The sequence below is a fragment of the Bombyx mandarina genome, chromosome 08 (genome assembly GCF_030267445.1).
Source record: "Bombyx mandarina strain Sakado chromosome 08, ASM3026744v2".
In the NCBI taxonomy this organism is placed as follows: domain Eukaryota; kingdom Metazoa; phylum Arthropoda; class Insecta; order Lepidoptera; family Bombycidae; genus Bombyx; species Bombyx mandarina.
Genome location: NC_143215.1, coordinates 6,568,081 through 6,640,169, shown reverse-complemented (window position 1 = coordinate 6,640,169; position 72,089 = coordinate 6,568,081). Strand labels below are relative to the sequence as shown.

At 38.1% G+C, this 72,089-nt stretch overlaps 2 protein-coding genes and 1 long non-coding RNA gene across 3 annotated transcripts; 1 reads left to right on the top strand and 2 right to left on the bottom strand.

Annotated features, from left to right (window-relative positions):
* Positions 1-44,073: 44,073 nt before the first annotated feature.
* On the bottom strand, positions 44,074-50,932 carry MET1 (methoprene-tolerant protein 1). The gene has a single exon (XM_028187295.2). The coding sequence runs from the start codon at positions 50,637-50,639 to the stop codon at positions 49,095-49,097; it is 1,545 nt and encodes a 514-aa protein (XP_028043096.2). The 5' UTR covers positions 50,640-50,932; the 3' UTR covers positions 44,074-49,094.
* A 1,812-nt stretch (positions 50,933-52,744) lies between these two features.
* On the top strand, positions 52,745-71,467 carry LOC114252627 (venom protease). Its single transcript, XM_089729109.1, has 11 exons — positions 52,745-52,837; positions 53,993-54,120; positions 54,652-54,730; positions 55,393-55,487; positions 62,541-62,585; positions 63,151-63,242; positions 64,765-64,874; positions 65,957-66,100; positions 66,899-67,014; positions 67,545-67,702; positions 69,017-71,467. Exons 2-11 carry the CDS (start codon positions 54,048-54,050, stop codon positions 69,176-69,178), a joined length of 1,074 nt encoding a protein of 357 aa, XP_089585235.1. The 5' UTR covers positions 52,745-52,837; positions 53,993-54,047; the 3' UTR covers positions 69,179-71,467.
* Positions 53,080-53,983, bottom strand: LOC114245550 (uncharacterized). The gene is made up of 2 exons (XR_016323402.1): positions 53,560-53,983; positions 53,080-53,212 (listed from the first exon to the last, which is right to left on the bottom strand). It is a non-coding gene; the product is annotated as an uncharacterized LOC114245550 (long non-coding RNA).
* Positions 71,468-72,089: the final 622 nt, after the last annotated feature.

Genomic DNA, 72,089 nt, shown 5'->3' with positions numbered 1-72,089 from the left:
GTTGGATATGTCGACGTATTATTGCAATGGATTCAATAAATTATTTGGTGAATAACCCCGACATCAACCAAATATTCAATTCTAATCTAATAAAATAACAATTATAACTCACTATCTTTTCACATTTTGTTTTTTCTAGCACATTATCGTTGGACTCTGATAAACACCTAACATCAAATGGGTCATCAATGTTTCTTTTCATCAACAGCATCAAAAGTAATTGTCATTAAATACCAATTGAAGTACTTTGTGAATTTAATTAATTTGTGAAATGCAATCATTTACTAAAACGACTCGCACCCCACGTAATTGGCATAAATGCTAATATGTATTTCGAAACTTTCACGGAATTAACAACAATAACAATACAAAGTTTTGTACTCAGCCAGTTGTTTTATAGGAAATAATTATGAAAAAAAAGATAATGTAAAAAAAAACTTCACTAAAAAATAAAATCATATTATGTAGTGGAATAAAATTGATATCTTTAAATCTATCTTGTAGTTAGTTCCCTGTCAAACATTATTAGGTAAAAGTTCTTAATAAAATCGACAGCTGTTTCTCTTGCTTAAGTTTAACCACGAATTCTGACGGTAACTTTCCAATCAACGTTAGGAAGATGTTGTTTATCTTAAATTAATTTCTTAAATACTATTTAAGTTAAACTTACGAATTTTTTACATATCGAAATGGAAATTTTGTGATTTTCAAAGTGATTTAACGTTTAAGCAACAATAGAAAGTTTCTAAATTTGAAATTCATTTAAATAAAGTTTTTACTAAAATTTTACAAGATTGTTTTGACAGTTCTGTTTTTATTCAACATGAAAATTTTAGTTTGTTAGATTAAATAACTTTTTTGAACACAAAGAACACTATAACGACCCAAACGGACACCAGTGGCACCGCCTGGATCAGTCTGTCGGGCTGCCATACCGATACGGCCGACGCGACGTGAGGTCGTCGACTATCGCCTATCGCCTCGACGACTCGTCGGTCGGGAGTCCTAGGGATAGCTCCGCGAGTCTGGTTGTAGTATTGACTGTGGGAACCCCTACTCTGTCTAGGTTCTGACCCCGGGCAGAGATCGGACGTCGGGTGAGAAAGTGCAAGGGGAGTCGTTTGGTGGGTTCTAAAACATGGACCTTGGGCCCGCGGTCTGCTCCTAACATCTGCAGACCGTCAAATCCCACATACCCCGCGCGCCCTCTAGGCGTAGAAACTTTGTACGACGATCGGCCCCCTGACCGAAAAAAAAGCCGTTCTGTGAGCCCGCACGGGTAGGAGATACCCATCACCCTGCCTATTTCTGCCGTAAAGCAGTATTGCGTTTCAGTTTGCAGGGTGGGGCAGCCATTTTTCATAAAAACGGAGACTTAGAACTGCTATGTCAAAGTGGGTGGCGGCATTTATATTGCTGATATCTACAGGCTCCGGTAACCACTTAACACCATTTAGGCCGTGAACTCGTCCAGCCATCTTTGAAAACTAATTTAAGCACATGGAAATATTTTAGACACGGCGATGGAGATTTATTTGAAAAGGACAATGCCCAAAAGTGGGCCAACTTTATGTCAAAACTATTTGGACTTGAAAAACTATGCCTTATTTTTTCACGTTGCTTAGTTTATATATCAACATTTATTTCAACTTGGCGTTGTTTTACAAAAAAATAAATTACTTATTTGATAACATCCCAAAACTGAGTGCCATAGTTTTTAAATTCGCCAATAGGCAAAGGGCTTAGCCCATAAAGCCTTATAGTAAGCCTATAAGCTGCCAAACGAAAGAGTTGTCTGTGACTTGAGCAACAAATAAAAAAAATAATAGCTAATGGTTATAATTCAGACTTTTTAGTTTATTTTTGTTCAATTCAATATTTATATATTGTAATAGTAGTTATTACTTAAAACCATGAATTATTTAATATTTTTAGATATTATTGATTCCATTAGTAAAAATCTCAATGGCCTACCATTACTCTATTCTTATTATATATTAAGATCAGAGAGTTTTGGCAGCAAACAGAGTGAAGCGTCACTTGAAGTTTTATTTTAATGTTTTTTTAATAGTTTATTGTGATGTATAATACATATATAAATTGAGTGTTGTTTTGTGTATTAAACGTCAATAATCGTTGTTCACGATTATTGAGGCATTGGAATAAAACTGTGGCTAACATAGCAGTGACTGTTTTTTTTTTCAAGATAAAAGGTCTGCAGATATACACGCTCACTCAATGTGCTATTCATCGAGTTGACGTCAAAACTCCTAAAAAGCAATAAAAAGAGATACACCAACTTTTTATTGAAAAAAAAAAATATATAACTACGACAGACTAGGCTGTATAGGCTACGCTCTTTGCCTGCTTATTGGCGAATTTAAAAACAACAGCAACAATATTGTTGCCGGAACAATATTGAATCCGGAAGATTTTCATTTCATTTTATTATTATTATGAGGATATAATAATAATAAAATGTACGTAAGGGCTTATTTCTAGCAACATTAACCACAATTAACTTATTGAATACTGTAAATAATGATGAGAGCGATTATTGATTTCGAAGAAAACAATTAACAACTTAATTTTAGCTGCAGAAAAAAAACCGATTTCTCTTAAACCTGGGTGGGAATAAAAAAATCGTTTTCTGAATATGAAACGATATTTCTTTGTCTATCAAATTAAGTTAAAACCATCATGACCCGACAACTTTTTTTAGGGGCCCAAACGCCCTAAGAAAATGGGCATTGTCCTTTACATTGATATATATTTTTTTTAATTTGCTGTAGTCTGTTCATGTCATTGCTGAAATTGAATTTATCATTCATAAATCGTTCATGAATTTGTGTTGTTGTTTTGTGTATTAAACGTCAATAATCGTTGTTCACGATTATTGACGTTTTTTATATATGTAATAAACATCACAATAAACTATTAAAAAAACATTAAATTAAAACTTCAAGTGACGCTTCACTCTGTTTGCTGCCAAAACTCTCTGATCATATATAATAAGAATAGAGTAATGGTAGGCCATTGAGATTTTTACTAATGGAATCAATAATATCTAAAAATATTAAATAATTCATGGTTTTAAGTAATAATTACTATTACAATATATAAATATTGAATTGAACAGTAATAAACTAAAAAGTCTGAATTATAACCATTAGCTTTTTTTTTTTAATTTGTTGCTCAAGTCACAGACAACTCTTTCGTTTGGCAGCTTAAAGGTTTACTTTAAGGCTTTATGGGCTAATCCCTTTGCCTATTGGCGAATTTAAAAACTATGGCACTCAATTTTGGGATGTTATCAAATATGTAATTTATTTTTTTGTAAAACAACGCCAGGTTGAAAGAAATGTTGATATATAAACTAAGCAACGTGAAAAAATAAGGCATAGTTTTTCAAGTCCAAATAGTTTTGACATAAAGTTGGCCCACTTTTGGGCATTGTCCTTCTGCATAAAATGTGTACAATGTTGGATTACTGAGTGAAAACCCTGTACAACATGGAAGTGCCAGACAGACTCGTGCTCATCATACGAGACTTCCCCCGTTCCCCCGATATACCCCGGTTTCCGGAGACCCATCGAGCGCTTTTCGCCGATGACACGGCTATGTACTGCTCGTGTAGGAAGATGTCGTTGCTGCATCGGCGACTCCAGATCGCAGTAGCCACCATGGGACAGTGGTTCCGGAAGTAGAGCATCGACATCAACCCCACGAAAAGCACAGCGGTGCTCTTCAAAAGGGGTCGCCCTCCGAATACCACTTCGAGCATCCCACTCCCTAATAGGCGTGCAAACACCTCCGCCATTAGCCCCATCACTCTCTTTGGCCAGCCCATACCGTGGGCCTCGAAGGTCGAATACCTAGGCGTCACCCTCGACAGAGGGATGACATACCGTCACCACATTAAAACGGTACGCGACCGTGCCGCCTTTATACTAGGACGACTCTACCCTATGTTTTGTAGACGAAGCAAACTGTCCCTCCGTAATAAGGTAACTCTCTACAAAACTTGCATACGCCCCGTCATGACGTATGCAAGCGTAATGTTCGCTCACGCGGCCCGCACCAACTTGAGACCCCTTCAGGTTATTCAATCCCGATTCTGCAGGATAGCCGTCGTAATGACAATTCTTCCATTGTTCTGTTGTTAAGTGGCTACAGGAACTCATAATCGCCACAAGTGAATGCCACCGCTCAGATTGAAACATGAACACGAATCATAACAATTTGTGTAACGACGTACCTACCAAGACTTTTGTTTCTTTCTTTTTTTCTCCTATCTTCGTTTTTCTTTCTGAACTGTGTTCAAAATTTCAAGTCTTTAACTGATCAAGATTTTGTGCAATTAATTTCTTTATTCTATCTATTATTAATCTTTTTTACATTATTGAAGCACCAGCACTTAACTTCACTATAGAAAATAGTTTATCCGGTATTCCTTTGAAGTTCGAAGTCCAAAGTGAAGGTATTTGAAGTTGATGGGGCTTAAAGAACCAAACGCCCCTTTTAATCATATCGATCGATGCTTGTGTTCAAATCCTGTGGGCAAGTGCCGATTTTTCTGATAAAATATGTACTTAACACAATGTTCACGAATGACTTCCACGATTAAGGAGTAACATCGCGGGATAATAATGAAACTCACAAAAAATATTTTGTGTCATTACATCTGTTATTCTATGCAATTGATACTTAGATCTCATGTTTCAGGTACGCTTTGTTTTATTGCTTAGATTATGATTATTTTTAGATTTATTATTAGATTGGATTATAATTATATTATGAGTTCGTGGTGTGTCTCGCTTTAAGGTGTTACTAGAGCGCATAAACAACAACAATGTAAATGCCTCTAACCACCTTGAGACAAGTCTTAGTTTTATAGTACAACACCCTGAAACCATAACGCACTACTAATTCACGAGAGGTGATGATACCTACCCGTGCGGGCACACAAGATACCCTACCACCAGTAAATCGTGCTCATGATGATACATGATGCCCTTAGGTTTTTTTTATCGCTTAGATGTGTCGACAAGCTCTCAGCCCACCTGGTGTTAAGTGGTTACTGGAGCCATAGACATCTATGACATAAATGCGCCACCCACCTTGAGATATAAGTTCTAAGGTCTGAGTATAGTTACAACGGCTGTCCCACCCTTCAAACGAAATGCATTACTGCTTCGCGGCAGAAATAGGCAGCGTGGTGGTACCTACCTGTGCGGACGACTCACAAGAGGTTCTACCACTTCTACTGGTTCTACACACACATACTTGAGACCTTAGAACTTATATCTTTAGAACTTATATCTCAAGGTGGGTGGCGCATTTACGTTATAGATTTCTATGGGCTACAGTAACCAATTCATTCCGATAGAGGCACCCGTGACGTGCGGACGTGCTCATTGACCACTCGATCGCCCGGCCTTTGTTCGCCCGGCTTTTTTTAGCCCGGCCATTGTTCGCGCGGCCTGTGTTCGTGGTACATCTGCCGACCAAGTGTTTTTCCTGGAAGTTTTTATTTGTTTTGTTTCCTTTTGTTATTTCCGTGTTCGTGGTACATCTGCCGACAAACTGTTTTCCTGGAAGTGTTTAATTGTTTTGTTTCTTTTTGTTATTTCCGTTTTGTTGTGTTTTTTCTTTGTCCTGTAGTAATCGTGCCGCATCGCCACCTGTGTTCAATAGAACCGCTCAGGTCCGAGAAGTTGGGGCCTCGCCGCAAGGCGAGTATTTTCAAGACCCGGGGCCGCCCCCCCGGGCACTCAGCGATCATGGACGCTGTATTCGCGGAATTCCTCCGACTTCGTCACCCACAGCTCGCCTCAGAGTTTCTGGCTTTCAAGGCCAATCACACTACGAGCTCTCTCGAAGACTCCGCCGTGCTCGCTGCTCCTGCGTCGCCTGTACCTGCGTGCAAAGCTTCTACATCGAGCGCCGCAGCCTCTGTCGTGCCTGCCGTTCCCGCGTCGCCTATACTGGCGAGTAAAACTGCTGCGTCGTCCGCCGTGGCCACCGTTCCAGCAGCGCGATTATCCGCGGCCTCCGTCGCGCCCTCCAAAACACCTGCTCGTAGGTCACCTGCGCCCGCCTCCTCGTCCTCCGACTCTGACTCGGAGATGGAGGTCGACCTCACCCCCGCCTCATCGACGGATGGATGCACCCTGGTACAAAAGGGTAATAAGCGTGCCGCGGAGTCTCGAGCTCCCGCGGCCGCTAAAATTAGCAAAGCCGCGAACGCGTCGCGCCCCCGCCCTCAGACTCCCGTTGCGCCTCCAGCCCGTGCCACTCCGTCGCCGCGTCCGGTGGCACAAAATAAAACCCAGACCCCTCCCCCGGTAATCCTCCAAGAGAAGGCAGCTTGGGATCGAGTTTCCCTGGCCCTTAAGGCCAAAAATATTAACTTCACGAATGCCCGTAGCCTCGCGAACGGCATTCAAATTAAGGTTCGAACACCCGACGACCAAAGGGCCCTCTCTTCTTACCTCCGTAAGGAGCGTATAAGTTTCCACACGTATACGCTCCAGGAGGAGCGCGAACTCCGTGCCGCCATACGTGGCATCTCTAAAGAGTTGGATGCCGAGCTCGTCAAGGCCGACCTTCTCGAACAAGGCCTACTGGCTAACTCCGTACACCGCATGCACACAGGTCGCGGAAGGGAGCCATATAATATGGTTCTCGTCGCCCTCCAGCCTACCCCCGAGGGTAAGCAAATATTCAACATCCGAACGGTCTGTTGCCTTTCCGGAATCGCCGTCGAAACCCCACACAAGAAAGGCACACCTAGCCAGTGCCATAACTGCCAATTATACGGGCATTCTTCCCGTAACTGTCACGCGCGCCCCCGATGCGTCAAGTGTTTAGGCGATCATGCCACGGCCCTATGCACTCGCGATCAAAAAACCACGATAGAACCGCCTAGCTGCGTCCTGTGTCAAACACAGGGTCATCCCGCAAATTACCGCGGATGCCCCCGAGCCCCGAAAATAAATCGCCGCGTCGCCCGCCAAAACCGCCTCCGAGCTTCCGGCCCAGACATCAAAGCCTCGGCACCCTCTGTGTCGCAGGCTAAGCCAGCGTTCGTTCCGGCGCCGGTGCCCAGTGTCTCGGCTTGGGCGAAACCGCTGCTGTACACGAACACGGTTACAACTCCCTCCTCCGCGATTCGTCCCGCCCCCGCAACTCGTCCCTCTCCCGCGACTTGCCCTCCGACCGCGTCCGACAATCTCGCTTTAGCGATCGACTTCTTTCAGTCGATCAACTTTGATCGCGTTAACGCTTTGGGCGACGCCATTCGCGCTGCCTCCACTACACAACACTTTATCGCCGTTGTGCAAGAATACGCCGACGTATACGCGTCATTAAATACGTACGTCCTCTCCTCACTCCGCCGGTAACCAATGGCGTATATAAGTAGAATAAAGCCCCTATCCGTAACGACAGGATTTTTTAACGCTTACGGTCTCGCAAATCAACGTGATCAGGTTTCTGACTTTTTGCGTGACCATCAAATTGATATCTTTTTAGTGCAGGAGACCCTACTTAAGCCCGCGCGCCGTTACCCTAAAATCGCGAACTATAACATGGTCAGGAACGACAGGCTCTCTGCTCGTGGTGGTGGTACCGTCATTTACTATAGAAGATCCCTGCATTGCGTCCCGCTCGATCCTCCCGCGTTCGCTAATATAGAAGCATCAGTGTGCCGAATCTCACTGACGGGACACGCGCCGATCGTTATCGCGTCCGTTTATCTTCCACCGGATAAGATCGTTCTAAGCAGTGATATCGAGGCGCTGCACGGCATGGGGAGCTCTGTCATTCTGGCGGGTGACCTAAATTGTAAACACATCAGGTGGAACTCACACACCACAACCCCGAATGGCAGGCGGCTTGACGCGTTAGTCGATGATCTCGCCTTCGATATCGTCGCTCCGCTAACCCCGACTCACTACATCGTAATGTTGGCATCTATTTTCAATGCCGCTATGGCGAACTGTATCTTTCCCGCGGTGTGGAAAGAAGCGGACGTTATCGGCATACATAAACCCGGTAAACCAAAAAATCATCCGACGAGCTACCGCCCGATTAGCCTCCTCATGTCTCTAGGCAAACTGTATGAGCGTCTGCTCTACAAACGCCTCAGAGACTTCGTCTCATCCAAGGGCATTCTCATCGATGAACAATTCGGATTCCGTACAAATCACTCATGCGTTCAACAGGTGCACCGCCTCACGGAGCACATTCTTGTGGGGCTTAATCGACCAAAACCGTTATACACGGGAGCTCTCTTCTTCGACGTCGCAAAAGCGTTCGACAAAGTCTGGCACAGCGGTTTTATTTTCAAACTATTCAACATGGGCGTGCCGGATAGTCTCGTGCTCATCATACGGGACTTCTTGTCGAACCGCTCTTTTCGATATCGAATCGAGGGAACCCGCTCCTCCCCACGACCTCTCACAGCTGGAGTCCCGCAAGGCTCTGTCCTCTCACCCCTCCTATTTAGCTTATTCGTTAACGATATTCCCCGGTCGCCGCCGACCCATTTAGCTTTATTCGCGGACGACACGACTGTTTACTATTCCAGTAGAAACAAGTCCCTAATCGCGAAGAAGCTTCAGAGCGCAGCCCTAGCCCTAGGACAGTGGTTCCGAAAATGGCGCATAGACATCAACCCAGCGAAAAGTACTGCGGTGCTATTTCAGAGGGGAAGCTCCACACGGATTTCCTCCCGGATTAGGAGAAGGAATCTCACACCCCCGATTACTCTCTTTAGACAACCCATACCTTGGGCCAGGAAGGTCAAGTACCTGGGCGTTACCCTGGATGCATCGATGACATTCCGCCCGCATATAAAATCAGTCCGTGACCGTGCCGCGTTTATTCTCGGTAGACTCTACCCCATGATCTGTAAGCGGAGTAAAATGTCCCTTCGGAACAAGGTGACACTTTACAAAACTTGCATAAGGCCCGTCATGACTTACGCGAGTGTGGTGTTCGCTCACGCGGCCCGCACACACATAGACACCCTCCAATCTCTACAATCCCACTTTTGCAGGTTAGCCGTCGGAGCTCCGTGGTTCGTGAGGAACGTTGACCTACACGACGACCTGGGCCTCGAATCTATCCAGAAATACATGAAGTCAGCGTCGGAACGGTACTTCGATAAGGCTATGCGTCATGATAATCGCCTTATCGTTGCCGCCGCTGACTACTCCCCAAATCCTGATCACGCAGGAGCCAGTCACCGTCGACGCCCTAGACACGTCCTTACGGATCCATCAGATCCAATAACCTTTGCATTAGACGCCTTCAGCTCTAACACTAGGAGCAGGCTTAGGGACCCCGGTAACCGTACTCGTCGAACTCGACAAAGAGTTCGCCGTGCAACCTAACCCATGAATCAGCTCGCTGAGTTTCTCGCCGGATCTTCTCAGCGGGTCGCGATTCCGATCCGGTAGTAGATTCATTCGCGAAGCAGCTGCTCTTGAGCTGTTAGGTCTCCTTCGGAGGCGCTCGGGTAGCTGTTAGTAAATCCCACCCCTCCTGGCTGAGCCTTTGCTCGCCCACCTGTCCTGGTGAAACTGGAAAGGCCTCCGGGCAACCGGTAATTCTTCAACCATACAAAAAAAAATATATAAAAAAAAAAGGAACCAATTAACATCAGGTGAGTTGTGAGCTCGTCCACCCTATTAAGCAATAAAAAAAAGCTCTTATAAAGTCCGGAACGTTGGTTTCAAGCCAGGCTTGGGTAGTTCATGCCTTGTGACCAGGTGCAGAGTCCTGCTGGAAAGTCCACGGTATATTTTAAAAATATTATAAAGAGGAAAGATTTGTTTGTTTGTTTGTTTCGAATAGGCTCCGAAACTACTGGACCGATTTGAAAAATTCTTTTTCCATTAGAAGCCGACATTGTCCCTGATGAACATAGGCTACTTTTTTTTTATTTTTTTTTTATTTTTTTTTGGTTTCATGTGTGTTTTAATGTTTCCGAAGCGAAGCGAGGGCGGGTCGCTAGTATTTTAAAAATGTGTATTGCTGAGAAGTTGCAAAACATGATCCAAGACTGTATCTTCATATACTTTGACTGAAGTTTTCACTCTTTTTTCACAAAAATCTAGTTTTGTGACTCTTTGATAAGACACGCCCCACAAAATCATCACCAATGCAAGATGATGACCACGTTGTACCTTTCCGACCATTTGAGCAGCTTCTTTAGGACTGTGAGCGTACATTTTATCATTTTGCTTATTGTAGTATTCTTCAATTGTGAAATTTTTCATCGGTAATAAGGATATTTCTGTGCCTTTCACCAGCGTATCGCGACAGAAGGTGTATTGATTGATCCACTCTCTTTAATTGTAAAGATTGATTTAGGGCATGTCCTGTATATCGACGATAAGCACCGAGCTTCAGGTCTTTTTTTATAATACACGACAGAGTCCTAGCTTCTTCTTCTTCTAGGGTATCTTCATTTCTTGCCATAAGATTTTTTACTTCCTAATGGGGTTTCGACGAATTCTGGTTTTAACAGCATCAACAGCCTTTGTAGTTCTAACAGCACGCGACCACCCCGATCTTATCTGGTCTTCGACAGTCGAAGTATCTCTTAATAGTACGATATACGAACATACGGCTGATACCAAGCTTTTGAAGTGTCCAGAAATATGACCAACGGCTCCATACCCACTTTGGGTAAGACGATCACTGCAATCCTATTTTTTTGAACATCCCATTCCATACTGTAATTTGAGAGTAAACACGAAAAAATATATGAAATGGCGCAAAAACAAAGAAGTTTTTAAAATAATATACGTGTTCCAAATTAAAAATAATTATAAAGTTGAAAAAAGAAAAGTTTTTATGTAAGAGTATTTATGGCCAAACTCGTTACATAGTTTTGTAAAAAACTTCAAAGAATTTACCATCAAGGGTTAAATAGAATGTTAGTTTCTGAACAGAAAAAACAAGATGTAGAAATAAAATAAATCGTTGGCACCGTTAAGCCATTAGCTATATCGAATGTAAATAAATATTTTTTACTACAAACTAAACGAAATAACATAAATAAACTAATAGAAACTTAATAGTTAATTTATTTAACACACTAATAAAAGTGTTAGTCAAAATGAAAGGCGCTCTCTGCTCTATGTATTTGAGCACGGATATAAAAATAATTAACAAAAGAAAGAGGATTTAAAACACTGACATACATACGTACATAATAATAATATGAAGATGTTAACTTATCAAAGTGAAGTGAGCGTCGTTAGTCGGATTCAATTTCGCTAAGATTTATTGCCACTATTATCTGCACAATCAACAAGTTATACAATCATGTTTATTTAGCATTTTTGACTTTGTCGACAAATGATCTTTGCTGTTAAGCAGTGAAATAAAGAATAATTCAAAAAATATTTCAAAAAAAACACTTTTGTAGCTAGCTGAACTGCAAAGTAGATAAGAATTTTCTATTAGTTAGAAAAAAAAAGTGATTAAGAATTAAAAAAAATATTTTATTGTAAAAACGGGTGGGGGTTACTATATTTATTACTTACTATACAATGGAAAATATTTTATTGACCGATATTGGTTAAAGTCATTATAAAATATCTTAAAAGCACCCCATTCTTCTTTACTATGCTTCAAATTAAGTCGGAATCACTAATTCAAACTCCTTGTCGAATTTAAACTTAAGTAAGTCTTACGATCCAATAAAGTTCGAATAAAAATCAAATAATAAACATTAAATACCAAATCCCCCGTCAATTGAACTTAGGTACACACAGTAAGTTACGTAAGCCCTGTCTCCTTGTTTACCTTTCTAATTAATTTTGTATCGAAAATTGTTTAGGTATTTTCTTCGTTTAATTATTTATCAGCAACATTCATTAGTATTCGAATAAATAATTTCTAAACTATTCATTTTTGTTAACGTCTTTTATTTGTGTCGAAAAATAAATTATAGCCTTGGTTAAACTCAACATTCCATACGATGGCTTTTGAGCGCAACTTCATTTTAGTGTGATAAAATAAAAAAATAAAAAGAACTGATATTCGCTATATTTTAATATTTACAGTCGTAAAATCACAGAATTTCGCACGGGTGTATGGGTAGGAGGAGCAGTGCTGTAATTATGAATAAATTTACGTTATGAAATAGTATTGCGTGTACAATGTAATAATTTATATTTCGCGTCGAAAAATAGAACGCATTGATTTAATATAGGTACTTACTAGCTTTATGACGTACGTTGAGTTCGTCTTATCATGATCATTAAACCACTTTTGCCTTTTCTTATCAATAGGTAAGCACGTTCAACTTTCTTGTTCATAAGATAAAGAGTTACGACCACGAAAAACTGAAACTGAGTTCTTGTCGCAAGGTGGGTGGCTGCATTTACGTTGTAGATGTCTATGGGCTCCGGTAACCACTTAACACCAGGTGGGCCGTGAGCCCGTCCACCCATCGAAGTAATAAATAAATAAAACATATACGAACGCTAACAGCAATCACAGCGTCACCAAAATGCATACAAAAAAAATCATTAAAATCGGTCCAGCCGTTTAGGAGGAGTTCAGTGACAAACACATGCACAGAAGAAATATATTTATAAAGATATTTAGTAATATTTTAACGCTAATAGTAATATAACAGTAACGTTTTAAAGCGTATCGTAAATTAATTAGTAAGATTTTATTTTATTTTAAAAATTTACACCTATGTAATTTCTTACTGATTTGCATTCCTTTCCAAGATGAAGTTAATATAACGGATTAAATAATACTCGATAATTCCATTTATCAACCTTCATGAAATTGGGAACTACATAAATTGCACATGGACTGACAAGGTCTGCTGACAAAGTATTATTGCAGCTCAAATGTCAAACGAGCACAAATCTGTAAATTAGTAATATGTTTATGTAAATATATTTTGTGAAACGTGTTGTCAAGGCTACTGTTATAATTATAGTTATGTTATCAGTCTCTCTCTGGTGCATTAGGTTTCGTTTGCGAATTTCGATAATATTTCATGCACAGATGCTATTCACAATATTGTACAGAGTAACTCAGTGAAGCGCAGAGCGTCACTGACAGTGATCGCGTAGCGAGTATAATCGTACATATTTTAAGGTTTTTTTAACAATTTTTCGGATCTAGCTTTACTTATTCAAATGATTTTTTTTTTCAATGACGCCTTTTGCGTAAACGTACTATAAAAAAAACTAAAACATACACTTTTATTTCTAAAAGTTTTACGGTCATTAGTGTAACCAGAGTTTAACTCTCACTTTCGACCTAGTCAAAAAATGTTCAATGTACCATTCATATATAAAGGAAATAATTTACTGTACTTTTTAAAAACTCCAAGTAGACATGCTCAGTTTCTTTTGTTCCATGTTCCATGTTGAATACTTTTATAAAATGATCATAATAATAATGCTTAGTCTATCCGGTGTGCGGCTGTCGGCTGTGGAAGACCGAATATAGGTGAATCGGGGTATATTTCAGGGTGATTTTCTGAGTCCATTGTGGTTTTGCCTGGCCCTGAATCCTCTCAGTTCATTACTGGGGGCTTCGAGGATAGGCTTTCAGTTCCGAAGGGGGGGCTTGAAGATGTCCCACTTGTTCTACATGGATGACCTCAAGTTGTACGCTCCTCGTGCTGCAGGCCTCAGGCGACTGCTTGACATAACTTGTGATTTCAGTAGTCGCATTAGGATGAAGCTGGGAGTTGACAAGTGTGCGGTTCTCCATGTAGAGAGAGGGAGAATAGTCTCATCGGATCGTTTACCTGTATCCGATGGGATAAGCCTTCGGGCACTCTCCGAGGGAGAAACATACCGGTACCTGGGCATGTCGCCAAATATAGGTATTGACGTGGCGGTCGTCAAACAGGCTGCGACGTGTTTTATGAACGTCTGACAAAAGTGTGTAAGAGCCTTTTGTCGGCCGTGAATAAGACAAGGGCGTTTAATGGCTGGGTGATGCCCGTCCTGTTGTATACCTTCGGCGTGCTCAGGTGGACTCAGACCGAACTGGACGCCCTGGATAGAAAAGTCCGCTCAATCATGACCCTCCATAGGATGCTCCACACGAAGTCCTCGGTAATGAGATTGTACATTCCGTGGAAGTGTGGTGGCCGGGGCCTACTTAGCGCCAAGGTCATGCACAACAGTGGGGTGTGCAGTCTCAGGCCCACTTCGATAAAGCGGCACGACACGAGAACCCTCTCATCGTGGCCGCCGGTAACTACATTCCCGATCCTGCGGACAGAATGGAAAGCAGTCGACGTCGCCCAAAACACGTCATCTCGGATGCTCCCGATCCACTAACGGTGCTTCTAGGTACTTCAAGCGCCGGTCACCGTTCTCGTCGAACCCGTCGCTTGCGACGAAGGGCTCGACGAGTAAATTAACTCCCAGACACAGCCCACTGAGTTTCTCGCCGGATCTTCTCAGTGGGTCGCGTTTCCGATTCGGTGGTAGATTCTGCGAAGCACGGCTCTTGCTAGGGTTCGTGTTAGCAACGTCATCAGGTTTGAGCCCCTTGAGCTCACCTACAAACGTTAGGGTTACGCTGAAATAGCCTCTCAAGTCTCTCAGCTTAGGTAGGAAAAAAAAAAAGTCTCAGGGAATATTTCCTATCGAGGGCTGACAGTGTGATGCACAGAGAGGTCATGGAATGCGACAAAGGACTGACCCCGCTAGCCCTGGCCAGAGACGGGTGGCAATCACCGGCGGTACTCAGTACCTCTGACTGTGAGGCCATATGGAAAGGGAAGAGCTGCACGGACGCTTCTTTCAGGCACTGCATGAGCCCCACGTGGACAAAGAAGCCTCCATGCACTGGCTGCGATTCGGTGACCTCTTTGGGGAAACCGAGGGTTTTGTCTGTGCAATACAGGATCAGGTTATCAGGACGAACAACTATAGGAAGCACATTCTAAGGGATGGGACAGCTGACATCTGTCGATTATGCCGCCGATCGGGTGAATCCCTCAGACATGTCACCTGTGGTTGTTCTATGCTTGCTAACACTGAGTACTTGCACAGACATAACCAAGCAGCCAGAATCCTCCACCAAGAGCTCGCCCTTAAGTATGGCCTCATCGAACAGAGGCTACCGTATTATAAGTACCAGCCGGACGCTGTACTCGAAAACGACCGCGCCAAGCTCTACTGGGACCGGCCCATCATCACGGACAGGACTATTCTTACGAATAAGCCTGATATCGTGCTGATGGACCAGACGGGGTCTCGGGTATTTCTGGTGGATATCACCATTCTCTACGACGAGAACCTCGTGCGGGCCGAGGCAGATAAAAAGACCAAATATTTGGACCTGGCGCACGAGGTGACCGACATGTGGAGGGTGATATCTACAGAAATAATCCCAGTAGTTGTGTCGGTGAATGGTTTGGTCCCTAAAAGCCTCTCAAAACATCTCGAGAGGCTTGGTCTCAACAAAAAGTCGGTGGTAGTCCAAATGCAAAAAGCAGTCTTGCTCTACAATGCCCGTATAGTTTGCCGGTTTCTCTCCCAATAGTCCCTTACGCTCCGGCCGATTGTTGCCCACCTCGCCGGAGTGTGTCCTGCCGTCTTCCCAGGCGTGGCAGTGTTTAATACAGAATAATAATAATAATAATATAGCCTTTTATTCAGATCCATATTACAATTATATGACTAAATATAGTATATAGAAAACTTAAATTTTATTTAAACCTTAATCTAGCCTATTTTTTTTATTTTTTTTATTTTCTGCAGTTCTATCTGGCCAAACGACAAAGGCCTCCTCCAACCTTATAAAATATTTGTTGTAATTATATTATAAATAGATAAGATATGTCTATTAGATTACCTAAGACCTACAATAAGTTTTATTCAGATATTGATATCTTTACAGCACCCAAAACTATGTTCAAAACTGCAGTTCATAAGCTTAAGCTAAGTTAAGCTAAAGGTATGTTATTGTTTGAATCTTTAAAATATTTACAAATTGAAAAATAATAATCTTTAAAGTATTTTGGGTGTTCTACAATTAACAATCAACGTTCATAATCAATTCGAGCGTCCATGTAAACCAACCACTTTATTACACTCACACGCACTTACCTACACACATCGACACAACACAATCAGATTCAAACTTATTCTGCAAGTTATCATTCGACAAAATTCATCTACCTATTTAACTGCCTTTCCTTTACCTTAGTTGGACTACCTGTGTTCATTAATTATGTTAACATTTTTTGGAAACATAATGTGTTTCTTTAATTGGCTCATGTTTGGGAAAACATCCTCTGTACCCTGTGTCTAGTTAAATGCCGTTGAAACATTCTTGATTAAATAAATAAAATAAAAATAAATAAAATAAAATGAAGCAAAGTTTTATATCTTGCAATAAAACAAATTTTAAATGAAAACTTACAACGTAAATTAGCATAATAACATAATTAACACGATATGACTTCTCGTTTCCGAAAAAGTCAAAACTTCTGCAAACACATACTATACCTAAATTATGTTTTTTGTGTCCCCTAGAATACATGACTAATTTAATAATAAGCATTTCGAACGTAATAAAGAATGCAGTTAACATAGTTTATTTTTGCTTAATTTCAAACGAGTCCTGTTTGTTATTCAGATAGTCAACTTTCGAACAGGTTAGGTAAAACTTAATGACTTGAATATGAATAATAATTTGACTGACGAAATGTAACGTGGACGAGAACATTACATAAATTTATTTATTACCACACTGAAATGCCAATTTTTTTTTTGTAAGAAAATTGATAAATGTTCTTCTTTTTTTGCTTCTTCTAAAATACAAGAACGCAATTTCATAATAAATATGTGTATCTATATCCTAATGAAGTTTATCAATGCAATGTTGTTACATATTATAAACACAACGAATACTACTGAAGAATTTTAAGCAGCTCTTAAAACAACTTGGTTTAAAAGTATCATTTATTAGGGATTAAAATAAATATCTTTTTTTTTTTTCATTTAACATATTTATTTAATCAAAATATCTACCATTATTATCTATACTTTGCTTTCATTTATGCCTTTGCGATAGAACTCTGGTGATCTAGATTGTACAAGCTGTGTGAAAGCATTTTGTACTGCCTCCTGGGAAAAAAACTTTTTATCACCTAGGAAATGGTCCAAATCACGAAGAAAATGGTAGTCCATTAGGGTAAGGTCCGGCGAATACGGAGGGTGACGAATGGCTTCTAATTGCAGTTCCTGTCGAGTTAAAACGGTTTCTCGTGTTGTATGAGGTCTCGCGTTATCATGGAGCTATAATGGTGAAGATCGATTCATGACTCGAGATAGTTTCACTGCAAGTTTTGCTATCGTTGTTCGGAATTCGGCACAGTAGCCATCTGCCGTTATTGCTTGACCAGATCGGAGAAAGCTATTGTGAACAACACCATACTGAGACCACCAAAAAGTTACCATTACCTTTTTATTGATAAGCATTGCTTTAGGACACTGTTGCGGGGTTTGACCTAAAGTCAGCCATTGCATTCTTCACTTACAGCTATCGTAAATCCACTTTTTATCACATTTCACAATTCGAATACTTTTTTTTCACCTACCCGTGCGGACTCCCAAGAGGTCCTACCACCAGTGATTACGCAAATTATAATTTTGCGGGTTTGGTTTTTATTACACGATGTTATTCCTTCACCGTGGAAGTCAATCGTGAACATTTGTTGAGTACGTATTTCATTAGAAAAATTGGTACCCGCCTGCGGGATTCGAACATCGGTGCATCGCTACATACGAATGCACCGGACGTCTTATCCTTTAGGCCACGACGACTTTTTTCCTTCCTTCATTTCTGTATCGATCGAACAAGGCAACACAAGTATCAACACGCGTTTCTTTCTGCAGATCAGTCAAATCATGAAGCACCCATTTTTCATATTTTTTTATTTTATTGATTGATGCAAATGAGTCAATATTGTTGGTAAGGTAACGTTAAACCATGCCAATAATTCCTGGGTAGTTTGGCTCGGATCGGCTTCCACCATCTCTTTCAATTCATTGTTATTCACATGTGTGGGCAGCCTTCTACGTGGTTCGTTTTTCAAATCAAAATTTCCATCACGAAAGCGTTTCCCTGTCCAAACGGAACATTGATATTGCGAGCGTTTTCTGCAGCGTTAGTTCTGTGTCGGAACTCGTATTAAATAATCACTCGAATTTTCGAAGTTTCCATCTTTCTTGTCTAAGCTGAATAAAAAAACCCAGCTGAAAGCCGATATTCGAATGTTGCATATTTTTTAAAAAAGAACCTCATACCTAGGTGCCATTTGAAAAAAGTTTCACTCATAAATCTCAAACCATGAAGGTTCTATTTTAATTCGAAGTACTTATTTATATATAGCAAAGAAAACACTTTGTACTCCTTTTTACGAAAATTGTACATTAATAACACATTATTAATACATTAAACCAATAAAAAAACGTTACACACACTACCATGTATTTGACACACACACATATTATATCATCATCATCAGCCTTTATCTGCCCACTGCTGGACATAGGCCTTCCCTAATGTCTTCCACATAATGCGGCCCTCCACCTTCCGCATCCAACGACTTCCCGCCGTGCGCACTAAGTCGTCAGTCCACCTGGTTGGAGGACGTCCCACGCTCCTGGTACCCATCCGTGGCCTCCATTCGAAGATTTTCCTCCCCCACCTGGCGTCGCTGGCTCGACAGATGTGACAGGCCCATTGCCACTTTACGAGGGCGGCACTGAAAATTTCGGGAATTAACGAAGTGACACAACATTACTATTTAAAAATGTATTTATTGCTTTTCGAAGTATTCTCCGCGAAATTTGACACATTTTTCCATACGATGGAACCAATCATTGAAGCAACCATTCGGAAGTTGGGGTCTCCAAAATGGCCGTTTTGTAGGCGTCCACAGCTTCTTCAGGTGATGAAAATCTCTGTTCACGCAATTTATTCTTTATTTTAGGGAAAGTATAGAAATCATTAGGGCTTAGGTCGGGGCTGTACGGTGGATGGTCTAATAATTCTATGTTTTCTTGCTCTAAAAACTCTTTTGTTCTGTGCGCGGTGTGAGAACTCGCATTGTCGTGATGGAGGATGATGCGGCGGTTGCAGTTCTCTTTACGGAGTTCAGAAACGACCTGTGGCAAACAAATGCTAGCATACCATTCTGCATTAACCGTTCTTTGTCCCTCAAGAGGAATAGTCGTAACATGGCCGGTTTTGGAGACAAACGTGGCCACCATTTTTTTGCAACACTCCGTGAACGAACAATTTTTGTTGTCTTTAACTCATTTTCGAACACCCAAACTCGTGACTGGTTTTTTGTTTCGGGTTCGTACGCGTATATCCAGGATTCGTCACCTGATACAATGTTGTATACAGCATTTGAGGATCCTGCGTGGAATCTTTCGAGAGTTCTGACGCACGAAGTAACGCGAGCCACTTTTTGCTCTTCACAGAGCGAATGCGGTATCCATCGGGAAAACAACTTTTTTACACCTAATTGTTCATGCAAGATTATTTGTATTTGACTCATGCCAATGTCTAAAGTTGCCTGAATTTCGCGGTATGTCACTTGTCGATCTTCCTCAATCAGCTTACGCACAGCATCAACGTTTTCTTGGGTGACTGCAGTTTTTGGACGACCTTGACGGGGATCATCACTGAGCTTGACACGTCCACGTTGAAACTCAGCAAACCAGCGATAAATTGTGGTTTTGGATGGGGCTTCATCACCAAATGCAGAAATCATCCGGTCAACACACTGTTTTTGTGTTAAAACACTTCGAAAGTCATAATAAATCATCGCTCTTGAATTTTCTCGAGTCAATTCCATTTTCTCAACGACTAAACAAGTTTGACAAAACCTCGTGACAAGACCGACAATCTTTTTTTAAATAAATAAATGGTATTCGATTTTTAAAACTAAGGAGTTTTCAATTAAAAAGATTTTAATATGACAGGAACAGTGGAAATATTCCATTCCCGATACTTTTAGTGCAGCCTAGTAGCCTGCTAACTTTGAGGGCTATGTTGTGTGTGTGTGTGTGTGTTCCGGATTTTGTCCCTGGGTAAAACTCTGCGATATAATATACCTAGTCCAGCCATAAGTTCTGTAAAAAATGAAAATGCATTTTTTTTAATGAAGTAATGTAATATTATTAAAATTTATATAGATATTTGTTAAAGTCTCAACTAAAAATAAAAAAATATTCTATTCGAAATGGCCACCTTTGGCTTTTATACAGGCCTTTAATCAGTTTGGCCTTGAATCTATGGATTTACGCACTGTTTCCAAGGGGAATTTCGCCATTGCTTGCTCCAAAGATTTTTAAGAAACTCAATGTCGCCGTGTCGCTTAGAGCAGGCCATGTCCTCTAAAACTGACCATAATTTTAAGTCTAAAGGGTTGAGGTCTGGGCTAGATGAGGACCAGTCTTCAGCTCTTATAAAGTCCGGAACATCGGTTTCAAGCCAGGCTTGGGTAGCTCATGCCTTGTGACCAGGTGCAGAATCCTGCTGGAAAGTCTTCGATATATTTTTAAAAACTGTATTGCTGAGAGGTTCCATAACATGATCCAAGACTGTATCTTGATAATCTTTGGCTGAAGTTTTCACTCCTTTTTCACAAAAATGTAGTTTTATGACTCTTTGATAAAACACGCCCCACCAAACCATCACTGACGCCGGATGATGGACAGACATAGGATATACATATATTTGTTTTATAATACGCGGCAGAGTCCTAGCGGGAATCTTCATTGCTCGCGATATTATTTTTTCCTTCCTAATGGGGTTTCGACAAATTCTTGCTTTAATAGCATTAATTGCTGCAACAGCTTTAATTGCCTTTGGAGTTCTAACAACACGCGGTCGCCCCCATATTTTCTGGTCTTCGACAGACGAAGTGTTGTTGTATATATTAATAGTACGATAACAAGAAAAAATATGTGAAATTTCGCAAAATCGAAAGAAGTTCTTAAAATAATATACGTGTTCCAAATTCAAAATAATTAAAAAGTTGAAAAAAGATTCGTTTTTATGTATTTTTTTATGTAACAGTATTTATGGCTTTTTATGGTTTTAGAAACGCGCACTTTTATCCTACAGAGCGGTTTGTTGTCGTTTGTATCGATACAAACGCGAATTTGAATTTATACAGGTGTGCAAAGGTCTACAGGCTGCGTCTGACTTGCGTGCCTATCTCGTCTGCATCGCTACAAACGCGCGTCGACGGCGCGTTTAAAAAACTTGGTGTGCACAGGCCCTTACGGGTATGATTTGCGATTTAGCAAATTTTAATCTACTTGGGACGCCTTTTGGAAACGCGCGTCGACGGCGCGCTTAAAAAACGTGGTGTGCACAGGCCCTTATTTATACGTGTGTGTGAACACTCACAGTCCTTTATCCTACAGAGCGGTTTGTTGTCGTCTGTATCGATACAAACGTGATGCTGACGTGCGTTTGTATCGATACAAACACGCGTTAGCATCGCGTCTGTATCGATTCAAACGCGTATTTGAATTTATACAAGTGTGCAAAGGTCTACAGGCTGCGTCTGACTTGCGTGCGTATCGCATCTGTATCGCTACGAACGCACGTCGACGGCGCGTTTAAAAAACGTGGTATGCACAGGCCCTAAATTGTAGATTTATAATTTGTTTTACTGAACAAAAATTTCATTATTATCAAGGTTTCTTCTAAGTTTCCATTTAGTTCCTCATGCCAGATTATTAGGGCATTTATATGGTTCCCAAGGAACAAGATTACCCAGCTTATGGTAGATGATAATTTCATTGATGGAACATATAGTTTTTGAACAATGACTATATTTGTTACGGAATATCCTGTTATCTCTATTGCAAGGCCCTCTCTTAATGGAACTAAACTATGGTTTGACATCGCGTTTATTATTTACGTTTTATTATTTCTAGCCTTTCAAATACGATGCTGGCTTTCGTCGTTTCGGGTTTTATTTCTAAAGAATTTAATTACACAAATTTGAATTAGAAATACAATTATAATATTACCGTAGCATTTTGAAATTACCACCATTACATCCTCGTCATTCGCTCACCGTAATAATATCTTTAGATTACTTCCCACTAATTATTAATTTATTTTGTCATTACCTATTCAAGTGTAGTGTTTGTTCACGTACCGCGTATGTACACAAACTCTCTCCAGGTCATCGAATACCATTTCTGCTAGATAGCCGTCGGAGCACCGTGATACGTTTAACGGTAGGCAGCGGCTTGGCTCTGCCCCTGGCATTGCTGAAGTCCATGGGCGACGGTAACCACTCACCATCAGGTGGGCCGTATGCTCGTCTGCCTAAAAGGGCAAAAAAAAAAAAAACGTGAGGAATGTAACTTCACGATGATCTAAAATTAGAGCCGATACGTAATTATCTACAGGTACCATCAGGACACTACTTCTACTTCTCTACTTCTGATAGAAGTTATCACTGATAATTTTATCACTTAAATAAATGGTGGATTAAAAACACGGTTTAATTATTATTATTTTCATAGAAATTATTTTGTACTCAAGTCATAGTTAATTAGCTTATGCATCTATAGAGATACATTGTTAGCGTAACGTATCTAATAGTTTGGGGAAAAAGTCTTTTCGCATTATAGTATGTATGAACTTGTAATAAAATCTTTTTGACTATACTATTTGTATCTGGCTAGTTTTGGTATCATTAAAAGTTTAAATTTTAAAGAGGATAATTCCAAATTAGGAAAATGTACAATTTTTATTTATTTTTCGTACTGTCAAGATGAGTGAATCTGATGAAGAGATTCGATACCTACATTTTAAAATTTTACTACAAATAAGGTAAAAATGCAACGCAAGCCGCGAAAAAAATTTGCGATCTTTATGGACCTAGTGCAGTCAGTATCTGTGAGAGTAACACAAATTTGGTTTAAGCGTTTTCAATCCGGAAATTTTGATGTCAAAGATGCACGTCGCTTTGGTCGCCCTATTACAGATAAAATGGGTGCAATTTTTGAAAAAGTGGAGCAACATCGCTATGTTAATATTTACGACGTAACTGAAGAACTGAGAATTGGCCACAAAACAGTTTTGGCGCATTTGAAAAAAACTGGGCACACAAAAAAAGCTCGATATTTGGGTACCTCACGAGCTCACTGAAAGAAATCTAATGAACTGTATACTCATTTGTGATTCTTTATTACGATGTAATGAAACCGAACCGTTTTTGAAGAATCTGATAGCTGGTGATAAAAAGTGGATCAGGTACGACAAGAACGTGGGAAAAAGGTCGTGGTCAAAGGCCGGTCAGGCTTCACAGACTGTGGCGAAGCCCAAGTTAACACGCAACAAGGTGATGCTGAAATGAAGGCATTATTCATTATGAGCTGTTACCACCAGGCAGGATCATCGATTCTGAACTCTACTGCGAACAACTGATGAGATTAAAGCAAGGAGTTGAAAGAAAGCGGCTGGTATTAATCAACAGAAGGGGTGTGGTTTTTCATCATGATAACGCTAGACCTCACACATCTTTAGCCGCTCAGCGAAAATTAAGAGAGCTTAGCTGGGAGGTGTTAATACATCCGCTGTATAGTCCTGACCTTGCACCTTCAGATTTCCATCTGTTTCGGTCTCTTCAGCATTCTTTAGACAGTGTCAGGTTAACATCACGAGAGGACTGCCAAAACCAATTGTCGCGGTATTTTGATCAGAGGCCCCAACATTTCTATAGCAATGGGATCATGTCCCTACCTGCAATATGGCAAAAAGTTATCGAACAAAATGGTACCTACACACTTTAGTTAAATGTAAATAAACTATATTAAAAATGTTGTGAATTTTCTTAAAAAATGCGATTCAACTTTTTCCCCAATTTATTATTAATGGTCTTGGCAATGTATCCATTTTTTTTTATTGCCCTTGTAGGCAGACGAGCATACGGCCCACCTGATGGTGAGTGGTTACCGTTGCCCATGGACTTCAGCAATGCCAGGGGCAGAGCCAAGCCGCTGCCTACCGCATACCTTTAAGATACATGTGTTTTTTTTAAACTACCCTCATGAGATTTTTATTGTTTTTTTTTTCTGGATATCCTTGGGTCATAAGGGTTAAGTGGTGTGAATATTATTTTGATTTTAAAGAAAAAAAAAATCTGCTAAGTTAAGGAAATATAGGGACTGAAAAGGATCGGGAATCCAGCTAAGATTAGATATAAGACTTTGTCGAGACAACATCACGATACTCAAGAAAAGGGCTTTCATATTAACAGGATGTTCTTTGTGATGTGGTGCATCTGTGGGACGCAGAGTGGAATGAACTCGCAAACTCGATTATTCAGGAAAAATATGAATGCGTTCACGTTCTTTAAAATGTGAAAAATTACTAAGTCCTTTGTGGGTTTGGCGCGGCTTAATGCAGGGCATGCGAGACCATATTCAGCAGCTGCCGAAAATTTCCAAACATCCGTCTACAATTTAATAAGCGTGTAGTCACATTTCTATATATAAAAATGAATTGCTGTTCGTTAGTCTCGCTAAAGCACGAGAACGGCTGAACCGATTTGGATAATTTTGGTCTTGAATTATTTGTGGAAGTCCAGAGGTTTAAATGGTAGATAAATATGAAAATGCTCGGAATTAAATCAAAATAACAATTTTGTTTTCCCTTTGATGTGTCCCCTGTCGGACGGATTCCTTTTGTTTGTTATAAGTTTATTTTATACAAAAGTTTAGGACTTTTATTTATCAATTGAGGCACTACGAAGTCTGCCGGGTCAGCTAGTAATAAATAAAACTTCTCCAATCCAAGAACCACCCAGACTGACGCTGAATTTTCAACATATGTACATAATCATTATTTTAATATCACAAACGAAAGATAATACAATATAAACTCGCCAAGGCTATAAATCGAATAAAATCGCTCTTAATATTTTATAAAGGTTAGAATAGTCTCACTGTTGGAAATTTGTTTTCGAATCTTATATTTTGTTGCATGTAAATTTGATCTCGCCAGAGTGACCGACACGATCAACATGCATTAAACATTGTGTTGCAATCTACGACTTACCTGGAATAACTTAAAACGCAAATATGAATCAAATGGTTTCAAGTGAAACCGATATTATTCGCTACGTTTGGTAGTTTTTTTCAATACGAGTATTGTTTTTCATTAGCTTAACTTAACCTTACCTAGATGGCGCTGTTTAATTTCCATACGAGTTGTAACCTACCTACACGTGACCGCGATCGCAGCGTTAAAAAATCGAAAAAGAACTACACTGTGGCCTTAGAAAACAACGGTACATTGTGATAAATAATATAAAATGAAGCCATTAACGTTTCACATTTTTACCTAATTGTATCCTCAAATATTCTATAAAAATAACATATAAATATATTCACAGTTATATCACAATGACATGGAATTCAAAATGATCATTGCGCTTCAAAACATTTAACCTTTTAATTAATTCAGAAAACCAGACTTTGTAGTCCGTTGTTTTAATATTTGAATATTTTTCAGATCTCAATACCCAAACTTGCGTACGATAAAACTATTATGAGAGTTTTATGGTTTTAAACAAAAACCGTTTATTCAACGTATCAAACTCTCGCATTATTTAACGATTTCATCATGCCCGTATCTCCGCCATTTTAGTCAGAGACTATTGGTGCAATACAAATAAAAAATGAATTGTATATTTATTCTATAAAATCCTCAAACAATGATGAATAAGAAGAATTCCGACAACAATAATTATACTATTATAATTATTGTTGTTACTATTAAGTTGTTACTATTAACAACTTATATTAAATCCATTTAAATTAATAGGCAAAGACAACGCAGTTAAATATCTTCTTTTTATTTAGTACTAGCTGACCCGGCAGACTTCGTAGTGCCTCAATCGATAAATAAAAGGTAAATAGAAGATTTATCTACCTTTTAAACCTTCTCTGGACTTCCACAAATAATTCAAGACCAAAATTAGCCAAATCGGTTCAGCCGTTCTCGAGTTTTAGCGAAACCAACGAACAGCAATTCATTTTTATATATATATAGATTTTTTTAGTCTTTCATAATTTTTATAGCCTTTTACAAAATTTCAACATCGAAATCAAAACAGGACATGAACGAATTTCAATCATTGGTGCTTTCTTAACAGTATGACCGATTTTATAGGTCTCTATAAAATCATACTGTACATCTGTTTGTGTGCGTTTAAGTAGGTCCCTGGGTCCTGGGTGATTTATATTTACAATTAGATCCGGCAGCAATTCAATCTCGGGGCTTTTGTTTTTAAAATTTTTCGAATGTAACCCTCGCCGCTCTCAAATTTTGAGCCTTAACTAAAGGATGACAAACCGAGCAGTTACCGTAGCATTTGGACTTTAGCAATACCAGGGGCAGAGCCCAGTCGCTGTCTGCCGTTAAGTACTTTCCACAAGCCTCGTTTGAAGAAGAACATAGCAATGGGAAAACACCGTAGAAAAGAACTATTTCTAAATGGATAGTACGTGACAAAAATATCTCTTGAAACGCATCGTGGAAGAACGCAGCGCTTCCAAGTAGTATGGATGAACTCTACTCCGGTGGCCGGTGGTGCGATGGTAAATACGAGATGATTGAGTCATCTCAAATAATCCCTCAGAACCCTCCTCAGTTTAGTGGTAGCTGGGTCCTTTTTTTTTTTATTGCTTAGATGTGTGGACGAGCTCACAGCCCACCTGGTGTTAAGTAGTTACTGGAGCCCATAGACATCTACAACGTAAATGCGCCACACACCTCGAGATATAAGTTCTAAGGTCTCAGTATAGTTGCAACGGCTGCCCCACCCTTCAAACCGAAACGCATTACTGCTTGAAGGCAGAAATAGGCAGGGCGGTTGCGGACTCACAAGAGGTCCTACCACCAGTAATTACGCAAATTATAATTTTGCGGTTTTGATTTTTATTACACGATGTTATTCCTTCACCGTGGAAGTCAATCGTGAACATTTGTTAAGTATGTATTTCATTAGAAAAATTGGTACCCGCCTGCGGGATTCGAACACCGGTGCATCGCTAGATACGAATGCACCGGACGTCTTAACCTTTAGGCCACGGCGACTTCAAAACCATATCTATTATACCTACCTATATCTATTAAAACGTGAATACGCAACCCACTTTGGGACATGTGGTTGAAGGCTCATTTTTTATACTAACCTAGACGCTTAGTTCAGTAATTTCCAACATTTTCTTTAGTTTTGATACTCAAATTTAGGAATATAAATTTTCTCTCCGATATTTGAGTTTGAAAACGGTTGTTGGATTATTATTGGATAAATAAAGTGATTTTAAACAACTCAGTTATTCGGTACTCAAAATAGATAAAATCAAACCTTTCAAAATAATAAGCATTACCGAAGTTTTGATAGGGAATGTTTAAAATGAGAAAAAAATCAATATCGAAAAACATACAAGATTCTTGTGCATGATCTGACATCCACAGATAAACCTCTAGTAAGCAGGATGCTAAAAATATTTTGTAATAAATTACTAATATATTGGCAGCATCAATCGCGTTTGAGTGGCAACCGCTTGGCAGGAGAAGACCTGGTCGCCCTGTACACACTTGGCGACGCACCGTGGAGAATGAGATGAGGACTGCCAACGTGACCTGGAGTGATGTCAAGGAGCAAGCGCAAGACAGGGTAAAGTGGAGACAACTTGTGAGGGCCCTATGTACCAGCGGGGTACCCTAGGACTACAACAACAACAACATATTGGTTACAAATAGAATTCATGGTAATACTTCATCGAAAAATACAAGTATAATATAAATCACGTAACTAATGACCCGTAGTATAGACATACACATTAAGAGAGATAACAAAACCAAACGACGATGCTCTCGTGGTCGACAACGTGACACGTTTGTACTGTTTACTCAAAATGCAATTAACGATGCAATAAACCAGACCATTCAATACAACTAACACCTAAAACCATCCGTATAAGAATGAATCAGGGTCAGCGACTCTATCAGGGATACCAACAAAATAATAATAACAGTTCAAGTAACTACGTTTCACCAGGTATGTACGTTAGAGACCGATAATTTTAGGCTGTTTGTTGATAACTCCATGTGTTCACTTTTATCTCGTAAACTAAAATAGCATTTGTAATCCTCCGACTTCATTGTCAGACTGTAGACACTAATGATGTCCTGCGATACCTACTGGTCATAACCCACTGATTTTCTCGTCGGATCTTCTCAGTGGGTCGCGCAAATGATCCCGTGGTAGATTCTGCTAAGCACTGCTCTTGCTAGGTGTAGTATTAGCAAATTCGCTCAGGTTGAACCCGTGAGCTCACCTACCCGTCTACTCACCTACACTCAGGCTACCAACGAATAAGTACAGAGAAAAAATCAAAAAAATCCAACGAACTCAAGCACTGCAGAATAGCAACTACATAGTCATGTATAGTCATGTCATGTTTTGAAGACCTCCTTTCAACTACAGAATCAAACCAGCTCATGGTATTATAATATTATTAGTGCTGCTAAAAGGAATGCTGAATTTCCGCTAAATCGAAGACTGACCGATATTTATGAGATGTCAACAAGTATTGGTTACAAATTTTAAACCAGAGAGATAGCTTTAACACATCAATAGGAACAGCCATAAATATGCCTTGCTTGAATATGTTGCTGCTTGTATATTGTGACACTTTCTGTCTACGACCAAGGAACTGTTAAATATAGTATAATTGCATTATACCAAAAGTACACACTATCAACACTCGCAGTACAAGTTCGCAATAAATGCAACCGCATTGCTGTTAGTCTTTTGCAAATTTTTTTTTTTTTTTTTTTTTTTCAGGAGGAAATCACCGGACTTCCGCCCTCCACTGGGGATGGAGGGCGGGGCATGTCGGAGTTGAACCGACTAAAACCTCCTGTCGCTCAACAACCAGCATCCAAACCTCGCATGAGACAGAACTCATGAAAAGGCAAAGGGGGGAAAGTGAAGCGTTTAGTGCGGAGCACATCTCTCCCATCACCCTCCCCCTCGGGACGCCGGAACACTTAGAGGGCCAGGGCTTGGGCGAAATCCGCCTCCCTGGCCCCCGCTCGACGGCGGCGGGCCAGCGCGTCTCGCACGCGCCCCGCCGCCTCCTTCTGCGAGATGGTGCACTCGCAGAAGTCGAGCATCGCCTTCCACGACTCGTCGTCACCGAGCATTGATGCCACAACACTCGGCAACGACAAGTCGTTTCCTATTTTTGCGACAAGGACACGGCGCCACCCCTCCCATGCGGGGCAGGCGACGAGCGTGTGCTCCGCCGTATCCAAGTCGCAACCACAATGGTGGCACTCTGCCGTCAGCTCGGCTCCGATCCGGTGCAGGAACTCACCGAAGCAACCATGCCCAGTGAGCACCTGCGTGAGCCGGAAAGTGAGGCGTCCTCTGTCACGATTCACCCAATTCACAAGAACCGGGCGAATCGCCTCGACGGTCCTACGACCAGCCGAAGCATCGGCCAGCCGTCTGGACCATGACTCCAGCACGAACCGCCGAGATTGGGCCCTCCGCGCTCTGACCACACTGGGGCTGGGACGTGCCACGCCCCGTGCACGAAGGTCAGCCCGCCACTGATAGTCAGCGGCGAGCGCCTCCGCTTCCAGAACCCAAGGCGGCGTCCCAGCCAGTACACACGCCGCCTCGAAGGAGATGGTGCGATAGCCGCGGATGACCCTGACCGCGATGGTGCTTTTGCAAATATAGTACAATGTATTCCACGTACTAGTTTCGAACTATATCTAAGTATATAAAGTATGCGGGATGACGATTTTACTAGTGCTTATATCAATTCGAACACAAAAACTTTTGTGGCCCTTTTATAATACATCCGACGCAAGGAGGGGTGTAGAATACCTATTTATGCAAAATGCGTGTTATAAAAACATTACATTTAACAAACTAATCATTTTTAGCGAATCTTTCTGACGCCAAATTTTCTTTTTTTGGGATAGAAGATTTAGATTTGCTGGTGGCTGGTAGCAAGCGGGTGGTGTAAGCTTAGGCTTAGCCAGGAAGGGCGGGATAACATCTGCCCAAATGCTCTCTCTTTAAAAACTCTGCAGCTGCTTTATGAGTGCATCCCCCACAGGATCGAAGTCGCCTACTGTGAATATGTAGTGAATAACTCTTCGACACGGATGAAATTGGACCATTGAACAACTTTTCGTATAAAATAGTAGCCTTTGGTATAAACACTGTTAATAGGTAACTAAATCTTCGAGCTTTACCAAAATTAAATTGATATTTTAAATAAAGTCAATTTATAAAAATTCGATACAAACTTCTGAGTGAGCAAATTGCACGGAATTGCAATATGGTTATGATATTCTTAGAAAAAGTTCACCGACCTCGTCGAGGCCATTTTTACGAACGGGCTCCTTGATGTGAGAATAAACTGGGCTTTCAAATGAAAGATGAACGATGTATGTAGCTGCGACCGAATGTAACGAGTGATAGTGATCTCAGCAACAAGATTAGCAAACTGAAACCAAACGCTGGATACTGTCGCGGTCTCCTATGTGCTATATTAAAAGACTAGAAAAATTACTGGTGGTAGGACGTCTTGTGAGTCCGCGCGGGTAGGTACCACCGCCCTGCCTATTTCTGCCGGGAAGCAGTAATTCGTTTCGGTTTGAAGGGTGGGGCAGCCGTTGTAACTATACTGAGACCTTGGAACTTATATCTCAAGGTGGGTGGCGCATTTACGTTGTAGATCTCTATGGGCTCCAGTAACCACTTAACACCAGGTGAGCTGTGAGCTCGTCCACCCATCTTAAGCAATAAAAAATTAAAAATCTGTATGGCCATATCTACATTGGCATACAACTGAGCAAAATTTTCATAAGTAGAAAAAATTCAAACTCTCTGTTGGTTTATAGCGAATACTCTTTAAATTAATCTTTGGTGGCTAGGGGTTTTACACATAGGACTTGTATTGGTATGGCTTTCAACTTTGGAGTTACTTGACTGACGCGGTGATGCGTTCGCGCTCCTGACTGATGCGCCAAGGGTCGTGACCTTTATATTAGTATGTATGTCAGTCTCTGGTATACATAACATAGGGAATACTAATTTGGGGAAGAACGACCGTGCGTAGTTTATTCCCAGGAAATTTTGGAATTACATTATACCTAAAATGCTCTATTGCCTAAAGATTACAATTTATTTTTTTATTGTTTAGATAGGTGGACGAGCTCACAGCCCACCTGATGTTAAGTGGTTACTGGAGTCCATACACATCTACAACGTAAATGCGCCACCCACCTTGAGATATAAGTTCTAAGGTCTCAGTAAAGTTACACGGCTGCCCCACCCTTCAAACCGAAACGCAGTACTGCTTCACGGCAGAAATAGGCAATATTTTGTATAAGTACCCGACGCTTGTAGAAGCGGGTCCGAAATTGAAAAGTCGTAGCAAGGTCATTGTCGTCATGGAAACGGGTGGAGGAGAACGTTCGCGTGCCAAGGGCGGCTGTACCCGGTGATAGCTGTGCGACTACCAATGGAAAACAACTCGAACTAATCGAAGCGAAATTCTTGCAAATTAAGGAGACGAAGCCAGTAAAGAACAAATCTTATCGACTATATTCTTAATTCATTAAACGTAGGTCAGCGAATACTACAACAAAGTGTTTGTCCCGAAATTTTATGTCTTTATGATGAGACTATCATAAAAAGGATGAGGGTTCCGTCAATTTACCGGCAGACTGCGGAGATTAGTACAAAATGTAATAATTCATAGGGCTCCGTAAATACATATAAGCTATGAAACATTTAGGCTGAGATACGAGGTATGGCCGAGCTACTATGACGTTTCTACCGAACTGCAATTGTTGAATTAGATCTCGAACTCCAAACCATGCCAACAAGCCTCCTCGGATGCTCTCAGCTATCATAATATTATATAATGACCTCGATAAACGATAATTATTATAAACGATAGTTTCACTTAAACAATTTAAGATTTGTTTCGAAGTACCAACGAGAAGAGTTCGTACCGTACTATGATTCCCGTAGTAAATATAGCCGCCTCCCTTAGCTCGTTGCCTAGCAACGTCACGGATAGCTGATAGCTTCCGTCAGCCCGACTGCAGATATCTTCTTCAAGTAATATCGATGGCTATTTAAACAGCAAGTCCATTTTGTACACAATTTTCAAAAAAAATCTCATCATCGCACTATAATAACTGTATCGTATTGCAGTCGCACGGTGCTTTGTGAACAACCCAGCAATATTTTTTTTTTATGATTGAAGGATTAATGTTGGCTCGGAGGTCTTTCAAGTTTCACCAAGACAGGTGGGCGAGCAAAGGCTCAGCCAGGAGGGGTGGGATTTGCTAACAGCCAAGAGCAAATGCTTCGCGAATGAATCTACTACCGGATCGGAATCGCAACCCGCTGAGAAGATCCGGCGAGAAACTCAGCGGGCTGATGCATTAGTTGCACGTTGACCTCTTTGTCGAGTTCGACGAGTACGGTTACCGGGGTCCCTAGGCCTGATCCTAGTGTTAGAGCTGAAGGTGTCTAATGCAAAGGTTATTGGATCTGATGGATCCGTAAGGACGTGTCTAGGGCCTCGACGGTGACTGGCTCCTGGTTGATCAGGATTCGGGGAGTAGTCAGCGGCAGCAACGATAAGGCGGTTACCAGGACGCATAGCCTTATCGAAGTACCGTTCCGACGTGGACTTCATGTGTTTCCTGATTGATTCAAGGGCCAGGTGGTTGTGTAGGTCATCGTTTCTCACGAACCATGGAGCTCCGATAGCTAACCTACAGAAGCGAGATTGTAAGGATTGGAGGGTGTCTACGTCTGTGCGGGCTTTGTGAGCGAACACCATACTTATGCAAGTCTTGTGAAGTGTCACCTTGTTTCGAGGGGACATTTTACTCCACTTACAGATCATGGGGTAGAGTCTGCCGAGAATAAACGCGGTACGGTCGCGGACTGATTTTATATGCGAGTGGAATGTCATGGATGCATCCAGGGTGACTTCCAGGTAATTGACCTTCCTGACCCAGGGTATAGGTTAGCCGAAGAGGATGATCGGAGGTGTGATATTTCTCTTCATAATGCGGGAGAAAATACGCTTTGAGATTCCCCGTTGAAATAACACTGATGGGTTGATAACTGAAAAAAGTCGATCGCTAGAGCGAAATTGTCGGATGCGGTTGGAGAGCCAGTCGCGGGAGAGGGACGAGTCGCGGAGGAGGGAGTTGTAGCCGTGTTCGTGTACGGTAACGGCTTAGCCCAAGCCGAGACCCTGGGCGCCGGCACCGGCACGAAGGCAGGCTTAGTCTTCAGCACAGAGGGTGCAGAGACTTTGGTGTCAGAACCGGAAGCGCAGAGGCAGTTTTGGCAGGCGACGCGGCAATTTAACTTTGTAGCTCGGGGGCATACACGGTAATTTGCGGGGTGACCCTGTTTTCGGCACGGGACGCAGCTGGGCGGTTCCACCGCGGTTTTGTTGATCGCTAGTGAATAGGGCCGTGGCGTGGTCGCCCAAGTACTTGACGCATCGAGGGCGCTCGTAACAGTTATGGGAAGAGTGCCCGTACAGTTGGTGGTTATGGCACTAGCTTGGAGTGCCTTTTTTATGGGAGGGTTTCTACGGAAGGGTCGTGGGGAAGCCACAGACGAACGCACGGGCACAGCGGACGACACGAGTGTGACGGAAGCGGACGAGCACACGGACGCAACGTAGATCGCGAACGCCTGCGTTGGGGCGAAAGCCGCAACGGTCGACGTATATGACGCGGGCGCGACGGAGACAGCGGGCGAGTTCTCGGCGTGATGGGTCTTGAATTCCAAGAATTCTGCCGATAGCAATGGGTACCTCAGGCGAAGGAATTCGGTGAATAGGTCGATCGTAGATTCAATTGAACTACCCCGGGACTTTAAACACATTCGCCTAAGGCTAAGACCCCAAGATTATAATAATCGCTATTAATTACGGCACGCAGCCGTTCTTTCGCAAACGGGACACTAAGTTGGAAAACGAATTCTTGGAATTTAGGGGTCCGCCCGCTCACACCTGGCGATGTGATGCAATTAGCACTGGCAGCCACTTCCGAGAAAAGACTTGAATGCCAGATGTGCCACAAACCGAATTGGGCGATCGAATGGTCGATGAACACGTCCGCACGCGACGGGTACTTGGATCGAAATGACCAATTCTTTGACATTTTGCAGACAGATTATTTTGTTTTTGCTACTTTACCATTTACTATGAACCTTCTGCAGTTAACAACAAATGAAAAGTAATATTTTTTTGGTCTGGATAACCTCGTTAGGTCTAAAGGGATTATACTTAAGGGGAATAAAATTAACATGTCTGACCTATGACACCGACCAACATGTTAGCAAAAACAAAAGTATCATGGTCCATAAATGTAAATGAAGGCCTACGATTGTGGAACGCATTTTAGCGAGTTGTGACTGGCATCCTAGGAATAGATAGTATGCACAAAAATCGATGACCTATTGATCTATTGTAAATGTAGTTCAATTAAAACTTTATTTGAAGCTGCTACTGCGCGAGCTTAAATCGAGTTTGTTCTAAAAACACTGATTGACGTTTGACAATTATTAGAAAAACATGATTGATCTATACGCTACGTTCGCCGCCGTTGCACTGCTAGTGCAAACTTTTTTAAGACTAGCTCAAACACATATACAGAAAACTGTTATTTAAAAATATAAATGGAAGGATTACGGAAGACATAAAGGCCTTTTCAGTTGCACCAAGACAAGTGACCTTGAACTTGCTAACATCAGCCCGAGCGCTTGCGAGGGAGACCTGTCGGCTCGAGGGTAGCTCGATCGAGAATGTTCGAGATCGAGATGTTGTGGCTTAAGGTTTCACGCTTTCACGTCGAGCTCGCCAAGGAGTTCGACTTGAAATCAGTTACCACAGTTCCGAAGCATGCTAGTGCTACTGCTGCAGGCGTGTGATAGTTGTGTTAATAGATCGATTGAATCCTTTTTTTATGATTGAAAGGTTACTGGTGGCCCAAAGGCCTTTTCAGTTTCACCAGGACCAGGTGGGCGAGCAAAGGCTCAGCCAGGAAGGGTGGAATTTGCTAACAACTGCCCGAGCGCTTCCGAAGGAGACCTAACAACTCAAGAGCAATTGGTTCGCGAATGAATCTACTACCGGATCGGAATCGCGACCCGCTGACAAGATCCGATGAGAAACTCAGCGGGCTGATGCATGGGTCAGGTTGCACGTCGACCTCTCGGTCGAGTTCGACGAGTACGGTAACGGGGTCCCTAAGCCTGCTCTTAGTGTTAATTGAATGAATGAAATGAATTGTTAATTGAATCCGTGGGGATGTTACGTTTTTTTTTTTTTTTTATTGCCTTTCTAGGCAGACGAGCATACGGCCCACCTGATGGTGAGTGGTTACCGTCGCCCATGGACTTCAGCAATGCCAAGGGCAGAGCCAAGCCGCTGCCTACATGCCAAGCCGCTGCCTACAAATCTTCGTACGTATCTACGTACAATCTACGTAATCTTCTAGTGTCACGTTATTTTTCCTAACTTTTTTTGGTCACTCTTTTGACCTAAAACTATCATCACTTTAAAAAAATCATGTGAATCTGTTGCTTCGTTTCGACGCGTAAGAAGGACAAACAAATATACTTGACCATTCAAAATGTTAAAGTATGTACAGCGAATAAAATGTGTTTGTTCGTGTTCTATGCATTCGCGTGTAATTTAACCGATTGAGTTGACACTTTTTACAATTGCTAGTAGGTTTTTCGGAAGGGCTTCTAGTATAAAACTATCAACCTAAATATAATAAGTGACGCGCGAATCGTTTCAACAAAGGGATGAATATCAGGCACTTAGTCCAATGAAGTAGGAAACCTATGGAAATGAAACGTCAACCAAAATTTCGTGCCACTGTGACGTCATCTGGCCACAAAACATGGCGGCTTTAGTGCTGTACAAAAGATTTCAATTCAGGTTTTATCGATAAACGTTCTTGGCTCATTTTATTTTAAATATTGTTGAGTATTATTTATTTGTAGAATTTATACTTTAATGGGAAGTAAGTAGGTATATTGTTATGTGCAAATATGATATGATTTAGATGGGTGAAATCTAAGACAAGTTTGTCCTTCGAATTTGCCAAGTAAACGATATGATGATTTTTAAAAGTTGCTACACTGATTTTATAAAGTTGTCGTTTGTCGCAAAACATAAAGATATGGCGTAGTTCAAAGCCATCAGCCCATTTCTAGCATGCTAAATGTTATCGTATTTTGAGTACGTGTTTTTCTTAGACTATTACAATCTATTTTAATTGTTTTGCTGACTCTAAAGTCCGTAACATACTACCGCAGCGCACCCCAAGGAAGGTGCGCCGCACCATTTGAATCACTTTCGCTTGAGAGTGATTCAAATTTTAAACTTATCAAGGGACCGCGTGAAAAAAAAAAACACCTACAGAACATTTATTCATTAATTACAAACGTCATTCCTTGTGACTTCCTCTCTAAAATCACTTAATTATTAAATATTTAACAAATTTACAATAGTGTTTTACTCACTGCGGAATAAAACTATTTTATTTAAATAGTTCCGAAGAGATTTTGTCGGTAGCCTTTTTCCCGAAATATTATTATCTAAACAGAATGTCTAAATATGTTTTGATGACATATTTTAAAGTGGTATTTATGATTAGTGTCATGATCAATACATTCCGACCGAAAAATGGATTTTTCGGATGAGGGCTCCATAATGAATTTAAATACATATAGATAATAGTTTTAGGACACCGACTTTCTTGAGATCCTATAAAATACGTTTTAATTATTATTTTTGTATGTTTTAAGCATGATAAATTATGAAATTTTATATAATCAATTATATTAAATCGATATCATAGTCAATAAATAATGTACAACCCAAAACAGACGGCCGAACTGACGTGACAATGACATTTGGCGCGCTAAACATGGCGGATTTTCGGCCTCATTAGACGGAGACGGAGATATTTACGTATATTCATGTTTCATTTTATGTACGCACTGAAATACTGTTATATTGTTTTCCTGCGTGTTAAAGTGCTGAGTAAGAACGAGATAGATATATGTTTATGTATGTGCCTTCAAAATGGGTGCTATTTATATAAGCAATTGTACGTATAGAACAATATGTCGTGTCCCTAATATATAGGTCTATGACTTAGTCACAGCGAAGTGTAGTACGGTTACACTACTATCCTAAATACTTCAAGGAAATAATTTCAAGTTTGTTTGGTTATGGTCCAGGCGTTCCCTCGCCGTTTACCCGATTGAGTCGAAACTTGAAGAGTTGTTGAATAACATTTAATTCGTTTGGCGATAGTCATAGCGAACCGTGACAGAGATTTGCTATTTAACCTTCACACCTTTTTAACTTTCCTGTCAAGTAGCCCGGGCGCAGACGCGACCCGTTTGATTGTATTTTGTAGACAATATACAGATCGTTTTATGAAATCGCGTTAATAATGAAAATAACAACAACCTCACATTCGTAAATATATGTCAGAAAAATTAAATTAATAATTTTATTTTGCCTCATTACGTTTTATTTTACTCACACGGCTTTAGGTTAAAACTGTGAACTTGTATTGTATTCACTTAAATTATGTTTACTTATATAGATAATGCATATGTAAATTATTAGGAACGTTGTTTACTGTCTTGTATTTTAATTATAATTATACAATCAATCCATAAATCTTTTTCCATTACAAAAAATACAATAATATCTATTTTCAATTTGGTACCAATTCAATCTCGTTAACATATTTTAGTGAATATTCATTGACTTTTCTCATTTTCAGTTTAACCCTCTTTTTTATTGCTTAGATCGGTGGACGAGCTCACAGCCCACCTGGTGTTAAGTGGTTACTGGAGCCCACAGACATCTACAACGTAAAATGCACCACCCACCTTGAGATAAAGTTGTAAACGTCTCAGTATAGTTACAACGGCTGCCCCACCCTTCATTCCCCTTCAAACCGAAACGTATTACTGCTTCACGGCAGAAATAGGCAGGGTGGTGGTACATACCCGTGCGGACTGACAAGAGGTCCTACCACCAATAAATGACTTAGATGTTATTCGTCGTTAATTGAATATTCTACTAAATGCCATGCTATAGGTACTCCATAAAATATAAATACCATAATGCCAAACCAAGTTGATAAAGGTCCGGACTAGATGAAGGCCAGTCTTCCGCTCTGAATGTGAAGCAGTAATGCGTTTCGGTTTGAAGGATGGGGCAGCCGTTGTAATTATACTGAGTCTTTAGAACTCATATCTCAGGTTGGGTGGCGGCAGTTACGTTGTAGATGTCTATGGGTTCCAGCAACCACTCAACACCAGGTGGGCCATGAGCTCGTCCACCCGTCTATGCAATAAAAAAAACTGCCACCACGAAAACTGTTTAAGTACTGTATAAGTATTCGAAACTTCAGAAATAATAATGTAACGACAATAAAAAAGAAGAGATTAAATCGTAAAAGTAATTTTAGTTATGTCAAAGGCTCGTGAAAGCCAAACATACAAATAGATACACCATAGCTTCCTTCGTAGTACATATTTTATGTGACTATTCATTTCAGTATCTATTGCATTCACTACTTAACTTCAATTGCGACCATCAAATGTAAGCATAGTCTGCAGCGTGATAGGGCTTAACATGAGAAATTCGGCTCCTTATGTTAGTATTAATTTTTGCCCGCGACTTCGTCCGCGTGGAATAGTTACTTTGGCATATATCTACATATTATTATAGCGTAAGCTCTCAAAAGGGAAAAATACCCCGATTTTGAACATTCTTTATGGGTTCTCCGCTTGGTCCTGTTGGTCCTATTGGTCTTACCGTGATGTTATATTCTATTCTTCCTCAGTAAATGGGCTATCTAACACTGAAAGAATTTTTCAAATCGATGAACACGTTCAAACAAACAAACTCTTCAGCTTTATAATATTAGTATAGATAATATAATAAATAATATGGTAATCATAAATAACATTTGACTAATTTCTACTAAATAGTAATTTTCTAGTAATTACAAATCAATCAAACCACACGATCTACACATTGATAACACCTAAAAAATCAGTTAACATCTTCGATACTAACGAATTAAAAGAATTTATTTCTCAGCGATAATCCCTCTATGTAAGCTTGTTACAGGTCTAACATATCGGAACACAGCCCACATACTCATTCACAAAAACAAGGCTGTTCTGAATAGGTCGACGACCGACCAATGTCACCTTTAGCACTAACGATGAGATGGGCCTCGACCGCCCGCTCCCCACCTCCCACCCCCTCGACTCTACCTTTTATCTCTTGAGTGTCGGCTATGTAACATAAATACTACAACTGCACAAATTCTTATCACTCATGCACTCACGTCATTCAAATTGATAACAATTTAAAACTCGAAAGAAACGTGATTATTTGTTGAAAATGTCACAACTTCAATATTTTTTTATTTTATTTACTTTTTATTTTTAAATGAGAATTTTTTTTACTCCTAACTTAAATAAAATGAATAAAGAAATACTTTATATAAATCCAGACAGTATCATGAGTTGAGAGTAATAACGACATTACACGAGACTATAATTATTAGGAGCGTAGCAAAATTATGGTGAAGTGATATTGAAGTTCCAAGTCGTGTTGCCTTATAGACAATCAACATCCTGCTTCCTTCATTTTAAATATATAGTACTATTCCAAACTCAATAAAACCCATTCTTATGCTTGGAGTGTAAACACATAATGACCACAAACCACCTCGCGATGGCAAACACGATTTCTATCTAGATGGACAACCTAAAAACTAATATTATTATTTGATCCGTTGGTGCAAGTATAATAATATTATAGCTCTGGATTTTATTAAAGCAGTGGCTGCAGACGGTAAAAAACCTGTTATATTTTTGATAAAACATTCCAATGACGACTACTCTGCCATTCTCACACAATTCATACATCGATTTCTTGATTCTTGAAATACTTGACACCCTTTTTTCTATTATCTATACGACTATAAGAAATAATTGACACATAGGTATGTATATTTCTTTCTTTTGCGAATAATTATAACGTAAATATGTAATACGTAAATGACTTAATTTGAACACACAATAACAAAAATGTAAATTACAAACAAATAAAAAAGTATTTGTATATATTTTTTTAGTCTCAGGATGCAGACGAACATAGGACCTATCTTATAGACAGGGATGGCCAACCGATTGATCGACACTATCAGTCCAGTCGATCGTGACAAGGCAAAAAATATAAATAAATGGAACAAACTACCTACGCAACGTAATGAATTACCAACTGCTGCGCGCATCATCTTCATTTTTTTTCCTACCTAAGCTGATAGCCTTAAGAGGCTGTTGCTAACACTAACCCTAGCAAGACCAGCGCTTTGCAGAACCTACCACCGGATCGGAAACGCGACCCACTGAGAATATCCGGTGAGAACGATGACCGGGCTTCATCTTGTGTCATTTATTAAGTAGGTATGTTTTTTTTCAACATATTACACTCGTATATGTGAATCAGCATTTTCCTACTTAAAACAAATAAAAATAAGCACCATTCTCGCTTGACAGATGCACGTACATTACATTCTTTAAGGTTAGCAATATTCGAATACCAACCTAATTTTGAAAAACTAGGGCAAAATGGTCAGACGCAATGCTCACGCTAAGCAGTAATTACTAAGTTTAAATTTCATTTATGTTACCCTACTTATTTGTATACTCAACTACATTGTTTTATTAAATTTCGAGAAATATCATTGGTAGATCGCAGAGGGTTTCGTCAGTAAAAAAGTATAGAGATCTTGGTTCTAATCAAGTTGGCCACCCCTGTTATGGTATGGGCGAAGAATGGCTTTATATAACTCAATCTCGCGACTAAAATGACTCATAAATCATCTGTTACCGCTGAACCGAATTATTAACAAATATGTAAAATTATTACGAATAAAATGTATAAAAATAGCAACGTGAGAGTTCACATAAATGCTACCTTATCGCGTTACTTAATGGATTTAAAACCGACCTACCTATTTCGGTTGAAACGCAATTATGCACTTCGGCTTGATAAGTTGGACAAGCTGTAGACAGCTTAGAGACAGACTAGAGTCTTAAAATGAAATTGTTACTCGAACCTTGTGTTCCAACGACGACTGTATTAATATTAGGCTTGTTAGACCCAACAACAACTTAATACCAGAAGTACCGTTAACTCGCCTACTCCTATACGGCTATAAAAAGACGAAATACCTACTCATAACTTTAAACGTTAAGAAAATGTTCTACGCTGCAAAACAACTTACTTTTTATATGTGATTTACACAAGTTCACAAGTTTGAATTATTCGAACATAGCAAGCACATGTCAAAATTGATATTCTTATTGGAACGACTGTATTGAAATATAATTTCGAAAAAACGTACCAACAAAACAGTCTACAAAATAAATAAAAACGCCATAAAAACATGTTTTGTTTTTTATGGATAAAAAACGTTTATTTTCATTCACGAATAAGTTTCAATACGCAGAATACCACCAGTTCGCGACACGTATTCATTGTTCCATTGTTAGCCAATTACGTAGTCACTAAGACCGCAATGAGTCGGAGCTGTTTTTCGGAGGGCACCTTCAAACGATGCCGTTGACCGTGGTCAGGGACGAACAAGCCTTGACCGTGCGGGCGGGCGGCGGCACGCCATTCGCCGACACATTCCGGCCTGGCTTAAATCACACTGACGTAACAGTTTCTATTGCGTTAAAAGTTACAACGTCTATTTGCCAAACGGCACAAATTGAGAAACATCTAGACGTGTCTACATTCGCGTAATATTATTAGGAGATGATTTTTGATAAACGTGAAGTCCGTAAATTATGTTTGCACATAAATATGTTTTTTTTTGTTTAATAATTTTTAAATATGATTTTAAATTCAATTGATTATAATCATTGCATACCTATTCAATAATCAGGTTATTGTGTTAAACATGCAAAGTTTATTATAACAGCAATAGCCTCGAGTTAAATAATATTGATATTTAATAAATGAATGATAACTTACGTAATTAGGTACTTATTGACAAATACGTGTCGAAGTGCAACATTGTAATACTCATATGTGTTGCAGTCACGATGTTCGCAACGTGACAAGCCAACGCTGCGGCATATAAATCGTATAATTACATAATAATTATGTTACAAAAGATTCTATGAGCGGGGCCGATGTAAAACTCCAATTTATTTTAGTTTATAAAGGAACAAAAATAGTACATAAAGAAAAAAATTTTAATTCGTTGCTACCAAAAAAAGACAAATATAAAAATAATTAAAACGCACAATTAGTATAATTGTCTCTTATGTTACCTCCAAGATACCTTTATTGTATGTTATTAATAGAGGCGTATTACAAAATCTTGGAATTTAGTTTTAATTTATAAGTAACAATGTGTATTGTAAGAACAATTAAAGAATACTTGACCCCTAATAGTAGAATACGGCTTGGCTGTGCTACTTACCACTACGTGGTCCATATTCTTGCCTTACTACAAAGACAACAAAAAAAAATCACATCTCTGCGATAACTGCTATACCTAGTTTAAAACAGAATATAGGCATTCGGGAAAGATTGCACAAAGCTATTAATTTAAACTATAATCTGAATGATTCAATTCAATTCAATTCAATAATCTCAAACATTTCTTAAAACTGTTGCTCACGCACCAACCAGGTCGATAAAACGATTTTGCCTAAAATAGGAACGAAGATTGCACTTTCTCTATTTATCTGAAACAATTTGTTCCTCATACTAAAGTAACTGGGACGGGGTCAGAATCTTACATGATAATAATCTTTTAGGCCATTAAATAATAAGAACAACAAACAAATAGAGAGAGAGAGAGAGAGAAATTGGTAGAGTTATGCGACCCCGGTCACCTCGAGTTGCCACTACTTCTCCCTCTTCTGTCCCTCCTATTAGTTAATAGACTCAAACTTTAGTTATTTTTATTAGAGAATCATTACAATGGGTTGTACTGAGTCCACTAGGAGGATAAGAAGCATAAATAAGGTCAAGTGATTTTTTATTGATCTACTGACGGACAATCACGGCCTACCTGGTGCTAAATGATATCTAGAACCAATAGGCAATCACAACTTTATTGCCACCACATATCTTAAGACATCAAAGCCAACTCTCTATTTTGCTATTTAACGGCTGCCCTTCAAACTGTATAACTTCTTTACGGCAGAGATAGGCAGGATCGTGATATCTACCATTGTGCTCCCGGAATAGACCATTAAGAGTACCTACTGGTATTAGTGTTTGACAATCAGACAAATTTATAAATTGAAGTACATAATTACAACCACTTTTACGATTTAGTCATGCATTTTTTTTTGGGTTATTTTATTAATTCCATTTCGAATACTTTAGTTTTCGTGATCACCGACGACCGATCCATAAATTGTGGCATTCATTTTAATTAAACCATGTTATTGACGAAGATATTGAACGTTTACTTTTAAAAATTAGTACAAGCCCAAAGATTAGAACCATTCCTATATTCGATCAACTTGTCTATACTAATCTATATCTATATCTATACTCTATACTAATTATAAAGAGGAAAGATTTGTTTGTTTGTTTGTTTCGAATAGGCTCCGAAACTACTGAACCGATTTGAAAAATTCTTTTTCTATTAGAAGCCGACATTGTCCCTGATGAACATAGGTTACTTTTTTTTTTTTTTTTTTTTTTCTTTCATGTGTGTTTTAATGTTTCCGAAGCGAAGCGAGGGCGGGTCGCTAGTAACTAGTAATGTTGGCGTCGCATAGGCTTTAAGTTTGTTCATTGGGATTTAGAAATAAAGCATAAAATTCTTTCAAATTTTATTACACCAATTTTTATCAATGATACACGCAATTCTGTTACACAAATTACAGAAAACACCTTAATCACTTATATACATTGATTGACATTCGAAATCATTACTAGGTATAATAATATATTATTACTGATAGTTTATTGACATCATTGGATTCTTTATAAACTTGAGGTCTCGTGCATCTATTATAAATTTATGTCACAACCCTTGGTTTTCCCAAAATTGTCAAATATCAACACGTTCGGTGGCAAAATAAATGTAAAGTATAATAATATTGGACAGAACCTATTTAAAAACGTTATTTTATAGTTTACCTTTGTCATACTAGGTACGTACTCCAAAGCAGTCTTTATGCTGCCACAAATCTTCAAGACGTTATCAATACGCAGTGCATATTTATAAACATTTTTATAAACGAATGCTGGTTTCAGTACTTGCGAAATTTTGAATTATTTACAAACAGCAGGGCTGAAACTCTTCGATCTAGACTTATCAACAGCAGCATTACTTTTACATCAATCATAGGTTCAAAAATACAGAAACAACATTAAAGCTACAATAAAAATAGGAGTTTATTAAATATCTATAATGTCAGGTCTTGTCAGAGTTTGGTGTGCCTGATAGATATATAAAATAACTTTTTGGAAGGTTCAATATTTACATTCCTCAATATCGTAAACTTAATACGAAAATACGTTTTGACACCGTTCATGTTTGTTTAAAGTATTTTATATTATTCGATGCATACAGTGTATTCCTTATAATGCTTTAAGAATCAAAATTATACTCTATAAAATAGTTAGACTCATGCACGAAGTTCTCATGAGAAAAATATTGTAAATCAGTAAACCAACAATTATATAAGCTTTTTAGCAAGTAGGTGGTCACTGATAGATTAATATCTTTTTAATTTCATTATGTACCTACACACAGAGGACGTTAGACATATTAAGAAAATAATTATTTAAAATGTTTATTTTGTACCACAGTTTTACAACCATAAATATCAAAGAAATATTGGAACTGAACAACATTTGTGGATGAATATGTAAACTTTTTTTTGCATTCGTTCTACAACCTTATATTGTTATTCCACATTTCGCATAATACCACGAAATTATACAAAAAAAAACGGCTAGGTGAGAGCAAATAAACGCATGAGGAGTACCGTAGCAAGATTAAAATTACACACCTCAAAAACTATTCATAGTTGTGAATAAAATGTTTAAGGTCTAATCTGTTATTCGGCAATTTTTACTGCTACAAAAACTTAGGAGAGGAACAGATATCAATGGCGATTCCTCAAAAACTTGTTATTTAAATATCTCTATTAGAGGGTTCGCCACTTATTATATATAGTCTTTTTTTTTCAAACTCCAGTCACATGATGTATTTAAAAAAATTGAAAACGTAAGAAATTGGCTTGGAAGTTTAAATATCTTCCTCACGAGGACAGCGATGTGGACCACTATCTCAGCGGTTTTAACGCAGCTTAAACGACGTGACAAGATGTCAGATCGTAAATCACAACAATGTTAAAAGTAAAATAATTATGATTTCTAGCCAATTTTTCTCTATGCGTATGCAGAATGAAATAGATGGTACGAATTCGAAATTCACACATAAGAACCTTATGAACACTTTCGGCATTTCACTGCAGAACCCAAAAAAGAGCGAACCCTTTCTCCCTAAAATATTTTACTTCGTTTTGGCCTTGAATAAGATTGTTAACCTCTACTGTCGTAAAAGAGGGGAACGCTATGTTAAACTCAAGTTTAAGCGGTATAGGTATAACGTCTGCGTCGTAATTCGATTTTTGACTTGTTTACTAAATCTTCTGAATATACAATGCGGTCGTCATTTAAATTTATGTGCATGAAACAAAAAAAGGTTTTATTTTTATTCTATTAACTTCCAATTTAATAATCAACTTTCCTATTTCAAATACATAATGCAACTTTGAATTAAAAGACAAACAGTTGTTTCCGTTAAAAATATACTAATCCGTGTCTGCTTGACTGCATGTCATTACCTAATTACTAATTAACTTAAATATGAGGACATAGTTAAAGTCTAATAAAATTTACAAAAATAGCGCCCAAAATCGTTGGGAGTTTAAAAGTATTGTTTTAATTCATCATCATAATATGTATGAGCATTCAGCCACAAGTCGTATTATTAATAAAATTAATTAGATAAAACTATAGTTTTTTTTTTTAATTCAACCACCTAGTACAATACAAGGTTTCGAAGTATTTCTTTACAGTTGAGCATCTAAATTTTACAAGTGGGTGCTTTTTTTAAGCCATCGGGGGCAGTTCACTTTAAATTTAGATTAGGTCCTTAAATTGTAATTTAACTTTCCCTAAATACATCTCTTACAGACTAACATCAAACGTTCAGATCGTAAGGAATATATGTTACAATAATAATTTACAAGTTTTACTACAAGAAAAATACACATTGAAAGCTTTCCAAACTTCAATTAGGTGCTGTTCAATTCCAAAGTTCATTAACGGAATATACGTTTTATTTTACAGCTTCAGAGGCTTTCTATGAGTGTTAATAATAATTTAGCTTCAAAGCTTTGATGTTGATTTCGGTGACCGTAATAAAAAACTCGAGATTTTAATATCGCATTTGTGTATTACAAAACAGATATCCATTGTGCGTTAGATACTGGTGACAAAATCGAATCAAACATCTGAACTTTAATTACGTTTTAAAAGTAAGTACTGTCAAAAGTTTAAAAATTGTAAACATTTGTATATACCTCTACCATATATCCATTATGACACATATTTGAATTAAAGGACTCTTTAGATGAAGAAGCCCCTGGCGGCATTAGCAATCAAAAATCCTGAAGCTATTTTTTAATCGGGCAAACCTTTAACCACAACCCTGACAATAATTTATGATATCCATACCGTATTCAATATATACCAACTATGTTTTACCCTGCCAGAAGCACTACTTATCCCCTAAAGGAACAAGTATTGTCAAATTTGTTAATACATATCAAAATTGTATTATTGTTATACCCTGGTATAGTTGACAATACGTACAATTACTAGTAAGCCTAGTGAGTTACAATAAAAAAGTGTACTCACAACAGTGTCTGTGCAATACCGCCGTTTCCCGGATTTAATTCGTTTGTAAAAATTTCGAAGATATTTTCTCGACAGACTTCCTTCATTGCTAATTGTTAAGTTGTAGAACGAGTCTCCCTAAGGAAGATAACGGTGCAAAAATATGAAAGGTTTTCCTTATTTAATGAGAAAAAGATTTTTCTTTCCCATCCAAACGAGTGGTTTCCGGAATCCGCTAAGTTAACGGGAATAAAAGTCGCCGCCCACGTGACATGAGATCGAAAACTTGTAAAGACAAAAGAAGAATAAAAGACGCATGAATGTAAGATTACTTCAAGTCCCAAATGGACGCAACAACGAGAGGCTCACTATTACATCCTACCAGGAAACGGTAATCAGATATACATAATGGACAAACACATATCAAGGAGACATTTTGTTAAGTGTCTAATCATTTTTTCTACATAGAGCAACATGTGGAAGAGTTGTGATGTTCGTAAACTGATTCGTTTTTTGACTTCACGCAGTCCATTTTTATGCTAGACAAGGGAAACAATTATTGATATTTATAAGTATTATTCAACTAAGATTAAGGTATATAGAAAAATGTGATCAAGACAGTTTTTTGGTAATGAGATTTTTTTTCATATTTCAAGAATAATTCAAAATATTTCAAAAATAAAATAATGAATTTTGAGACCATTATTTTTATGATTCCTATCGCTATACATTGGCATTTATTTATTTAATTTGGCACAAGAACATACATAATATGTAACAAAATTCCAGTAGTTTAAGTTAATGTAATCTACATACATATTTTTTTCATCACAATGTGTAACTAATTAGGACTGTTTTAAAGAAGATTTCAATATTAAACTTTCTTTCAGGATGCACATTTAGGCTAATAGTATAACTTAACTCATTATTGCCTTAAAATTGATTTTCACAATTGAATTTTTCATTCAACAACTTATCAACATTCTGAAATTTACATAAAGGGAAATAATAATAGAAGTATGAACTTTTAGGGATACAAGGAAGAGTTTTTTATTTTAAAAATAACAGCATCATTTAGGCCGCTTGTACTTGCAGTATGATTGCACTAAAACAAAACATCTTAAGTTGTATGTTTACAATAATTATTATAAATACCCAAAATGTTCCAGAGCGTCATTATGTGCTATACCAATATCTATTGTATAAAAAAAGTATACTATTTTTCTTTTTTACGAAAATTTGGTCAGTGAACTAAACATAATAGTCAGAGAATGTAAGTCATAAAATACAAAAATAATAATTGAAACCAACTTAATAGTAACACACATTGATTAAAGTCATTTAAAAGTCAAATATGAAATTTCATTTACTTGTATGACATTTTTCCAGTTACCAATTTATGTATTTCCAAATTAGCTGTAGCTGACTTTCTTGATGAAGTTCTGAGGTAATAGACACAGTACAACCGAATGGGGAACATCATCCTTTTTTTTAACAGGTAAAAAATGTACATACAAATATAGGTTTGACAATGATGGTATGTTGGAAATTACATTAGACCCTATATTATAGTTTACTCAGATTTTATTTGTGCTAACATCAAGTATATCAACCAGATTATTTAAAATATTTTTGTATAAATATTGTAATTTCTCAGGTCTAGAGTAATCCAAAGAGATTATTACAAACAATATTGGCGATATACAAGAAACTTGTATACCTGATTAAAAAACATGATTACACACAATATTTTTTAAAACTATTTTCTTAACCACTTAAGTTTTGTTTAACTTATTGTGTTAACTTATAAATCAGCTACTGATCCATTGCATTGGTCGAATTTATATAGTGTCTACCTAACAGGCTCAAAAATTTAGGAACATAAATCACAAACTCAACAGATTAACAAAATAATGAAAACTTTTACAATCCACTGTGCCTTTTTAAATACTCATAGCTGTCATCTATATTATTTTTTTTCCTTTTTCTTGATTCAAAACGTATACCAGTTTCTTGAACCACTTTTTCACTGCTTTTGATAGCAGAAATTATGTTCTCTCTAGAAGGAGGCACCAACTTCAGTTCATCTACATTTTCACTTACGGAAGGTTCCACAAGATGCATTACGATCCGCTCAAGACACTTTGGATGTTCAACTGGAGCATCATCATAAGTCAACACTCTTTCTTGTTGTTGTTTATCCATTCCTACGATAACTGAGTACTTTCGTTTCATTTCTTCCATCATTCTTTTTCCAAACTCCTCACCAATAACAGTATTAACACAGACAAAACTTTGAACTTTTTTAGTTTTTTTATCAATTTCAAGATATCCTTTAGTTCTCATATATATGAAGTGACCAGAACGAGATATTAACCTGTAATATGATTCCCCAAACTCTCGACTCTGATCATACATTTGACGAAGTACACAGATAACCCAACGCACATCTTCTTTGTGCATAAAAACAAAAGCTGAAGTACCTGTTACTTCATCAGTCATGTAACCAGCTGCCAATGATATGCTTTGATCACATTGTACTATCCGGCCATCTATCAAATGTCTCGTCCAATATTCAGAATAAGCTGTTGGTGGCAAGATTCGAGCTGGCAAGTTGCTAGAAAGCACACGTATCATACCAATAAAAACAAAGTCATTTCCACTGGAGGAAAATGTGCGATTATTCCGTACTCTTTGCCTTCTAACTACATGCTCATCTTGAACTTCATTCCCAGTAGCTCGATCAGACTTTCTTAACATACCACTAATACGACATTTTTCATATCTGGGATGATCAGACCTTGCTCCTGCTCTCATCAGACGAATATGAAAGTTATGGTGATGTTCAAAAAGTTGATCATCACGGCCTGTTTGAAGTTCAGGTGGGTAAATGTGACAACGTAGGGTTTCTCTGTCTTCCTCATGAACATATTTGTAAAAATCCTGGCCTACTAAATCTATATGGCAATAACCTAATTTTTCTTGGATATTTGGTGAAACTATAAAAATGCGACCCCGACAAGTGACAGCAAACATGATACCTCCTATGAGATCAAAAAACTTTAAAAATGCAGGGGACCATGTTTCTAGATGGCAGCATTTAATGGTATCGCCAAAGACGTGTTCGTTACGGAGTTTGTTGACGGCGTGTCTCAAAACACTAGTTTTGTCAACTTTCCGTTGGGAATGCGCAATGTCCGATAGGAGAGACGTCATTTGACGGATTAATGCATTGTACTGGCTGCGACGAGTTTTTTCTGCAATGATTCGAGAAGCACGATCGCTAGCCTTTGCTGAAGTAGTCTCTGGCGAACGTGAATCTGAAGAAGAGTCTCCGCAGCTTGCAGCTTGTGAATCATAGTAAACGCAATTTGTTGTCACTGCCACGGGCAGAAACTCTGCCGGCTCCCGAGTTGCCATCTTAGAGCATTTCTCGTAATTCGATCCTGTCCCAATAGACGAGTTCATGTCGATCGACGATACTACACTACTTCGCTACAAACGTCCTTGTATATCATTCCGAATCAATAAGTACATACATAGCACTCCTTATTAACAAAAGCTGTCATTCAAACATCGATCACTTGTAAACCTTGTCGTCTAATCACATTAACCTTATAATTTAAAACCGAAGAATCACCAATTAACACTTTCCGTCTGGTGTAACACAACAGCTCGAATCAACAACAACAAGTGAACATCCAAAGAGAATAATAATCACTCTACGATTGATGTAGATACACATCGTGCCTCATCGCAGATGTCAAACTAAATGGTGCAGTCAAAGTCAAAACCTTTTTCTTAATTACAGCTAATAACTATAATACCTTTTAGCCAGCCTGACTTTAAATCAAAACTCTGAGAAAACAGTTTACACTACATTGTCTTTCTTTTTGTCTTTCATTGAAGGACCCTCCTGTGTATATTAAAAATTCCTAGAAAATCGAGGAACCTTATGATAACATCGCAAGGTTTCAGGATGCTACACGAACATAATACGCAATTTGGAAAGAAAATTGTTGCGAAAAAACAGGTTCACATAATTAATTCATTGAATTTATAAAAATCGTTGGAGCCGTTTCAGAGATTCAGATTATATATATATACAAGAATTGCTCGTTTAAAGGTATAAGATTAAGAAGGGGAAAAAACATGCGAACTAATCAGTCACGAGTTACACAACCCAATGCAAATAATACATTCACTCTATCGAAAAGTCTAATTTTAAATATTGTAGGTATAGCGTACCTATTTATTATCTATGAAGTCTCAAATATAATAAGTGTATAATCTATGCTATGAAGTCTAATGTCTAACATATGGACTTTTGGCGGGAACGCGAGGAGTGAAGTTGTGTGATTTGTTTTATTTTGTCTATTTCGTGTTTCTTCAGGTTTAAATGGGTAATAATGGTGGTTTATTAACTGTTTAATATCTGTGAAAGTGTACAAATGTGGGAAAATGAAACAAAGCTGCTGGACGTAACTTCTCGGTTCCTCCAAAAAGTCCACTGAAAAAATCTCAGTAAATGACCACCATTTTACTGCGATTATATTTCATCCCAGTTGATTAATGTCTCAAATTAATCATCTTCATTTCATTTCACTCCATATTATCATTTTTCATAAAATTAAGAAAAGTAAAATAAGACATGACTTAAAGGTCTTAGTTACCAGGTCATAAAATCTCTTAAAAAAAAATGTCTAACATATGGACTTTTGGCGGGAACGCGAGGAGTGAAGTTGTATGATTTGTTTTATTTTGTCTATTTCGTGTTTCTTCAAGTTTAAATGTGTAATAACGGTGGTTTATTAACTGTTTAATATGTGGGAAAATGAAACAAAGCTGCTGGACGTAACTTCTCGGTATCCTCCAAAAAGTCCACTGAAAAAATCTTAGTAAATGACCACCATTTTACCTCAGTGCCTTAAGAAAAAGGCGTACAACCAATGTGTGTTACCAGTGATGACTTACGGCTCGGAGACGTGGTGCTTCACTAGGGATCTTTTTAGAAGGCTCAAAGTCGCGCAGCGAGCTATGGAGAGGGCTATGCTCGGCATTTCTCTACGTAATCGAATCCGAAATGAGGAGATCCGTAGAAGAACGAAGGTTGCTGACATAGCCCGTAGAATTAGTGAACTGAAGTGGCAATGGGCCGGCCACATAGCACGAATAGAGGACGGTCGATGGGGCAGAAAGATTCTGGAGTGGCGACCACGTACTGGCAAGCGCAGTGTGGGACGGCCACCTACTAGATGGACCGACGACCTAGTAAAAAGCGCTGGGTCTCGTTGGATGCAGGTGGCAATGAACCGGTCGCACTGGAAATCTATTGGAGAGGCCTATGTTCAGCAGTGGACGGCGATAGGCTGAAATGATGATGATGATGATTTTACTGAGATTATATTTCATCCCATATCATCTCATCTCATTTCATTTAATTTCATCCCAGTTGATTAATGTCTCAAATTAATCATCTTCATTTCATTTCACTCCATAATATCATTTTTTCATAAAAATATGAATATAAATTAAAATACAGAAATGACTTAAAGGTCTTAGTTACCAGATCATAAAATCCCTTAAAAAAAATCTGTGTGCTAACGCATAATCTATACGAACCAAAACTGGTCTCTATTTGTTTTTTTAGGCATTTATTACTAGAGCACTGAGCAAGTAATCACTACGTTTTAAGAGACGGGACTCCGTAGTAAAAAAAAAAACAATATCAATGTATGAAACACATGGATTGGTTCAGTGCCAACCTGACGAACCGAACTAAAACTTCAACACACCAATGTCGCCAACGTGAACAAAAAATAAGGATGGCTAGTATTATCGATAAAATGAGATCGATAACATTAGTTAATACTTTTAATTTTCTCAAATAAAAATGAAATAAAAAAAGTTTTCTTTTATTGTATATTTTTATTACTATCTAGTAACTAAGAAATAATATTTAATGCTAAATTAACTACTGGCACATTTTCCGTCGCCGCTGAAGAATTTGGACGCCGCCGGGTGTGTTGGTTCTGGAGGTTCTGCAACAAATGTGTAATGGATTATGTCACTAATATTTTAACGGGCCAAAACACGATATCTTTTTTGTAGCCAGATTAACGGTTAGCGACTATATCCCGACGTTTCGACATAATTGCACAAGCAGTGGTCGAGGTCGGTCGCGAACACGCAGTTAACAGGAGTTTAAATTAACTTTTTTCTAAATAGCACTGATACAAAAAAAGGATTAATCGATAGTCGATAAAAAATTGCAATGCACTAGTGTTTACGTAAAACATTTTTTTTTTTTTTGAAATATGTTCTGAAATTCAATAAATTATAGGCCACATTGATTTAGAGTATAGTTATATTCGTAAAATGTACTAACCGATCTTCATCCAGTGGAAATTGAGCCATAAATGTTCGTTTTTTGTTATCCACCCGACTTGTTCTCAGTCCACATATCTCGCACGTTACAATTGGCATATTTATCAAAGATAAATCACTGCACAGGTTTACAGATCATTAACATGAAAACTACGCAAATTACTACTAAACAGCTTTAATTTTAATTTTAAAACAGACAGAAATAAATAAAACAAACCATGAAGTAAACTGACATTGACGGATTGCAATCTTGTAAACAAACATGGCCGCCAAAGATGATCGTATTATACCGCTAAAACAGAGAGTTTTGGATGTCATAGCAACCATTTGAATGAGTCGACTTCCCTACTTTGATGGGTTCTGTCGCCATTAAAGATTCCATGCGTTTCATACTACCTTTTTTTTTAACTAAGTTTCACCAGACTGTACTAGAGTTTCAGAGAAGTTCAACTTGTTCTCTGAAATTGAAATTATTAAATTCTTATTAAAATGAGGCAATATGGTCCTAAGCATATAATATGGATATTAATTATATCCGGCATTCTTATAAAAGCCGAAGATGGTAAGTACGAATTGCTGAAACTTTGTCGTTGAAAGTGTGTAGTTTGATTTGTAAATTCATGTTAAAAGTATTTCAAAAGAGCTGTCTGTAGAAACTAAGATTTTATATTTTGGAAAAAAGTAAGTCAGTAATTTTTTTTAAATTAAAATAGAAATAAAAAGATGTGATTTAGTCTATTTAAACGTAGTTGATCTTGTTTAATAAATAATTGTAGCATGAATGATTGTGCTCAAAATAAAATACTACAATGAAATATAATTATAATTATTTAAATTGAATTGTAATAATAAGTATTGCATTATAATTTATAAATAATAGTGTAATTAATGTGTAATATCGTTTCACGAATCTGTCCCACCCAAAACATTAAATTTGTCACTTTAAGTTTATGAAATTGTTGATTAATTTATGTGACAACATTAACATTTTACTATCTCTGAAAATGTAAAAATTTCCATTGCCACTGTAATAAATGAACAAAAGCATTTCTGTTTAAAACCATTTTTATGACATAGTTGAATATTTTTATAGTTGGAGATGAATGCACCCCAAATAACCAGATATCTGAAGGTATCTGTACTCTGGTGAATGATTGTCCTCAGGCTGTAATGTAAGTTGAGAAACATACAAGGGGGAATTTCTACTGTACTCAAAAAGAAAAGCTAAAGGTTGTGATCTCTAACACAACATTTGAAAAATCTAATCACAATACACACAATATAACACAATTAAAAAGCTACTGATATGTGAGATTTACAGTCTTTAGGGAGTGCTATGAGTGACTGCCAACTAGTGTGTTATATTGAGGGTAAATGTGAGTTTTTTCAGCTTTAAAAATTGTTTGAAATACACCATGTATAAATAAGTTTGCTATTTAAAAACTTAAATAGTATTCATGAATCCAATATTATCACCACTGGCTTTATACCCAGGCACAGTTTTATACCACTGGCACGTTTGTCTGTTTGTTTTATGTCATTTTATCCATCTGCATATATGTCTCTTTATTTAAATAGAAGCACATAATCTCATTTTGTTAATTGCTACTAGAGCCGTTGGATACTAAAAATGTCAATACTGCTGCTTAACTATAGATGTAAGTTTGGCCTTATTTTCAAAGTTCATACTTTTGTAATAAAACAAGTTTGAGCCCACATAGCAGATATAAGCAGCATGGGAAACCTATTTGTGTTGGCTCACAATATGCCCTGATAACAATATACCATGTGCGATAGGAAAATTTTCATTTCAAATCTATTTGTTTCTTAACAGGGCAATAAAAAATAAAAGGTTTCAACCATTTCAAAGATGTGGATTCAGAGGATTTCAGGAGATAGTTTGTTGCCCTACAACTGTGGACAAATTTGGTGAGTTTGTTAGAAACATACTACTTTGTGTATCATCTTCATTTATTAAAATTCCAAGCATTAAATATTATTCATAGAATTACTAATGTCTAAAACTAATTTTTCAATAAACAAATTGTAAAAAGTATTGACAAATATTAAAACATGAGCATGGAAACAAGACTACAATATTAACATACTTACAAGAAATCATGGAAAAAGGTTTCCTTTCTGCCATTTTTTTCTTGATAATATCAACATGAAATCACTACATACTATATATCAATGATATGTTATCACAGTACAGGTTACAGGATGGTTACCATCAGAGTTTCTCTCAAATCATAGCCCAAGAGAATTATTTAAAATTTGTGTCTGATACATTTTCTGGGGTTGTTTCTCAAATGGGTTGAGTGAGATTTATACATTCACTGCTCTACTGATGGTAGGACTTCTTGTGAGTTCACATGGGTAGGTACCACCAGCCTGCCTATTTCGGCTGTGAAGCAGTAAAACACCCCACGGTTTAAAGGGTGGGACAACCGTTGTAACTATACTGAGACCTTAGAACTCATATCTCAAGGTGGGCAGTTGCATTTACGTTGTAGAAGTCTATGGCCTCTTGTAACTACATAATACCAGATAGGCTGTGAGCGGAGTCGGAGAATAAGCCGTCATATATATATATATATTTTTTTTTTTTCTGTTGCTTAGATGGTTGGACGCGCTCACAGCCCACCCGGTGTTAAGTGGTTACTGGAGCAAATTATAACTTGGCGGGTTTCACTTTTTACACGATGTTATTCCTTCACCGTAGAAGTCAATGAACATTTGTTGAACACGTAATTAATTAGAAAAATTGGTACCCGCCTGGAATTCGAACACAGGTGCATCGCTCAACACGAATGCACCGGACGTCTTATCTCTTAGGCCACGACGACTTCAGATATCAGATTTAGATGTAGATAATTTATTACGCAAAATTAGAATATTTCCTTCTTAGGCTACTCATCAAATTCGGTTTGGCTTCTTTTACCTTAACACTCGCATGCCACTGGACTTCCATACATATATATCGACAGCTATTTTAAGGTATTACATAAATTTTAATAGAGATAAACTTACGAAACGTCAAACCTACGTTCGCGGTACTTCGTTGTTTTCACGTTCTTTATTAATATAATAATCGTGCGCGTTTTTATAGCAGGTTTCTTGATATTTGCTATTGACTTTTAAAGTACCTAATAATAACAGGTTTTTAAGGAAAATTGCTAACGAAATTCAATCATAACGTTATAATTTGTAATGTTGGTTTGTATTTGCAATGCCTCTCAGATTAATGAATCCTATTTATAATAAAGTAGTACGTTATTTGATGTATAGGTTATATTTCTGCGGTAGGGTTTTTTAATAACTTTTTCGCTCTAACTTTATTTTGCAGCATGTAAAGTCATATTAATTAAAACGTTAATCGTTTGTTATTGTATTTTTTTTTCTGTACAATAATAAAAAATAATACACTGACGGGCACTAAATATATAATAATAAACTGAATCAAAGTACAATACGACTTTGAAATAAATATGCAAGTATGCAAACCTTGCATACTAATTTAAATTGAAAACTATAGATTGGTATTTGGTAGTAACGACAAAGGGAAGATCTTCCACTGGGCGGGTGAAGTTGTTTGGTAGACCGACAGTCCAAATGTTATTGCGCGGAACTTGTTTAAATAAATGTATAATATGCAAATTTATCTTGAAATTATCGTTAGCGAAATTCAGGCATCTTTCAAATATCTTGTGTAGCATCAATGGCCATTGGCTTTAAAACAGCGGATTTCCTTATTTTTATTTACTGGAAACGATCATACATTTTAAAACAAATAATGAAAAATGTTGCAAAAAATTGGTTTCATTGAAAAGCTAGTTTTAATAATTAAAAAAAGTTTAAGAACACTTTTTTCTTCTTCTTTTAATTATATTACCTTCACATGCCCTGTTACTGATTCTAATCGGTTCTGAATAGTTCTGATTAAAGATATTAAACGATCTTGCGGTATATTGTTTTTGTTCTTGTGGAATTGCTATCCTTTTTTTTTCCTGCCTAAGCTGATGGTCTACATAGACACTATCTGCGTAACCTTAACTAGTAGGTGAGCTCACGGGGCTCAAACTTGACATGTTGTGCTAAACGTACTCAGTGGGAAAAGGTCCGGGCTGCGTGCTAACCAATATAATAAAATATCTCATATCGTATACCGAACTATTCGAAATATCGGACTTATGTGCAGCCCAGCATTATCGTACATTACGATGACATGAAATGTAAAGTACTATATGATCTACTAAAATCTCTTAAATAGCGATTTGCCGTCAAAACCCCGCTGTTACCGTTTTGTCGAACCATGAAAATGACTCCTCTTCACTCGTTTATCGATTTGACATCCCAGACCATACACGGACCGGCTCTAAAAGGAACACGCTGCTCAGTGCAACTTCAATATCTCTCCTCACGTCACCGGAAGACTCTTCTGCGACCATCTGCACCACATCAACACGCTCGACGCTCATGGCTAAACAATCCAGAGGCCCATTGCTCTTTAGACCAGTGTAGGTGTTCACGCACAAATCTTAGGCGAGGTTTTATATTGGGTAGAGCCCCCTGATAGGCCCTTACTTAATCGTTCGTATTGTTCGTGCACTCACATTAACCCCATGCACTTCATTCAGCTTTGTTTTGATGATAACTGACCTAAGGAAACGATTTCCTAATCTGTCATCACGACTGGTAGTTGCTCCAGCTCTGCTGGTGCCACGTCTCCTATTGTATGAGCCTGTCTATAAACCTTTTGTTTTTGTACCCTCCAAAAACCGTAGACTAATTTAATTTTCTAGAAATCATTTGTTGATGATTGATCCAAGCCTTTCCTCACCAATCCCACAATTTGTTCGGCATGTTCGAATGCAATATCCATATTATTGTACTGAAACTCTTGTTGAGTTGAAAAAAAAAATAATACTTCTTAAGCAAATGTAAAAAGTCTATAATAATCAATTTAAAACTTTACACGAATAACACGAAAATCTTAGACCACTCGTAAATTTTGTTTACCCAGCTATAATTATTTGTTTTGCGACAGTTCAATTTTTCTAAAAAAAAAAATTAATGGATAATGGCCAGTCGTCACTTTTTCATTTAAGTAAATCTGAAATTTTTGTAATGTAATAATATTTATTAAAAGTATTCATTTGAAATTAATCTTGAATGCAGTTTATGTGTCTGTTAGTTGATATTCTTGTTAGAAAATATTGAAGTCTTATACAATGTTTTCGGGTCTAGTTATCTGTTGGCGTAATAATTACGTTAAAAGGGTTTGTTTAATGTTAATTTACCAATTTCTACATAGGTAGTACTAACATTAGACTTGTAAAAGGAGTAAGTAGATCATTCTAGAAACAAATGGAGGAATAAGCTATACGTCCAATGCAAAACGATACCTACCTTAATTACATTTCTTACTAGTTTTAATAGTTTACGAGTTGATCGACCGAGTTTAAACGATACGATCGATTTTATGTCTTTTAATAAGAACAATAACATGACGTGAAACGATTGAAAAACTAACCTTATGCTTTTAAATTATTCCATGTATTGCTTAACCCAAATTTTTGTATTAACTTATGCTAATGAATAGAAGAAGTGTAATTAGTTTAAATTTACGGTAAACCTTTGTCTTTACCAAACTATTATCTCAGTGACTTAGGCTTTATTTCAAATGTAACCGATCGCCGTGCCGACTTTTACACCGTCTTGCTTATTTCATGATTGAAAACCACCATGGGTTTTGTTTTGTATGGTTGTATGGTGTATAGCAGCTACTAACTTAGAAAAACTGACTTAGAAACTTGATACCTGATAGCTATCAGGGCTGATAGTGAACTCATCTATCCGTATAAAGAAATACCTAAAAGACTGAATAAGGCCAGTAAATTACAATTTTTTATGATTGTGATATTTTTATTATAAGGTTGGGGAAAAAGTTTAATCGCATTTTTTAAGAAAATTCACAACATTTTTTAATATAGTTTATTTACATTTAACTAAAGTATGTAGGTACCATTTTGTTCGATAACTTTTTGCCATCTTGTAGGTAGGGACATGATCCGATTGCTACAGAAATTTTGGGGCCTCTGATCAAAATACCGCGACAATTGGTTTTGGCAGTCTTCTTGTGACGTTAACTTGACACTGCCTAAAGAATTCTGAAGAGACCGAAACAGGTGAAAATCTGAAGGTGCAAGGTCAGGACTATACGGCGGATGCAATAACATCTCCCAGCCAAGCTCTCTTAATTTTTGCTGAGTGGCTAAAGTTGTATGAGGTCTATTATCATGATGAAAAACCATACCCCTTCTGTTGATTAATTCCGGCCGCTTTCTCTCAACTCCTTGCTTTAATCTCATCAGTTGTTCGCAGTAGAGTTCAGAATCGATGCTCCTGCCTGGTGGTAACAGCTCATAATGACTAATGCCCTTCCAATCCCACCACACACACAACATCACCTTGTTGCGAGTTAACCCGGGTTTCGCCACAGTCTGTGAAGCCTGACCGGCCTTTGATCACGGCCTTTTTAGTACGTTCTTGTCGTACGTGGTCCACTTTTTACACGGTTCATTAGGTTTCGTTAAGTGATCTCGTGAGATACCCAAATATCGAGCTTTTTTGTATACCCAGTTTTTTTTTTCAAATGCGCCAAAACTGTTTTGTGGTCAATTTCTAGTTCTTCAGCTACGTCGTAACTACTGAAATGCCGATCTTGCTCCACTTTTCCAAAATTGGCATCCATTTTATCCGTAATAGGGCGACCAGAGCGACGTACAACTTTGACATTAAAATTTCCTGATTAAAAACGCTTAAACTAAATTTGTGCTACTCTCACAGACACTGCACTAGGTCAAACATCGCAAAATTTTTTCGCGGATTGCGCTGCATTTTATCTTTTTTGTAGTAAAATTTTAAAATGTATCCAATTTGTTCATTAGGTTCACTCATCTTGACAGTACGAAAAATAAATAAAAATCACACATTTGCCTAATTTGAATTTGGAATTATCTTCTTTAAAATTTATACTTTTAATAATACCAAAACCAGCCAGATACAAATAGTATACCCAAAGAGATTTTATTACATGTTCATACATACTACATAGGCCGCACTGAAAATTTCGACAATTAACGAAGTGACACAACATTACTATTTAAAAATGTATTTATTGCTTTTCGAAGTATTCTCCGCGAAATTTGACACATTTTTCCATACGATGGAACCAATCATTGAAGCAACCATTCCATTCGGAAGTTGGGGTCTCCAAAATGGCCGTTTTGTAGGCGTCCACAGCTTCTTCAGGTGATGAAAATCTCTGTCCACGCAATTTATTCTTTATTTTAGGGAAAGTATAGAAATCATTAGGGCTTAGGTCGGGGCTGTAGGGCGGATGGTCTAATAATTCTATGTTTTCTTGCTCTAAAAACTCTTTTGTTCTGTGCGCGGTGTGAGAACTCGCATTGTCGTGATGGAGGATGATGCGGCGGTTGCAGTTCTCTTTACGGAGTTCAGAAACGACACGTGGCAAACAAATGCTAGCATACCATTCTGCATTAACCGTTCTTTGTCCCTCAAGAGGAATAGTCGTAACATGGCCGGTTTTGGAGACAAACGTGGCCACCATTTTTTTTGCAACACTCCGTGAACGAACAATTTTTGTTGGCTTTAACTCATTTTCGAACACCCAAACTCGTGACTGGTTTTTTGTTTCGGGTTCGTACGCGTATATCCAGGATTCGTCAACTGATACAATGTTGTATACAGCATTTGAGGATCCTGCGTGGAATCTTTCGAAAGTTCTGACGCACCAAGTAACGCGAGCCGCTTTTTGCTCTTCACAGAGCGAATGCGGTATCCATCGGGAAAACAACTTTTTTACACCTAATTGTTCATGCAAGATTATTTGTATTTGACTCATGCCAATGTCTAAAGTTGCCTGAATTTCGCGGTATGTCACATGTCGATCTTCCTCAATCAGCTTACGCACAGCATCAACGTTTTCTTGGGTGACTGCAGTTTTTGGACGACCTTGACGGGGATCATCACTGAGCTTGACACATCCACGTTGAAACTCAGCAAACCAGCGATAAATTGTGGTTTTGGATGGGGCTTCATCACCAAATGCAGAAATCATCCGGTCAACACACTGTTTTTGTGTTAAACCACTTCGAAAGTCATAATAAATCATCGCTCTTGAATTTTTCTTTTTTTTAAATAAATAAATGGTATTCGATTTTTAAAACCAAGGAGTTTTCAATTAAAAAGATTTTAATATGACAGGAACAGTGGAAATATTCAATTCCCGATACTTTTAGTGCAGCCCTCGTATAATGCGAAAAGACTTTTTCCCCAACCTATTATTATGTAGCAAGTTTATTGTTATATATTGTTTACATTTTGTTGTTTTATATGTATGTGTATTAAATTGGTTAAATTTATTTATATGGATTTACTTGTTTGTACACATATAAATATTTTGTAATCATGTTAGTATTTTTATTATGACCCTCGATTAATCCAACCTCCAATTTCCTGAAACATCTCCATCCAAAGGGACTGGAAGAGATTTCAGTGTTAAGCTCGCCCATAGTACAAGTAGTTTTAAGTTTTTTTTAACATTTACTTTTTTGTAGATTGTTGTTAATTTGGCGCACTTAAGTGCAATAACAAGTTTTTTTTTATATTCTTGTATTGTACATCTGCCTTTGTTTTTAAAGTATTATTATATTTTTGAAGTATTTCCTTAAGCTCGGTATATTTTATCTCGTTAAAACGTTGAAAGCCAGAGCTATAAAAATAAATCCACACTGTTTTCACACATCAGTACAAACAAGTTGAAGCTTATTTAAACATAAATTTTAAAATAAAGTTCCGAAACATAATTATTCGTCAAAATTTTTATATAGTTTTTTTCTGTATTCTACTGCTATGTTCTAGAAACATCTTTAACGTGCGCTCTGTTTTTAGGTCAAACAGAGAAAACAAGAACTATTAAACGAATTGCTGAACGAGGTACGTAGCAAAACCTTTAACCAAGCTACTTTAGTACGAGTCACCTTGAGTAATCTATAACTAATACTAGCTGTACCCGTCCGCTTCGCTGGCCATTTAAAATGAACATTATTATTTCTTACCCCACAAAGATACTCATCATTAACGCCCCCGCAACTGGTGTAGGGAGTCTAACACTCATATAAATATTAGCCTATCCATTAAGTACATGATTTTCTATATGGATACCAAGTTTCAAGTCAATCGTCATCCGTAAAACCCACTAGATTTATATATTAGTATACTCGTAGATATAAATCTAGAGTGGTTTTTACGGATGTTTCGTTATAACTACTGAACCATACACCTGATTGACTTGAAACTTGGTATCCACGTAGAAAATACATGTACTTAATGGATAGGCTAATATTTATATGAGTGTTAGACTCCCTAATTATAATGACAATAAATAATAATGTTAATTTTAAATGCCCAGCGAAGCGGGCGATTGCGGCTAGTCATAATATAAAAATGGGTTTATGTATGTGTAAATTGGACTTTAATGAGGTTAGTTTTTTTCCTTCAGAATGTGACAAAATCATATCTTCAACTGTACCTCCGCTCGACCTGTATATACTTGGCGGGGAAGCTGCATCGATGGGAGAATTTCCTTACATGGTAATTGCCAACTATCATACTAGTTTTCCTCATTACTATACACATAAATATATCAAGGAAAATTAATTATAATTTCTGCATATCACGTACGTTACATTTTAAAGATGATACCTTTAATAATAACAAGTATTTCACACAACTTGCAGTGTAAAACAATGTTCTCTAAAATTAGATTATATTATAATAAAATATACAACGTGGGTGACGTGTAATGGTTGGGCGTCATATTTATTTTTAGGATTATTCATAAAAAGAGGAGATTCAACTTAAATAATTATTTGAAAGCTTTTGTAACAAATATGTATGTGTTGGTGAAATATTAAAAACAAATGCCATTTTAATACAAGTTGCAAAAAATGCTGAAGTGAAAGCTTCCTTTTTAGCTCGAGTGAAGCTATATTGAATACTGTAAAGGAACTTCGGTTTTCAAATACAAAGTAGAAATCCACTAAGTGATTCCCAAAGTCGAACGGTAGATACGCGTCAAAGAAATGTACATAAAAATGGATACATCAATTAAAAATGGGAATCTCCGGGCGTTTTACTAAGCAGTAATCTTCGTTGGTTTTCACTTAAGCTTAACTAATGGACCACGACAGAAAATGTCTCCGAGAAATGCGTAATACTTATTAAGTTCTTGATTACATTTAACAGAAATTGAGTTCTAGATAAAAAGTACAAAAATAATGCTCGGCGTGCAAAAAAAATTCAGAAGCTATGAGGCTATTAAACTCCGAATAACATATAATAGGAGGCAGGTATGATGGTAAACGCCTTAAAAAGGAATATGCTGAATAACTAGTTTCAGTCTATCACAAGTATATTTGCGTAATTATTGGTGCTAAGGATGTCTTGTAATTCCGTACCAGTAGAAACCACTTCGTCTAGTTGAGCTTCTCGCCGGATCTTCTCAGAAGATCAGAATGGTTAGGTCTCCCTTGGAGGCGCTCGGGTAGCTGTTAGCAAATCCCACACCTCCTGGCTGAGTCCTTTCTCGCCCACCTGTCCTTGTGAAACTGGAAAGGCCTCCAGGCCACCAGTAATCCCTCAACCATAAAAAAAAATACTCCGTCTGCCGCGAAGCAGTAATATGTTCCGGTTTGAAGGGTGGGGCAGCGATTGTACAGTTGGCAAAATAAAGACAGAACTCATGATTATAAAATAATTTTTACCAAATTAATATTTAAATAGTCGATAAAGATTAGCCTGTCGATCAGTCATTTGAAATGTAATTCATATTCAGTATATATCTTATAAGTAGGTATATTATATAAATCGGTTCTGTATGTATTCGCCAATTTCAGAATATGTCAAATTTCTATCTATTAAAAGTAGCATTGGGTGTTTCACTGTGATATTTGTATGTATTTGCTTATCCGAGTAACATGAAACTTGGTATAGTTGTTGGCAATTCGAGAAAGATTGATAATTACGAGCCAGTGGATTCAACAAATCGATGTATTTAAGGCGTTTAGTGATAGCGCGACCGGTTTTCATCAGTTATGTTTCTAATAATCCTTAGGTTGCTGTTGGCTTCGACCGTGGTAATGGTTACGAATTCGATTGCGGAGGTTCGTTGCTATCCAACCTGTATGTACTGACAGCTGCGCACTGCGTCGACACATTGGATCGGTATTTTTATATTTCATAATAATATACTGCCTAGTATGTGAATTTCTTTGTTCGCCATGATGGACCAAACTTGAAATTATTAGGAACTGAAAAAGTCCATCTCCGCATTTATAATAATATATTGATAATATGTTCTTCCTAAACGGTAAACGCTTCCTTAAATAATCAGCAGACCTACAATTGGTACATAAAATGGTAATACATGGTCCAGGGAAAAGCGCTATCCCAAATACACTTTTATGATAGTACTCCTAGGAACTAGGTAGTACCAGGAATACAATCCATCATGTACGATAGTGGATACACTATGAACAAATTTAAAAATTACCAATACTTAGTAGAAAAAATTTAAGTCATCATTTAACTTAATAAACCTGTCACATTTCTTTAATTTATAATCACATTCTAGAAACGGCTTTATTTATGTTATATACATTCATACATACATTTATCTGTTTCTGAAATTATACAATGACATTTTTTTTAAATCAGCTTCTTTTGATTATGACTTTTTTTTTTTTTTTATTGCTTAGATGGGTGGACGAGCTCACAGCCCACCTGATGTTAAGTGTTTACTGGAGCCCATAGACATCCACAACGTAAATGCGCCACCCACCTTGAGATACAAGTTCTAAGGTCTCAAGTATAGTAACGACGGCTGCCCCACCCTTCAAACCGAAACGCATTACTGCTTCACGGCAGAAATAGGCAGGGTGGTGGTACCCACCCGCGCGGACTCACAAGAGGTCCTACCACCAGTAATTACGCAAATTATAATTTTGCGGGTTTCATTTTTATTACACGATGTTATTCCTTCACCGTGGAAGTCAATCGTGAACATTTGTTGAGTACGTATTTCATTTGAAAAATTGGTACCCGCCTGCGGGATTCGAACACCGGTGCATCGCTCAACACGAATGCACCGGATGTCTTATCCGTTAGGCCACGACGACTACAAGACTATTCATAAATTCAATTTGTTTTCGTTCAAAATCGAATTCACGTTGCTTCGTTGTTCCGCTTAGTTTCAGATTTGTTTGCTTCGTTCGGCAATAAATCTGTTTTGTACGTTTCCGTTCAAGGATAGAGCCCAGTTTGGTGCGCGTCGGTGTTATAGAGCTGGGCAGCAACGCTTGGACCGAGGGCACGGACTACCGCATCGCGCAAATCATATCCCACCCGAATTACACCAGACGAGAGAAATACCATGACTTGGCCTTACTCAGGTTTTTTATTATTATTTTTTATTGCTTAGATGGATGGACGAGCTCACAGCCCACCTGGTATTAAGTGGTTACTGGAGCCCATAGACATCTACAATGTAAATGCGTCACCCAACTTGAGATGTAAGTTCTAAGATCTCAGTATAGTTACAACGGCTGCCCTACCCTTCAGACCGAAACGCATTCCTACTTCACGGTAGAAATAGGCAGGGCGGTGGTGCCTACCCGTGTGGACTCAAAGAGGTCCTACCACCAGTAGAATGTAAAAGTGCCTTATCTCTCTAATACTCTAACTCTAGCTCAGTGATGGGCAAAGTACGGCCCGCTGAAATATTTAACCCGGCCCGCCGAGAGTCCATCCATCCTAAATATTCTAGTCAGCATTTTAGCGCGTAAAATAAAATCTGACGTTTATAATTGAAAATTTCCGAATTTTTAATGAAAGCTCCAATTCGTCAGAGGTGTTTTGAGCTTTCACTATCTCATAATTAACTTGCCATCATTATTATTATCTCGGCAGTCTATCACAGGTATTAGTTTATTTATGGAAAAATAACCATATTTTTTTCACTTATCAATCACACGCCTAACAAGGCGTAAAAGTAAAAAGTATTTTGTTTATTAAAAAGCTTTAATACAAAATGCATTTTTTTCAATTATTTTGGCCGTCCTCTAGAATTTCTTAAACTTTGTGGTCCGCCATTAAAAATGTTTGCCCACCACTGCTCTAGCTCTAATCTCTCTCTCTCTCTCTCTAGCTCTAATCTTGTTAACGCAAATGACTATAAAATGTTTTTTTAGATTGGAAAAAGCAGTCTCATTCTCGAGCAACGTAAATGCTGTGTGTTTGGAAACGAGTACAGAAGATCCAACTGTTCCATTGACCATCACCGGTTGGGGGAAGATAAGTAATACTAGTGAGTTTTTTTTTTTTATAGCCATATGTTTATAGCCTGATGTTGAGTAACGTTTTGAACGTTTATAAACGTACAAGCAATGTACCGTCAAGACGTTTAAATTAAATTAGTACTACTACTGCCACCATATCCACCACCATACCCACTACCACCACCACCACTACTACTACTACTACTACCACTACTACTACTACTACTACCACTACTGCTACTACCACTACTACTACTACCACTACTGCTACTACCACTACTACTACTACCACTACTACTACTACCACTACTACTACTACCACTACTACTACTACCACTACTACTACTACCACTACTACTACTACCGCTACTACTACTACCACTACTACTACTACTTTAAATAGTACTGAAGGTAAGGCCGTACGCGCACCACCACACCGTATGTTCTGGAGTAATCATTTGATTCAGTTCGAAGCTATAACGTATCTTCAAATTAGATTATGTTCAAATTCAAGTAATTAAATGTAATCAATCAAGTCAGTGGTTGTCTTTTTTTTTAGGGAACGCTAAAAGCAATATATTACTCAAGGCGAATGTGACCGCTGTGAAGGCTGAGAAGTGTAGTGAATCCTACCTGAATTGGCGTAAACTGCCTAAAGGCATATCCGACAGTCAGATTTGTGCTGGAGATCCTGAAGGCATCAGGGATACTTGTCAGGTAAAAAATAAGTTCTAAGATTGTTTTTTTATTTAATAATGCCACACAAACTTTCAAACGAAGCTCGACTGAATTTTATACATATGACATGCGATTTCATGTATAATTTATTAAAAAATTAGCTGACCCGGCAGACTTCGTAGTGCCTCAATCGATAAATAAAAGACCTAAACTTTTGTATAAAATAAACTTAAAACAAATAAAAGGAATCCGTCCAACGGGGGACACATCAAAGAAAAACAAAATTGTAATTTTTATTTAATTCCAAGCATTTTCATAATTATGTACCTTTTAAACCTTTTCTGGACTTCCACAAATGATTCAAGACTAAAATTAGCCAAATCGGTCCAGCCGTTCTCGAGTTTTAGCGAGATTAACGAACAGCAATTCCTTTATATATATGTAGATGTAAAATGGATAAAAATAAAACGGGCCGTTTTTATGCGTATTTAATCTCAGTTTTGTGACACTGCCACTTGAACATTTAGATTAACTTTAGTAAATGTACGCAAGACATTTTTCATGTGCCGCCACATCGTTCTTAATTCAATTTTGCGTAGATAAAACAACAATCTATAAAAGTAGTAATGTTTATTTTATCTGTAAAAAATAGTTAAAACAAAAAAATAATTCTACACTAGCGAAAAGGAGTTCCTTATCTTTTTCAATTTAAATATTAGCTGTAAAAAAGCCATAAAAATCCGCTTTGTGTTTAAATAATGAGATGTATCATGAATAACTTATTCAATTATGCGATTTTTTTTTTCAAAGTATCTACCCGGTTTATTTTTAAACACCCAAAACACGTAGTTAATGGTAATTAAAGTTCTTGATATTATTAAATTTAAATTAATTAAGAATCGAAATTGGTTTGAATACTTTTTTTCCTACGTAAGCTGGTAGTCTTTAGAGGCTATTCCAGCGCACCGAGCGAGTAAGTGAGCTCACGGCGCTCTAACCTGAGGACGTTGCTAACACTAGCCCTAGCAAGAGCAGTGCTTCCTAGAATCTACCACCTCGGAAACGCGACCCACCGAGAAGATCCAGCGAGAAACTCAGTGGACTGTGTCCATGGGTTAATTTACTCGTCGAACCCGTCGCTTGCGACGAAGAACGATGACCGGTGCTTGAGGTACCTAAAAGCCCCGTTAGTGGATCGGGAGGATCCGAAATGACGTGTTTGGGGCGGCGTCGACTGCTTTCCATTCTGTCCGCGGGATCGGGAATGTAGTTACCGGCGGCCACGATGAGAGGGTTCTCGTGTCGTGCCGCTTTATCGAAGTGGTTGAATTAGTAATGTTGTCGTGCTTGCAGGGCGACTCGGGCGGTCCGCTTCAGATGTGGCGCGACGTGTACCGGCTGGTCGGCGTGACGTCATTCGGGCGCGGCTGCGGCTCGCCCGTGCCCGGCGTGTACACGCGGCTGTCTCGCTACCTCGACTGGATCGAATCTGTCGTGTGGCCCAATCACGTTTAACGATCGACGTTCGAACGCAAACTAATAGTTTTTTTTATTATTATTATTTTCGAACAATTCTTAACCCTTTCACTGCCGTGTAGGGACACAGGTGCCCTACGTGGCGCACTAAACTAATTATATCATACTCTGTTACTAAGGCCTCTGGATTGCCCAAATTTGCTGTATATTGAGCCCATAGACATCAACGTAAATGCATCACCCATTGGTGGCAGAACCTCTTGTGAGTCCGCACGGGTAGGCACCACCGACCTACCTATTTCTGAGGTGAAGCAGTAATGCGTTTCGGTTTGAAGGGTGGGCAGACATTGTAACTATACCTCAGTAGATAGACTCACTCATACCTTAGAACTTATATCTCAGGGGGGTAGCGCATTTACGTTGTAGATGTCTATGGGCTCCAGTAACAACTTAACACCAGGTGGGCTGTGAGCTCGTCCACCCATCTAAGCAATAAAATAAAAAAACCTTGAGATATAAGTTCTAAGGTCTCAGTTATAATTACAACAGCTGCCCCATCCTTCAAACCGAAACGCATTACTGCTTCACGGCTGAAATAGGCAGGGTGGTGGCACCTACCCGCGTGGACCCACAAGAGGTACCAGTAATTACGCAAATAATAATTTTGCGGGTTTGATTTTTATTACACGATGTTATTCCTTCACCGTGGAAGTCAATCGTGAACATTTGTTAAGTACACATTTCATTAGAAAAATTGCTTACCGCCTGCGGGATTCGAACACCCGTGCATCGGATACGAATGCACCGGACGTCTTATCCTTTAGGCCACGACGACTTTTAGGACTGTTAGAACTTAGATTCATTTTCAACATCTTTGGATTCGTCTTTCCCAGAGTCTACTACATGTTACGGCGCCTTAGCAATAGAAATCGACCTAATTAGTTCAGTGCGCCACGTAGGGCACCGGTGACCTACATGGCAGTCAAATGGTTAATTAACATAATATCGAGCATGAAACAGAATCTCGGAGTAAATACGATATAAAAAAACTTACGTATTTCAAATGCTAAGCACCGAAATACAAATTTTTATATTTTTTAAATTAATTAATTTCTTTTCGAATTTTCTTACTTGACATGATTATGTCGCATGTGTGACTCCATTGTCGCTCCGTGACTTCAATTTTCCAGTGACTTGCTCAGAATTTTATTACCAGAATCCGCCAATACTCTGAAACTACTTTTTGGCTTATAAAAATATATCTTTCGTGTTTATTAAATGGTCATTTATGAATTTAAAACAGTTAGAAAAATTTGTCAACGTGCCCATTAGGTAACCATAATTTTTTTCTGAATCCATGAACTTCAACTATACGTCTCGACTGTGCCTCTTAGGGCGGCTCATTTGTTAATCTTCCCAATGCTCATGTCTTTGGTCTAATTGGTCAAGTATATCGTCTATACAATTAATTTAAAACTGTCATATTCGAGATCAGACGCCACAACTCGTTTCACTATCGAACATTGTTTATATAATCCACGAATCTTATCTTAATCTACATTAATAGGTTGACATTTGTATCGTTCGAACTTGCCAATATCTAGACTGAAGCACTCATCTTTAATCAATTTCTATTCAACCAACTCTAAACTCTCAGCCAGTTATGTCTTAGAACTCTCTCATCTAGGCTCAAGATTAAAATGACCATTAAATTTAATTTAAAAAACAATAGAAGCAATCGAAACGCGATATTCTGGTTATTAATATATAAAAAGTGCAGAGTTAAACACGTTTTGTACATGTTGCTATAATACATTCTAAAAAGTCATGCCTAGTAATATCCTAAGTGCCATTTAGCAAGAGTATACGTCACAACATTAATTACTAAGTTTACGCAAACAAAGATTTGGCATTTAGATTTTGTTAAACAATATCTTAGCGATCTGTGTATCTAACATCAATTGTGGCATCTTTACCCTTTTTATAAGTTGATTTGTCTCCAGAAATTATGAAATTTCAAACAAATTCACCAATTACTATTTTATACGGTCATCGCAAGTCGTAGCATTAATATTGTATTTTGACAGTCTAATTTACTTTTATAAAACTAAGTTACCTTAGCTGGTGTGATATAGAAAAATTCTGAAAGGGTAAATTACCACGATTGACTATATACAGAATAAGTTGTTTTCCTATTAATAAAATAAGTGCAATTGTAAGTTATATGTAACAATTATAGATATTAAATAAATGACACAATTAAACAGGGTAACATTAAGCTCTCTAAGATGAGCAATTTCTACATTTTAATAAAAAATCTCTTATCAATAGTAGTGTTTTATTATTAACAACTTCGCCAATTTTCTTCTAGAAAAGTCGCCAGCATTAAAAGAAAAAAATATATACCGATTGAATTTAGTATCAAAATTATTACAGAGAGGAGAGAGCACAAATGACTAACGAAAAAGTATTCGTATCGCCAACGAAAAAAAAATGTATAGGATTTAAACAGCCCCTACCGTCCGTAAAAAGAACTAATTTCAGCGGCACGAATGAATTTACTTTCTTTTCTCCATCGATTTGTCGCGTTGTCGAGACTCAAAACATATAGGTACTCATAATCGAGAACACGAAAATTATTTCGACATACGGTAACGTAAATCTCGAAGGCTGGCTATCGAGTACTACCATCTAATGTAATGATCCGTTTTCGTATTGAGGACTCTATAGATTTACATTACGAATTCGGTAGATTTTCGTGCTTGACAACTACAGTTAGTTGGCAATGTTACACAGTATCGAGCATAAATAATACACTTAATACATATTATTTTTAATTTATCGAGTCCTATGCGTTGTATCAAAAAGCTAAAAGTACTTATACGCTTTTGTTGTTCAAACGTGGAGGTACGATTCGTAAAAAAGAATTTCCTAAAACGTCAATCAAACG

Coding starts and splice junctions, on each gene's coding strand:
- LOC114252627 (XM_089729109.1), top strand. CDS start 54,048: ATGAGGCAATATGGTCCTAAGCATATAATATGGATATTAATTATATCC. Junction 63,243..64,764: donor TGGGAGAATTTCCTTACATG/GTAATTGCCAAC, acceptor AATAATCCTTAG/GTTGCTGTTGGCTTCGACCG. Junction 67,703..69,016: donor GCATCAGGGATACTTGTCAG/GTAAAAAATAAG, acceptor TCGTGCTTGCAG/GGCGACTCGGGCGGTCCGCT.
- MET1 (XM_028187295.2), bottom strand. CDS start 50,639: ATGAACTCGTCTATTGGGACAGGATCGAATTACGAGAAATGCTCTAAG.